This window comes from Benincasa hispida, chromosome 1 (assembly GCF_027475165.1).
Source record: "Benincasa hispida cultivar pf3 chromosome 1, pf3_genome.v1.1, whole genome shotgun sequence".
Lineage (NCBI taxonomy): Eukaryota > Viridiplantae > Streptophyta > Magnoliopsida > Cucurbitales > Cucurbitaceae > Benincasa > Benincasa hispida.
In genome coordinates this window covers 66,765,942-66,838,030 of record NC_143478.1, presented here as the reverse complement: position 1 = coordinate 66,838,030, position 72,089 = coordinate 66,765,942, and the positions used below count along the sequence as shown (strand labels likewise).

Sequence of the window (72,089 nt, the reverse complement as noted above, 5' to 3'; positions counted from 1 at the left end):
TATCTACAGTGAGGGGAGTGCAACTATGGGCTTTAGTGGAGTGACCCATTATGGGGATTAATTTGGTCTAATGAGTTTAGCCAATTAATCTTGGATCGTTGGAACCCATGATCTGTAGGTCTGCGAGGTCCCGCTACTAGCTCGTAACCGACTAGCTGTAGAATAGCATGATAAGTTAATTTGAAATGTTCAAATTAGAATTAAGGGAATTAGTAATTACATGAGATATAATTACGTGTTTAATTTTGGGAATTAAACGGAATAGGAGAATTTATATATTTAAATATGATTTAAATATATAAAGATGGATGTGTATTATAATTAATTTAATATTTGATATTAAATTAATTAAGTTTTATTTAATAATTAATTTATGAAATAAATTAATTTTTTCAGTTTTTAAAATCAAAATAGATTTTATAAAATCATTTTTTATTTTATCATAAAATTGAAAATTTAGAAAAGCAAAACACAAAATGGAAAAAGTAGATTTTCCATTATCCATCTTTCAATTTGCTCACATAAAGAGCATCTTTTTTGCTTGTCTTCTCCAAGCATGAGCTACAACCCATGCAACTCTCTCCTTTGCATGTTGATCTGCAATATGATGAAGAGATTTGAGTGAAATTCGGGCATGCAATCTATAGAAAATTTTAGAGAAAATTCGAGTTGAAGAAAGGATTCTTCACCAAGATTGCTGCTGTGAGTTTTTCTTCTTCATCCCTTGATTCAAGCTTGTTTTATGTCCCACAACTCAATCTAGAGCACCAAGAGAATAATGGGGAAGATCTTGAGGTGGTCTGCAACAAGATTTAGAGAAGATAGTAGCTGGAGAATGAGTTTTGAAGAAGTTCTACAAGAGATATGTCTTGAAACTCACTTGTTTTCTGCAAGAGCATGCTTTATATTTTGCCAAAATTAGTGAGTTAGAGTGCTTAGATGATCCTTGTGCTTCTGTTGTTGTTGGTGCTTAGATGATCCTTATGCTTCTGTTGTTGTTGATACAATCCTACAGAATTGAGTAGGATCCTGCTTACTTTACCATACATTCGGTAGCAAGGATCGTTATATAATTGGGTACCTTATGATAACTTCGGTAACAAAGCTTAGGAGTAAGTTCTATATATCATCATACATGTTAACATCATAAAATAGCATATTTGTCAAACTTACAGGAATTAGCAAATAGCTCATTTCAATGCTAAGTCTTGGCATAAAACTCAAGTGGAACACATGAAGATGTCATATAAAACTGTATTTTAAAACATCAATCATGCGTTTAACTCGATTCCCATTACTAAAAGCATGCATTAAAACATCAAGGTAAAAACAACTATGTGTTGAATGTTTCTAAGTAAAGCACTTAGTAAATAGTTTGAAAACTAGTCACTCATTGTCTTAAGCAATTTATTTAATACGTATGTAAGCCTCTCCTATTTACATCTACCTTGAAATAAAGAAAGGTCTCTTGGTCAGTATAATTAGCTCCCTTTTGAGCTTAATGCATAACTTAACTTCATCGCATCACGACTAAGTTCAACGCATCAAAGCCCATCTCACTGCATCAACTACCCTTAGTCATTTTACCTTATAACTTGGCTGAAAATTGGAAATTCTTCCTTAAGGTGCATGAGTAGGCACTGGAACACCTTCTTAGCTTATGCGATAAATGTTTACTATGCAATGTACTTAAATCGCCTTGGCTATGAACACTTTGTCTAAGCTCACATGCATTAATGCATATCATCAATTGGTTAGCTGCTTGCTTGTTCTTCGTATGCAACTGCCTGCTTATTCGTCCACAATACCATTTAAAATTTCAATCATTCAGATTTCTTAACTTTAATTCCAGCATCTAACTAGCTAAACTTCATTTAATGAATTCACTCACAATCATCTTAACTCTCATTTACCTTAGAACTTCAGCATTACTCCCTTTGAGTCGATTGGAAACCTCCAACTTTCCATCAAACTTTCCCAAGAGTTCTTCACACTTTCTGAGTCTTCAAATGGCAACAACACTTTTTGCCCTTAAGTGTTAGAAAATTTTGGCAAATCATTTCCCTTCTTTATAAGGTTAATTTATACTTAGGTTTACATGAGCATCTAGCTTAATTAAATGCCACCTGGCATGCTAATCCTTTAATTGACGTTTCTAAGACTACCACATGGCTTGCTTACAAATGAAGATGTACTTCCCAGCCTAACTTCATCGGATGGCTTGTGGCACTTAAGCCTTTTCTTGATCAGCGCAAACTTCTACTCATCATCAATCCTCTGAATGACACCTTTGACGCATGATCCCCTACTGCCTCGTTTGTCCACTTATCCCTCAAAATTTTCACATGAGGTTGGTCATATACTTCCCTCATACCATATTGTTATACTTAGTCATAACGTCCACTTCTAGGACTTCTAGCCGTATAATTCAACGAGACTGGCCGCATATTGCATCATAGCTCCAACGCATGGAATCTTTTAAGAATGTTAACTTCTTTCCACTTCACTCGAGAGTTTAACATTTCACACTTAGCATATTCTCTTGCCCTCTTCCAACTTGCCACGCGCCTAACTTTCTATTGTTTAATTCTCAAACTCCCTATGCGTCGACTGCTCTTACAACCCGAGAGCATATGTTCCTAACACTTAGAAAATTTCCCTCTCTTAAACATTACAAACACATCATTCATTAAATATATTTATTCATTAAATATATTTGACTTACTCTTGCATTAATGTTAATACACATTTTTAACACATAGTTAAGAGAACTTAAACTTAATTAACTAGTAAAATAAGTTTAGGGGTTTATAGTTGCATTCTTGAAAAATATTGGTGTCCTTACCAACTTTAAAAATCTTAAGTTGCTTTGGTTGGTTAAATTTGTATAGGCATTGTTTGACTTTCTTTGCATGTTTTTGTTTTGGTTTGTGTTCTGGACTATTTAAAGAGGTTGTAGGCACTTTGGCTTCAATTGATTTCTTTTGATAAAATGAACACTATTGAAATTTGTAAGTAAATTTTTTTTTTGTTTATGGTATATATATATTTTTTAATTTACAGCATATTAATATTTTTTTTAATTTACAGCATATTAATACTTCTTATATAATTATGACATAGGACCGAATGTTGGAATTAAAGATCCCTCCATCACAAGAAAGGGTGGACCTCTCGAAGATAGGTAGATATGTGAATGGGTATTAAGTGAGATGGGCATGTAAAGGGCTCTGGTATGTGACTAAGAAAAAGACATTGTGTGAATGAAGCAAGTGTGAAAGGCTAAAGAAACATAGACAGATATTGTGAGGTATAGTTTAATCATAAAAAGTCATAACGAATTTTTTTTTGTAAGAAGATTGACAAGTAAAGAATGTAAGTCTATTTTAAACGAATGTAGAACACTCCAATGACAACTAAAAGATAATATTCATTTGACATTCTATTTTGTTTTGTTATTGGATAAGATTAAGTGTTGAAATGCTATGACTATCCAGTAACTATGATAGTCATATTTTCAAGTTAATTTAAACGTAAAAAGTATGGAAGTTGATTTATTTATTTTACGTTGGTAACTTTGTTTAGTAGTTTGTGTTTGTAAGTTTATGACATTTTGTGTTCATTTTTATGCATTCAATTGTTATTAGTTTTTCTCTTCACTTATGCTTTAATCTCTTAGGTTGATAAGGTGTTTGTGGTTTAATGATCATGAAAAATAAAAAAGAAGTAGAAAATGGACAAAATGTTGAGGGAAAAGCGAAAAAATATTGGGAATATCCTAAAACTCGCAGTTCATAAATTTCGTGTTAAACATTCTATTTATCAATAAAATATTATTGAGTATTTTATTCAATAAATTGTTGATATTGCATTCTATTATGAAAATCCATGGCTATAGTATGAATATTTTAACTTTATGTGGTGACATAAATATGATCAAATTATAGTATATAGCCTAAATGTTCTATAAGTATATGGATGAAATTGAGTATCTCATCCTGGTAACACTATTGAATGTGACCCATTTTGTATACTGATACAAATGATGTGATCCACAGATCATTCATATGAGTGGGGGCATTAGTTTGCAAAAGACTGGACCTCGAAATAGTCAATTTTCTTTATAACGACCATTTACTGTTAAAACTGACTTTTTCAAACTAAAATGACCTATGGTAACTAGATTTTAATCATGAGCTAATTATGAACTCCTGTTTATTCAGAATTATCCTTTGATCTGCATAGGTGAGAGTAGTCCAACAGCACTGTTCAATAAGCCTCCCATTTTGGGGATAAGACCGGATAGATAGGTAGGGATAAAGTCTTGCAAGATGAAATTCACTCTTACCCATCTTAGGGTTAGCAAATAGGTTGTTCTCTTAAGTCAGGGACATGATTCATAAGTGGTATTATGAATCAGTTGTTCAATAGAGGGTTAGTGGGAGCTTAAGGAGCAAGATGTATTTATAGGGGTAAAATGGTAATTTTGACCCAACTGTAAATACGAACGACCTGTGAAGGATCGACTAACCAATTATGATTAAAATGGACAGAAATACATCAACAGGGTGGAGAGTGCAACTATCAAGCTATAATGGTGTGCCTTGATAGTTAACGAATAATAATTAATTTGGTTTAAAGAGTTTAACCAATTAATTACAAATCGTTGTAGCTCATGATCTGTAGGTCCATTAGGTTCCTCTCTAGCTTGTAAATAGGATTAATAAATTGAGTATTATTAGATGAAATTTGAAATTAGGGTTATGAATTTGAAACATTCAAATTCAATTTAGGGTTTCAATTAATTGTATACGATACAATTGAAACGTTTAATTTTATCGAAATTAAACGAAATTGGAGAATCAATTAAGATTTAAATTATGATTTAAATATTAATTATATAAAATTGAATCATATTAGTGGATGTTTTATTAATTTAATATTAAGATATTAAATTAATATAATATAATTTAAAATTTTAATAAAATTAAATTTAGTTTTATTTAAAATTAATGACTTTGAATTAATTTTGTAAAACTAAATAAATATATAAGTAAAATAGTTTATTTAAATATAAAATTATATTTTAATCAATTTCACTAAAATATGATTAAAAGGGTTTAATGGATTTTTCTAATTTTGGAAAAATCCACTGTGGTGATTAAGTGTTTAATCTCCAAATTCCACTTGGTTTTCATTAAATTAGTGAAGTCGGAGCTGGCCTCCATGCACATTGCATCTCCATGCATGATTTGAGCCTATAAATTGAAGCTCAATGCTGAGAATTGATGAGCCATGCAGTGTTCTTGTAGCAAATTTCTGCTACAGTGAAAACCCAATTCCCTCTCTAAAGTTCATCCAAATTTAGCTCAGTTTGAGTGTTTCCACCCACAATCCTCACTTGAGATTAGTATAGAAGATCTTGGTGGTGGTCTACTTGATGGAGGTAAATTCGGGAAGAGGAACCCCTCCTTGCCCAGCTCCAGTCCCATTACCAACCTTATTTGGATCTATTAGCAAAAAAAATTTCTTCACTACAATTACATTGTATTTTTCGGAGAATACTTAAATATGTAGAATAGTTTCTACTACTTGACAATGGGAAGCTCATCTCATTTAAGTAGTGGAGATATTAAGAAGTTGTTGTTTATTTAAGCTAAAAACGATGCTTTTATCATCATATGAAAAATTCAATTTCTCCAAACTTTATTACTACATAATTCATAGAATATGAATGGCTTTAGTAATAAAGTATATTTTCAAATGTTTTTGAAACTATGTTCAATTGTAAATAAATACAATTTTATGTGTGTTAAAAGTTAATACATTTGAATACTATACTGAAAAATTCAGGATTAATGAATCCAGAAAAAAAAAAATCTCCTAGAAAGATGTTTGTCTTTTGCAATCAAAGTTGATTATCATCAATTTTAATAACTATTACAGGTAATTCTCTTAGAGTTAGAGTTAACTTGCTTTATCTGTCAAAAGATCTTCATGCAAGAAAGTCATAGGATCCTATTAGATAAGGCTACATGGTCAAAGAACATGTTGAACTTACACATTTTGACCCAAACGGTCTAATGAATGAAAGAGTAAGTCTGACATCGAAAATATGTCATTGATGAGTATTTATGAGTCGAAGCATCTTAATCTAATGTGACTAAAGTCTTTTTTTCTTTAAAAAATTTAAAAGAAATTAGACTAAAGTTTAAACTGTTTAGACAAGTATATTGTGACATTATGATCAGAACATAATGAATGGTACAGAAAATTTATTGTACTATGCCTAATTGATAGAAATGAAATTAGATCTGAACTTCAAATATTATGTACAATTTGGATGAAATTATGCTGAAACAGAAGAAAGAAGATCTTGTTAAGAGTTGGTGATATTAATGATAAATATTTTCTCTCTGGGAATGGGGAGTTTTATTATACAAATACCTCTTCAGCGGTGTATTGATGGTTCTTTGTTGGTTTTATAAAATATCTTTTAAGGGGATTTTAAAAAAAAAAAAAAAAATTGAAGTTACCAATTTCCCATTATTTCCCTAAAAATGTAGTTAAGAACGAACTCTTAATCGATCCAATACATTAAATGTGAAAAAACAAGTACAGTTAAATATTCCTAACAAAATCCAATTCGACTTCATAGAACACTACCAATAGTAGTAGTAATATAAATCGTAATCATAATCATATTGGAAGAAGATTAATCAACACCTCAGTTTTCTCTTAATAACCTAAAAAGTCCAATCACTTGTACCCCCAAGAGAGAGAGGGAAAAAGAAAACTAAAAAGTAGATCGTCAAAAATGAGAAATGAAAATCAATGGAAAAGAACCCAAAATGTGGGAGAAAAGTCAGTGGTGATTGGCTTTCATTACTCTTCAGCTCCCCATTCATACCTCAAATCCCAAATTGAAGTTGCATCTTGTTGGCCACCCAAATCCTCCGCCGGACTCGCATTCAAATCCACTTCCCCCACGCCGCCATTCCAGTACCCGCTCCCGTAATCCTCCACCGTGCTGCTGCCCGACCCGTCTCTGGCGTCTTCGATCCTCACCTCGTCGCTGCCCGGCGCTGCCCTTGACAGTTCCCAGTTCATCCACTCCACCACGCTCTTCAAATGTATGTCGATTGACTGATCGTCGGAAAATTCTTCTGCTCCCTCACCTGCTCTGTAAACGCACTGCGTCTCATGCTCTGATCTTGCGTTCTTGTCCACGAATCCCATCAGCGCCTTGCTTTGTGGGCACCATTGATTTTGGCAAGGGTACAGCGTCGAATCGGATGTGGTTACTTGTTCGAATGTACACTTTCGTTTCGTCATAATTCCACCGTTGCTCTGTGCGTCACTGTCTTCGCCGTCTTCTTCTTCTTCTTCGTCGGAGGTGATTTTCAGGTTATTTTTGGTTAATTGTAACAGGGCTTCTTCTTGATTCACCACTTTACCCCAAGTAAGCGTCTCTTTTGCTGTCATTTTCGCTTGTAAATTTTTCGATTGCCGAACTAATTTCCTCATGTTGTCCAAATCATGGGACATGTGTTTGATCACCGCCGCTAAGACACTGATTTTCCAGGCCTTTTTTAGGTCGTGGGGCTTTTTATACGGCGGAACGCCATGTCCACCGGCGGAGCCCTGTTCACCCCACCAAAGCTCTTTCCCCGTTGGCCACCACGGCGGTGCTAGACCCTTCTCCAGTGGGAATTTCCTCTGCGGAGGAATACAGTGCTGCATCAGAGCAGAGAGAATAGACCCCAATGTCGTGTCCTGTAAATCGGTGAGTAAATGCAAAACCGAATGGGGATCAAGCCCTGATTCTTCGATTACTTTGGGGAGGAATTTAGCTATAGCCATGGGAGCATCTTGTTCGAATCGGACCTCATCCCGCCACCACTCACGGAGGCTCTCGGAGGAGCCGGTGACGGGTTTACCCTTTTCAGGGACGATGCCATAAACAAACCCTTGAGCTTTACAAGCCTCCATGATCTTATCCATGTATTTAAGAATGGAATCTTGAGCTCTAGCCATTTTCTTACGGCGAGAGGCTTCTTCTCTGGCAGCGGATTCAGGCTCTTCATTATCACGCTTCTCCTTCATCTTCTTCATCCTCTGTCGATCTCTCCACATTCGTTTCTTGAGATCATCGTAGCTAATTTCCTCCTCTTGCTCGTCTTCATCGTCGTTGGGGCATCGGATTTCTCCATGGAACTCCACCATCATTTATGTGGGAAGGGTATTATAGTGTTAAATAGCAAACTAGAGATGCAGTGAATTGGGTCCATTGTTGAGGAGGATTTATATATATATATATATATATATATATATTGGCAAAGAAGTGAGAATGGCGGTGATTTGTGGTTTGGAGACAAAGTTGGCATTAACGAGGAGTGAATTTTGACTTTGGAGCTATATGAGTGAGAAATCATGAAACAGAGGAAAACAGAGAGAAGAAGATGTTGCAGAAATGCCTGCATTGCTTGCATGTTTAACACATATATCATTTCATTACATCACCATCTTATCATTTTTTTATATATATATATATACTGACAGAACCAACTTATCCTGAAAATATATATAAACTTTAAATATATAAAACTTTTTCTTCCTTCACACAACCAACTTCTATATATATTTTCTTTTATATATTTGACTAATTATTGTTTTTGGGACTTGGGTGTGAGGACTTCACTAAATTATATTTTTTTATTCAAAAGTTTCAAAAAATACTCCGCTGTTCTTAGGGATGAAGTATCTACCGTTTATTTCTTGAATCTAAACATTTAAAAAATATTTTTTTTTGGTATTAGTTATACAAAATAGTTAGAACTTGGAGATGTGTTTTAATTATGTTTCTAAAATTGGATAACTTCCATTTTTATGCTTTGATTTTTTTTTTTTTTTTATAATATATATAGCAGAGGGATCCAATATTTAAGTTTAAAGTGATCCTACAAATAATATATTAGTTAAACTATGTTATTTTGACTTTATGTTTGAATTTTAAAATTTGTTTTAAATAAAAAATTTGACGTATTAACTTTCATGTAAAAAGATATAAAAATTAGAAAACGTTACTATCCTTTCTTTCATCTTAAAAGATATCATAAAAATCATTTTTTTAATCAATTTTGGATATTAGTTGTGATGTAAATAATTTTATGAATGATATCACGCGTCAACCTCATCTATGACCCTTCATTAATATTTTTTTTAAGTAAATAACTAATATTTAGTTGATTGATTTATTGATCTATTGGCTTGGCTGTTACAAATTAGGTTGGCCAGATGTAAGTTTAAACAACTTAGACTTGTTAAACTAGGGCCAATACCTTTTAGGACTTACCTAGCTCCGTCTAACCTAATGATGAGTGTAATGTATGCTTTACAATTTTAATTACATAAGAGTTGTCATATCAATTTCTATTTTGTTTTAATAAAAGAATTTTCTAAACGTATATTATTAAATTAAATTTCAAACTTCCACTACAAGAAAACCGAGTTTTCCGATGGCTAAATCGATCGTCGGGAGTTTGGTCGTCGAGAGAAAGGGTGTCTCCTGACGACGTAAAATGGCATCGAGAGTTTCCTGGAAACTCCCGACATCATAAAGAACCGTCAGGAGTTCCTCGGGAACTCCCGACGAACAAAATAAGCGTCACGCCATACCCTAACCGTCGGAAGTTACTTTGGAACTCCCGACGGATCTCCCAATGCCCGTCGGGAGATGGGATCTGGTAAAAACCAGATCCCTTCTTCCTCATTTTCTCCATTCTCCCCATTTTGAACCCTAACCCACCGCCGCCGCGATTCTTCCCTTTCCCTTTGCCAATCTCTCTCATTTCCCCCATCCTTCTTCCTCGCCGATCTCCTCCCCCACTCCACTCCCTCACACGTCGATCCCTCTCCCTTCCCTTTCCGTTTTGGTCCTTCAAGCAATCATCGTCGCTGCCTCCCTTCCTTCAACCACCAGTCGCCACCCACCGGTAATCTTTCCATTTTATTTTCTCTTATTTTATGTATTAATTTAAATCGTTATTTTTCAATTTATGCAATTTTTTGTGAATTGAATTGTTATTGTGAATTATAGATTAATTTATAGTATGTTATTGTGGATTGAGTTGTTATTGTGGATTGTGGATTGATTTATAGCATGTTACTATGGAGTGAGTTGTTATTGTGGATTGTGGATTAATTTATAGCATGTTATTGTGGATTGTGGATGTTTCAATTTATGCACTTTTTTGGAGTATGAATGTTATTGTGGATTGTTTTTAATTAGCATTGTTTTTATTTAAGTCATGGATTGTGGATGTTTCAATTTATGCAATTTTTTGGATTATGGATGTTATAATTTACTTAATTCTGGACTTAGTTTAGGGAAAAAAATCAATAACATTGGGGCAAAAAAAGTCAAATCGCATATTATAAATTATTTAAAATTTTAAATACTCCGAACAAACTTGGAATTTTGTATTAAGTTAATCAAAATTCATGCTTAATAAAGACTTAATCCAGGTTATTGTTTTGGATTACAAGTTGGTCAGAAAAGATTTATTTTTAAAGATGAATAAAGAATTGATTAAATTAAAGGAATAAGTCATCAGTGGAGTATAGAGAATGAGTATCTCAGATTTTAGATATGGCAAAGTTTCATGTTAATGATTCCGGACGAATAAGATGTCTATGCAAGAATTGTATGAATTCAATTTGGGAAAAAATAGATATTGTGGAACGACATCTATTAATATATGGAATATCTCCCTCATACTGTGAATGGTTATCTCATGGAAAGCCAGTAAACTTATCTAGAAATTTTGAAAGTCCTACAAGTCATTCAATACAGAATGTTGAAGTAGATAGTATAGAGAGTAATTCTGTCGAAGAAAATGAGATGTTGAATCTTATAAACGATTTACAAGTTCTAACTGAAAACGAAAATGCAAATGAAGAAATGATTGAGAATGGAATGTCCTCTAATGGTCAATAAAGAGATACCACGAACTTATTCGAGGATTTAATGACCGAAGCACGTAATGAACTTCATTTTCGTTGTTTTATTTATTATGTGAATCTTTATTTGGTTAATTATGTTTTACAGGTTATTGAGATCAAATTTTAAAAAATTACAAACTATAAATTAAAAATATTTGAAAGACAATTTTCAACTAATGAAAGAACTCCCCATGCATATATATTACTGCATTTAGAGTTCTTGTAACTCCCGACGCATAAAATAAACCGTAGGGAGTTGGAACACTCCAGATGCATGAAACAACCATCGGGAGTTCCCCAACTGTCGATGTTGTATATAAGGCATTGACAGTTAGTGGAACTCTCGATGCCCTATACATGCGTCGGGAGTTCCTCGACTATGTGTCGAGAGTTCCTCTCCCAACGGATTTTTCCTGACCAAACTCTCGACGACTCATTATTTGTCGGTAGAACCTTTTTCAACGTATTTTTCACTCTTTTCCGATGAATTGTGATGTCGGGAGAAGTTAGATTTCTTGTAGTGTTCAAAGATTGAATTATAATGGGACATATAATTAACCCGTTACAAAATTAACCAACTTTCTAATAAAGTGTTCGACTTAAGGATTTGGACTAAGTTTGTTTTTAAGATAAATATTAAACCTTTAGGAGTTCTCTAATGGATCATTCCATTTAACTTTTCATAGATGTTTGGGAAAAAAATTATATTTTTTAACGTGTCTGGGAATAAGATTAATAGAAATAAAAGATTGTTGTATTTGGTTCTGGAATATGTAATCAAGATTTGAAAGTAACCATTTATGTTTGCATTTATTTAAGAAATTAACAATGTTAACCTTATATAATTCTAATCGATCAATTGATGATAAAGGAATCATTTTATTTGGATAACTAATTACAAGTCCTATTAAGAAAATGAATATTTATACTAAATTAAAATACTTAATACTATTTTTTTAAAAAAATTTGAAACTAAAACTAAAATTAACTAAATAGTATTTTTATTATATCCATCATTACTTTAATTTAGTATGTTTTTATTATTTTAAATTAATTAAATTACTATATAGTTATTTATTTATTACAATAAATTATTTAATTGTAGCTAAGTAACGTTCAATGTTATTAAATATAAATTTTATTTGAATCAATTAATTTTAATTAAATAATATAAAGAAATATATGTTAATAAACAATATATAAAAACTAATGTAAGAAAAAGAGAGCAAAATATAATACGTTAAAAAATAAAAATTAACAAGCAACATTAGATGTTAAAAATGAATGATCTTAATAAAATTAATTCGGATAAATAAATATGTTCGGGGAGATTTTTGGAAATTTTAATTTGTTGGAATGAGCTTTGTATTTATATTGGTTTATCTCCATGAGTATTAACTCTAATAAATGATCATTTGATGTTTTTTCTCGAAAAGTAAATTTGTCTTGAAGGCCTTGCTGCTTGTTCTCAAGGTTGGTTTGTCTCGAGGCTTTACAGCTTGTTCTCGAATGTTGATTTGTCTCGAGGGTTTGCAGCTTTGTTTTCAAGAGTTTGGGAAGTGTTTTGCCTTATGAATTCTTTCTAAAATTTCTTGTTAATTGTCTCTAAACTTTTGACATAAAAAACTTTAAAACATCTAATCTTTCAGAGTCTTCTAAACCTTAGTCTTTCGATCTTCAAGAGAGAAAAAGTTGATCTTTGAGCTTCAAATCTTCAAAACTTTGAGGTTTCGACATTTAATACTTCGTAGCTTTAGAGCTTCAGCCTTCAATTGTTCCAAACCCCCAAAATGAGGAGTAAAGCCCCTATTTATAGAGCTTTCATGAGCATTAAGGTGGACTTGGGCCTAGTTAACTTTTGGGCACAATAATTAAGTTTGGGCTTGGTTCCAATGTTTGACTGAACTCTCTACCTGAGTTTGAATTGAGTTGGACCTTGGACTTGAGCAAATTAATTTATTCGACTCGGTCCAAATTATAATTTTAGGTTTAATTGGGTTATCAGCAAAATAATCGACAAGAGAAATAGCAAATTTTAAAGTTTCATTTGAAAAAATGGAAAAAAAAAGTTTGAAATTGTAAAAATAGCAAAATGAATTTAAATAATAGAAAATAGTAAATAGTAAAGGATAAAACTAACCCAAAGACTAACAAAATGAGTACAAAGAAACAATACTTAAAACAAAGAAACTTGAAAACCGCAAATACACTCTACCTAACCATTCTAGAAGGAAAAAAAAACTCAACCAAAAGTTAGCTAAAAAACAAATAACATCCCAAAATCTTAGAAAGAGTTCCAAAATCGAAAAACCAACCAATATGGTCCTCATCAACAACTAATTGACGACTACTTCTTCGATGGACGACCACGATGTTATGCCTGTAGTACGATGGTCACAGGTGGTGGCATGCGGTTGCTTAGAGAACCAGTTGGTGATGAGCAAAGGCTGAAATGTAGTAGAGATGGTGACGGTGAGAGAAGAAATAATGGATGGTTCTAAAGGAGGAGACCCAAAATGTGACTGTAATGAGGACGGTGTGCTGGAATCAATTTTAAAGGAAAGGTTGTGGAGATGTTATGGCTATAGACTTGTTGCAAATGGGAAATAAGAAAGAGGGAAAGAAAAGGGTGGGAGTAGGGGTGTAAATCGATTGGTCGGTGTCGGTTTTAGAAAAAAACCAACACTGAAAACCGACCAGAAAAAATGTATAAAATTTGGCCGACCACCAGTTGAGTCGGTCGGTCGGTTTGATTTTTTTTCCCTCCTTTTTGTTCTTACAAAGCTAAAGGTGAATGAAAAAGAAAGATGAATTGACGAAGTATTATTGTTAGGTTAATATAATTTGCAACTTTTTAAATTTTAAATCAATCATTTTTTTATGAAAAAAAATTAAGCAATCATGTAGTGGCTTGGGATTGGGTTGGTGTTAATGGGCGTGCTTTTATACTTTTTTTTTCTAAAAAAAAGAACCATATATATATATATATATATATATATATATATATATATATATGTCGGTCAGTTTTCCAATTTTTTTTATAGGAAAACTGACAATCGATCCCTAGTCCCGATCGATCGACCTTAATTCAGTCGATTTCGATTGGTCAAATCGGTTTTCGATGCTTTTATGTATACCCCTAGTGGGATGAGAGTGGGAGCTAAAGTAGAATTAGTTTTTTTAAAATATATATATATATATTTATAAGTATGTAAGGATGACACTATCTTAGATTTTCTTATTTCCATAGAAAATTATAAATATTTGGAACTTAGAAATGTGGGTTAGGTTTTTTCTGTTTCCTTTTTTTAATGAAACAATGGAGAACAAATATTATTAAAATAATAAATAGATATATAAATATGTTTTATATACCAATGATATATTGTTATATCACTTATAAACTATAGAAATAGTGATAATATAAATAAAAAAAATATATGATTATGCTAACAAAATGTATAAACAAATAAAGAAGGAATAAGACAAAACCGAATCGGATAACAAAAAGTAGATGTAAATGGATATTATTGGAGAAAAATTAGGGAGAATCTCTAAATTAAATAAGGAAATACGAAAAATGATGATTAAAATAGCATAATTTCATATTACAATTATACTGGATGTGTAGATGTAAATTAGTAAATCTCATAACTTCATACAAATGAAAAAAGATATAAAACTAAATTTAGTAACAAAAAGTTAAACCAATTTAAAAAGAATTAAATAAATCAAATATGAGAAGAATGTCCTCGGAAGATTGGAGAGAATGATATATTACTGCTGAATTATAATTCATATATAGTGTATTTGAAAGATTCATAGACACGCTAAAGAGTAGTCAACCACCCCACAAAAATCATAATTTCGATTCTCTAGCGTCCAATACAGTTGTAGAAGTTTCAATTTATTGGAGTGTCTAATTCTGATTCTCTCCGATGAACAGATTTCATCTTTTTTTGCCAAAAAATGAAGAAAACTGATTATAATAATGAAGTAAAAGAAGATTAAACGTCATACAAGAACCGATGAAGAGCAGGAGAATAAGAAAATTGATGGATCAATGGATAGAATTGTTTGGTAAATCAAAAGATGAGGATGAAAAAAATTGAAATTAAGAAGAAAAAAACAAATTTGTAAATTCAATTTTATTGATGCATCAATAACAAATACATGATTTTTAGATAATGAAATGTAAAATAACCAAAAATGTATTTCAAAGTGTTAACAATGGTAATGTAATAATATAATATGATATAAAATGAGATAAAAATAGTGACTAAAGATAAAATATGTATAGTTGGATCTAATAACATATACAAAACAATTTAAACCTTAAAAAATATGGGGAGATATCATGTTAATTTATTAAGAATATGTATAAAATAATGAAAAACAATTCAAACATTTGAAAAAATGTGATCTGATAAAATGAAACTTGATAATATATGGATATTTAAAATATAAATTTATTAGAAAAATTTAGATATTTAATCCAAGTAAGATTAATTCGAAAAATGGTTAAATAGAATCTAAACTAATAATAAAATCTGCATTGAAATGTTAACTAGGTGGGGAAAATCAGGAAGGGCGATTATTTTTGGAAGGAAATTTTTTTTTATTTTTTTTCAAATGAATCGATTAGAGGGATAGTGGATAACTAAGAAGTCAACAATTACCTTATATATGTAACCCCATCATTGTTATGATTCTACACTTATATTTGTAATTTCATCAATAACAAAAACTAAGAACCAAACAGGGTAAAACAAGGATTTGAAAATTTGTGGCCATGTGCATATCATGTGAGTTGTCATGAATTTTATTATTTGTTGGTTTTGATATTTTTCAAAACTAAACCCTAAAAGTTGTCATATGATCCAATTTTCAATAATTGATCACGTGCTTAATCATCATTGAATTCGATCAAGTCCGTTGTGGTGATTCAGATGGCTAGATTGAAGACACAATTGACATCATTTATTTGCCATTCATTTATCTCCAAATTTAATTTAGGGGCACATATTAATTTTTTATTGGCCCTAAATCTAAGAAAATAGGCTTTTATTGTGATGATGTGACAAATGTTCAATCGCTCAAAATTTCTTCTCCAGTAAAGTGTTTCATTATAAAATGACAATAAATAATTAATTATAATTATTGAAAAATTAATCTTCACTAAGTTTATTAATTAAGTATATTGGTAGTTAATTAATTAATAGTTTATGTAAATAAGTGGTTGCATTCTTTAACAAATTTTTATTATTGATTTATTAAAACAAATAATTATATTAATTTTGTTAAATTATTATAAAATATTTATTTAATTAATTAACTATATTCAAAACAAAAGATGGAGAAAACTCACAATTTTGGAAGAGTAATGAAAACTATTGTATGGAAAGAAAAAAGATACATGTGAATAACTTATTCCCTGATCAAATAACTTATTTTTGTGTAGAATGTTGAAAGTTGTGTAATAAACATGAGTTTAGAATGTTTGTATCAATTTCTATCTAGAAAATTCTATTTGTTCCAGTAAGAGTAGTAGAGTTTTTCCCACTTTGAAATAAAATCTATCGATGGTATTGTGGTGAAGAATTTAAAGAAGACAAAACTTGTAACATTTAAATTTTAGCTCTAAAGTTTAATAAAAAAAATTGAAAGTTTTAGTGCTAATTGATTAATTTTGCCTAGCTAAAAAATAAAAACGGTCTTAAAAAAAATTGTTTGATGCTAACATTTGAACAAGAAAAGAATCTAACTTTCACATGATAACAATGGTAAATTTATGTTTTTTTAAAAAAAAACATGATATACAAAAGAAAATAAACCTAAATACTAGTATGATATTATTTGACATAAACAATTTAATGCTTAAGAAATGAAAGAATGAGGAAAGTGTTGAATTTGAGAGTGAGAATGGATTCATAATAATGTATTTACTTGAAAGGATTTCAAAATAAAATTAGGTTGAATGCCATTTCAAGAGTCACCTGGACTACTGGGCATTGTCCACTTACCAAAACGAAAGCCTCGAGTGTGGTTTTAACTCGAGTCTCACCTTTTTACATGTCCAATTGATTATGAACTTCATCATATCTCCTTTTAAGTCCCAAATTTTCTATAACTCAAAATAGTGATAAATCATTTCAAAGTTCCCACTAACATGAATGTAGTTCTAATTACTCAAAATATATACTATCAACTACGAGAATAATAATAATAATAAATATAACAAGAACTTCATAAACTGTAACGAGTAATTTTGAACCAGTGGATATAATTGACATTTAGAAATGACAACGTCAAGAAAAAACGTACGGACTAAAAGTATCAACTAGAGACCAAAATGAACCTAAGAAAAGGGGATCCAAGCCAGCAACCTCAGCCTTGGGCCCGAGAGGTCGAGGCCGACCCTTTCTGAATGCCTAAAGAGGCATGTTTTACATACATGTCCCAACCCAAAGTAACATTTTAGGCCCAAGATATAGCCTAAGGAAGAAGCTTGGCCTCATGTCCGAGACCAATGCCGACCCAGGCCAAACACGAAAGCAGGCGCACCCCTTAGATTAGTCGGTTATCTAATCATCTCAAGGAGACTTGAAAATCCTAGAGAATCACTAGGTAAACTTTATCTATAAATATATCATGATAACTTAACTTGAGTCCTAGTTTCAAACTCCCTAACTTCCACATTCTTTCACTCTCTAACTTAAGTATCAGAGTTTGTATGGCAAGCACCACATTGGTATGTAGGTTTTCTTCCCTTCAAATAAATTTGTTGTAGTGTCACGTGACACTCAGGTTCACCCATGTCTAAAATTTGGCATGAACGTAGACTATAAAAAAAATAATAAACTAAAAGAAAAGGGAAGGCGTTTCACGCATGTTGAGACAACAGCTGTGGCAGTATTTTTGGGCACGAAATTTAGGCTAAATCCGAAGGCTTCTGTTTAAGTTGTTGAAACCATGTCGCTTATGTCGTCATTACTTTCATCTCTTTCTGGCCTAAAAAATGCTTTCAATAAGCTTTAATGCTCTAATTTCCTTCTTCCTTCTTCCTCTTCCCAGAAAATAAAACGATAAAAAGAAAAGAAAGAGACAAATTTCCAACTTCCATGGAGTCTGTTTTTTTGTACCGACTGAATAATTTACGTAGCCTTAAGAGTTAAGCAGCTTCAATATTTAAGACTCTTTTTTTGTTTTTTGTTTTTATTTGGTATTTATTGCTATTTAATTAATTGAAGTCCCATAGTATATGAGTGTTTGAGAGGCTTTTGGTGATACTGAAGAGCTAAAGTTGGTTTCTTCTTGAGCGGTATAAAGTTTTGTAATAGTTCCGATCCTCATTTCATGGGTTGAAAATTAAACATGTTTTAATTAGATACGTTATAAATAAATTAATTTACCAGAGTTGAAAAAATTAAAATATGAGAGTTAATTAAGTATATTAACATAAGAGTTAATTTAGTAGAGTTTCACATGAATTAAATGTAGGATTTTAATTGTTCCATGTATATTTAATTAGGGTGTGAGTTATGTATTTAAATTTACCCATGACAATCCTATAAATAGGATTAACATTGACATTATTGATGTATCAAAGTGTTAGAGAAGAACACAAAGAGAGTTCAATCAAAAGTGTGAATCAAGTTTGAAGAGTCTTTCAATTAAAAGTGTTTTTGTTTCCTCACAAATAATCGTTTGTTGGTTATTTATTTGTGAATGTCCATCACATGTTTTAACTAGATAAGTTATAGATGAATTAACAACCTCTTGGCTATGTTGTGAAAGGTCAAGAAGATAAAGTCTTGAAATTAAAGAAGGCATTGTATGGATTGAAACAAGCACCTAGAATGTGGAATAGTAGAATCAACAGATATTTTTCCTTGACAATGAGTATTTGAGATGTTCTTATGAACATTCTCTACATATTAAGACTAATGATAGTGAAGATGTTTTGTTGGTTTGTCTATATGTGGATGGCTTAATTTTTACAGAAATTATACAAGTATATTTGAACATCTCGAGAAGGCAATGACCCAAGAATTTGAAATGATAGATATTGGATTGTGTCATATTATCTTGACATTGGGGTGAAGCAGCCAAAGGAAGGTATTTTTATCTCTCAAGCACGATATGCTAGAGAAATTCTAGAGAAGTTCAAAATGATCAAGTCTAATCCTGTCACAACTCCAATTGAAGTTGGGATAAAACTGTTCAAATATGAAGAAGAGGATATTGTTGATCTTTCATATTTCTAAAGCTTAATTGGAAGTTTGAGATATTTGACTTGCATACGACCATATATTCTTTTTAGCGTTGGATTGGTTAGTCGATTTATGGAATCTCCTACAATTACTCATTTGAAAGTGGCAAAGAGAATTTGTTACCTCAAAGGAACACTTGATTATGGATTATTTTATTCTCCATCTAAGGAATTCAAGCTTGATGGTTATTGTAATATTGATTGGGCTGGAGATTTTAATGACCGAAAAAGTACAAGTGGATATGTGTTCTTTGTTGGTAATATTGCATTTACTTGGAGTTATAAGAAGCAACTTATTGTGACATTATCTACTTGTGAGGCAGAATATGTTGCTGCAACCTCATGTATTTGTCATGCAATTTGGTTAAGGAATTTGCTGAAGACAGTTGAAATTTCGCAAGATGATGCAACTGTGATCCATGTAGATAATAAGTCAACAATTGCTCTAGCAAAGAATCTAGTGTTTCATGATCATAGCAAGCACATTGATACAAGATTTCATTTTATCAGAGATTGTATTTCAAGAAATAAGGTTCAAGTTGAATATGTGATGACTGAAGATCAAATTGTGGATATTTTCACGAAACCACTCAAAGTTGATGTGTTTAACATTAAGAACTTTGCTTGGAGTTTTCAGAAAACATGTTTGGGGGGGGGGGGGGGGGGGGGGGGGGATTGTTAATTATTAATTTATGAGAGTTGAAAAATTAAAAGATGAGAGTTAATTAAGTATGTTAACATAAGAGTTAATTTAGTATAGTTTCACATGAATTAAGTGTAAGATTTTAATTGTTTCATGTATATTTAATTAGGGCGTGAGTTATGTATTTAAATTTAATTTACCCATGAAAATTGTATAAATAGGATTGACATTGACATTGTTGATATATCCAAGTGTATAGAGAATAACACACAAAGAAAGTTTAATCAAAAGTGTGAACTAAGTTTGAGAGTCTTCAATTAAAAGTGTTTTTGTGTCCTCTCAAATAATCATTTGTTGGTTATTTATTTGTGAGTGTCCATCAATCGCTTCCAACATCATGTAGATATATATATTTTGTATTCGGCCACCTCTTAAGAAGTGTTTGGGATAGGTAGTGGAATAGTGAGGAGTAACAAATTAGGAAGTCTAGGAAATTATGAACTCCGGAGCCCACAATGTAAGGAGTTTGATAAGATATAAAATTGATTTTTTTGGTAATAAGACCCACCAACTCCTTGGACCAGACAAAGAGTGGAATTCACAACTTCTACTTTCCAGTTCTTACTTCACAACTCCTTAGGTCAAACAAACTCGAAGTGGGTGTTTGGCTCACCAACATGAGTTGAGTTGAGTTGGTATAATATACCAACTCATTGTTTGGCTCACCAACTTTAAATGTTGGTGGAGTTGAGTTAGTATATTTTACCAACTCACCCCATCTCACTCCAACTCTCTCTTCTTCCCATGTTTTCAATGACTCCACTCATCGGCCACTGTCACACTTCAAGAATTAACTTCGGACTCCGACAATCACCTCTGATGACAACTCCGACGACGAACTCCAGACTCTGACAACCACCTCTGATGACAATTCCAATGACGAAATTCGAACTTCTACAACCACCTCAATTGACAACTTCGACAACCACCTCTGACGACCACCCCAGCTTCACCCATATTTTAACCTATAATTTTAATATGAATCCAATTCATATTAAATTGATATTTGAACTCCTTAAAATATTTAATCCTTCCATAAATTAATTTTGAATCATATTCAAAATTAAATTTATATTACAAAGTTTAATTAAAATATAAACTTTATATTACAATGTCATCATTATACATTATACTATTTCCCTAAGTGAACTTGAATATTTCAAACTCAATTCAAGACATAATTACCTCAATTTACTTTACGAGCTAGAAAGAAGACCTCATGGACCTACAGATTAGAAGCTCCAATGATATAAGATTAATTGGTAAGCTCATTAACCACAATAATCAATATTCGTTAACAATACGTACGCTCTACTAAAGACCCACAGCTACACTCTTCTCACTGCAGATATATTTTTGTATATATGGATATAGACCAACAACATCAAGTTAGTCCTTCACAAGTGTTCGTAACACCAGCTAGGTCAAAATTATCATTTTACTTTTGGGTTACTTCGTTATCCTTAAGTACTAGTGCTCCTTTAATGAACAACCTGTTTATGGTCAAACCATTAAACAGAAACCCCTCTAGGGTCAGTAAGAAGTAGGGCCCTTTGTTCAAGTCCTGGAGACACTACTTAAGCGAACACTCATCTACTTACCCTAAGGTGCAGAAGGAGTGAAACTCATATTATATTATTATGTTTCTAGCTCCCCTCTCTGTCATGTCCCCAAAATAGTAGGCATATTAAGTTGGTGAATGGCCACTCTCATCCATACAAATCAAAGGACAATCCCTCATGAACAGAAGTTCATAATAGACTAAGGATTAAGACTAAGTTGCGTAGGTCATCCTATTGAAATAGAAACCTAACTAGTTAACAGAGTTACATCTAGTGGATACTATTTCACTTTCCGGTTTTATGCAAACACATTGCATATGATACCCCCACTTGCATGTCACCTATACGAATGCGTCGGATAATTGCATTTGTATTAAATACAAATTGGGTTGTATCCATAGTGTCACTAGGATAAGGTACCCAGCCTTATCTCTAAACTATATATGCTTTAGATTGTATCTTTAACATTGGTCCCTATATGTCTCCACATACAGTTCAAGACTCATAAGACAACCTATGATGTTAGTTTATTAGATTTAGTTAGTTTATTGGATTTAGGGTTATTAAGAAAAAATGAATAAAATACAATCAATAATACTTATTATAATAACATCGATAACTCTTTATTGATGATAGTTAATTATTTGTATTTATTATCTACGAGTTTTAGGGTATAAAACCCAACAAACTCCCATCTAAACTAAAACTCTAGTTAGTGGGATGTACATAATATCAAAAACCCAAAACAACGAGAATGGTAAATAAATACAATAAACTAAGGTATCCATATACCCATTACACATCTCCCACTTGCCCTAGATTATACAATGTACATGTCTCGCAGACCTAGACTCTCTAGATGACTCTCATACACTTTAGCCGAGAGAGCCTTTATAAACAGATCAATAATGTTGTGCTCCGAAGAGATCTTTGTGACAACCACAACTCCTCATTGCACAATCTCCCATATCAGGTGATACTTTATCTCAATATGTTTTCCTAGTTTGTGGTTGTAAGGCTCTTTAGAGTTGGCTACTGCCCCATTGTTGTCACAGTATAAGGTGATAGGCAAGTCCATGTTTGGAACGACTTCTAAATCACTTAGGAAATTCTTGAGCCAAACTGCTTCCTTTGCTGCTTCACAAGCAGCTACATATTCAGCCGCTATAGTAGAGTCTACAATGTATCCTTGCTTGATGCTATGCCATACTACAGCTCCCTCATTCAGGGAGAACATTGATCCTGGCATGGATTCCTTGAATCCTTGTCGGTTTGGAAATCAAAATCGATGTTTCTCATAAGGATCAAATCCTTAGTTCCATACATCAGAGTATAGTCCCTTGTTCTCTTAAGATACTTGAGGATGTTCTTAATTGTAGTCCAGTGATCTAACCCTAGATTGGATTGGTACCTACTGACTATTCTCATTGTATAACAAATGTCTGGCCTAGTACATAGCATAGCATACATTAAGTTTCCCATAGTTGAGGCATAGGGAATATGTCTCATATCCTCAATTTCTTGAGATGTCTTAGGACACTGTTCTTAAGACAAGTGAACCCTATGCCTGAAAGGTAATAAACCCTTCGTAGAGTTCTGCATCGAATATTGAGTCAACACTTTGTCGATATAGGTTGCTTTAGACAGAGCCAACATTCTATTCTTACAATCTTCAATAGTTTGGGTCTCAAGAACATATTGCGTCTCTCCCAAATATTTCATTTGGAATTGGGTTGCTAGCCATTTTGTAACATCAGTAAGATACCCTACATCTTTCCTAGTGAGTAGGATATCATCCACATAAAGTACCAAGAAAGCTATTTTACCATTAATGATTTTCTTGTAGATACAAGGTTCATCTATATTCTGATCAAAACCAAAAGATTTGGTTGCAGTATCAAATTTAATGTTCCAAGATTTAAATGTTTGCTTCAATCCATAAATGGATCGATTCAACTCACAAACATTTTACTCTTGACCTTGGACTATAAACCCTTCAGGCTGAGACATAAAGATGTTCTCTTCAAGATTGTCATTCAGAAAAATAGTCTTGATATCCATTTGTCATATCTCATAGTCATAATATGTGGCTATGGGTAAGAGAATTCTTATAGACTTAAGCATAAAAATAGGAGAAAAAGTTTCCTCATAGTTAATGTCTTCTCTCTATGTATAACCCTTTGCTACAAGTCTAGCTTTGACGGTTTGTACCTTTCTAGCTATATCTCTCTTTCTTTTATAGATCTATTTACACCCTATGTATTTAACCCCTTCAGGTAGATCTACAAGTTTTTATAATGAATTGAAGTACATATACTCTATTTCAAGGTCCATGACTTTGACCCATTGATCCTTGTTTACGTGATTCATTGCTTGCTTATAGGACAATGGATCATCAACGTTGTCATTTGGTATGACAATTCAGTTTCAGTTAAACCCAAGTAACGGCCAAGTTATGATATATCCCTCCCACTACGTCGAGACACTCCTAACGGTTGAGAAGGACAAGGCTGACGTGAAGTGTTGGCTTCTTCATTAACTTTTGATGAAGGATCAACTTGATCAATAACTCTCATTCACTCTTCAGTAGCTTCATTTAATACTAATTTTCTCCGTAGTTTATGATCTCTCATGTGGCCTTCCTCCAAGAATGTAACATTTGTCGATACAAACACCTTGTTTTCTTGAGGGTCGTAGAACAGACCACTTATTGTTTCTTTAGGGTAACCAACAAATTGACATAACCTTGAACGAGGTTTCAATTTCTTAGGATTTGTCACTGGCACATGTGCAGGACAATCCAAGATTCTGAAGTAACGCAAACTTAGTTTACGCACTCTCCATAACTTGAAAGGTGTTTTAGAAACACTCTTCGAGGGAATGTTATTCAAGATGTGAACTACAGTCTCTACTGCATACCCTCAAAATAAGCTAGGCAATTGAGCATAGCTCATCATAGAACGAACCATGTCTAATAATGTTCTATTTCTCCTTTCTGATACACCGTTCTGCTGAGGTGTACTAGGTGCTGAAGTTGGGATCGGATTCCATGTTTTATCATATAGTCTTTGAATGCTAAATCCATGTATTCTCTACCCCGATCAAATCGAAGTGTTTTAATCGTTTTACCTAACAGGTTTTCAACTTCAACCTTATACTCCTTTAACTTTTCAAGGGCTTCAGCTTATGTTCCATTAGGTATAAGTAACCATCCTTGAATAATCATGTATGAAAGAGATGAAGTATTCGTACCCTCCTCCATCTTTTACATTCATTGAACCACAAAGACTGAATGTATGAGCTCTAAGGGCTCTTTGGTTGTATAACTTTTTCCATTAAAAGATCTTTTAGTCATTTCTCCTTCAAGACAAGATTCACATGCAGGTAATGAATCATCTTCTAACTCGCTTAGAAGTCTATTCTTTACCGATCTCCCGATCCTATCAAGATTTATGTGACCTAATCTCAAATGTCAAAGATATGTATTATTGTTACTTGAATAAATTCTTTGCCTTTTAGTTTGAGTATTAGCAATTTTAAAAATCTCAAGATTTAAAAGTGATTTTGCTTTAGTTGGTCTTAACACATACAAGTTATTTTCTAATTTAGCTAAACAAATAGCCACGCCATTCCTCATAATGAACGCTTCACTAAAAGAAAAAGAAACTGAATACATCTGTTCAACTAAGCAAGAAATAGATATAAGGTTCCTTATAATTTTAGGAACTATATACAAGTTTTCAAAAAACAAGTATCTATTTCTAGAAAACAACTTTACAGCTCCTAATGCACGAGCTGAAATGGCGTCTCCCGTTTCAACCTTAAGCATCATTTCACCATCCTCTATTGTTAGAAGAAACCAATTCCCTGTAAAGAAGAAGAAACATGATTAGTGGCTCCCGAATCAAATATCCAGGCATTATGGTCATTTTCTACTAAACAAGTTTCTAGAACCAGTAAATTATATTTACCTTCATTTTCTTTCTTCTTTTCAGCACGGTACTTCGGGCAATTATGTTTCCAGTGACCATCCACATTACAGTGGAAGCACTTGCCATTGTCGGCCACCTTGGTCTTGCCCTTGCCTTTCCTAGCAATGGGAATGTTCCCCTTCCCTCATTTCTTCTTTTGGATCTTCTTAGAACTAGACGGTGAGGAAATAAACTTAATTCTAGAGGATGAACCATTGTGGAACTTCTTAGAATAGGCAACATTTACCCTTCCTTCTATCGTTCCCTTACTTTTCATAATAGACCGATAAGTCTGCTCATTCAAAAGGGTAGTTATGGTGTACTATATTTTATTCATAACCGCATTGCTGCGGAATTGGAGGAAACTCTTTGGAAGAGATTCTAGAATAAATGACACTTAACTTTGCTCATCAATGACCACACCATTCCTTTCGACAACATTGAAATGGACCATTAGGTCAAGAACATGTTCCCTCACTGACTAGCCTTCCTTTGTTCACGCATTATAAACGTACTTATGGGCCTCGTGTTAGATATGAGAGGACAGTTGTCCAAACATCTCCTGGAGGAACTCCCTGATCTGAGGTGCAGTGATCATGATCTGAGGTGCAGTGATCATGATCTCGTGTTTCTTGGTAAGAACATCAGACAGACTTTCCATGATGTAGACTCGAGCCTTGTCATTGGCCTTTGTCCAACAGTCATGGGCATCCCTCATTGCTTGGGATGCATTTCAAGCAAGGATTGGAGGACACTTCTTCGTTAAGATGAACTATAGATCATCTATAACTAGAATCGAATTCAAGTTAGATTTTCAAACTGCATAGTTTTCACCAGTTAGTTTTTTGTTCTTTAGCATGGAAATAATTGTGGAAGACATGCTAAAACAAATAACAAACAATTGACCATATCAGTTATATTTGCTTTAACCCATTACAAAAAAACACAATCATCCAATCAATTCAGCAAAAACAAGCAATCAAAGAACCCTAATTAAACTATTGATTTAGTTTTTGTAACGATACTTCAAAGGTTTAGAGCAACAATCGTCAAAGGGTGATCAACTACCCTTCCCTTGAATTGAGACAATCTCAACTAATTACTAATACCAGAATAATTATTGTTCCTATAGTTCTTAGCTACTGTTTTTTGGCCAAGGATTCATTAATTAGCTTAATTGATCCCATAAGTATGACCATACAATTTTCGGATCCCAGAGGTACGCTTCAACAAGCTATCGTAAGGAAAGACAACTGTTGAAAATTAACCTAAGAAATCCTACCCATTACTGGAGTTTGCATTGTTCCGAATCCTATGATTAAGTCCTCTGAAGAGGTGGTCGCTTCAAGATGACACACAAGCGGATCATATGAATCTTAGGGTGCAACTTAATGGAGGAGACCGTAGGATACATTGACACACATCATTCTCCCATTACTATGAACACTTTCCCTATTCACCTTGGTATTGTCCCATGCAAACACTTTCCAAAAGGAAACTACCCCCAAAGTGACACAAAGTCAAGTATGGATCTCATAGTGTAAACTCTTAGGGACGTGAGAGCTAAAAACTGATATATCCCATATACCATTTTTCTCCCACTAAAGTGTTCTACTGTTTTAGGGTTTTATAACACTTAGTTAAATTCTGGCTAATGAATCTAAGTCTATACCTATTATAACTCTTATAATAAGGTTCTTACACTAATGTTCTAGGTGAATAAAACATTTAACTAACCTAGTAATATTGCATTCTAACAGAACTAAAGTTAATTCAACTCAAGTTTTGGGTTAGTTCTCAGGTAGGAGGTGTTCCATATACCATCATCTTAAGTACCACCAACCTAGACAGAACTTCACTAGTAGAGTTCCCTTATAACCTAGACAGAACTTAATTCTAATCTTATTAGAATTAATGTGATTTAAGGTCTAAATTAACTTTAAACGTTTTAAATTTAATTCCAATTTCATAAGATCCTAAGTTTGCAAGCAACTCTTTATTATAGGTTGAAGGTTACTAAATATTGATTTTTTAACTATTAGAAAATTAATTATTAGCCCTACAATCATGCTTTCTATGGTTTAATTAATTAACAATCAAATTCTAATTAATGAGAAAACCATATTATATGCATTTCACGACTTTAATATAAAAATTATATTAAACTATGGATGTGTCATGCTCAATGAAAATTTATTTTCAACTTTATTAATATAACACTTATATTAAACAATTCATGAAAATCAACACTAATTGAAATAACATCGATAACTCTTTATTGATGACAATCAATTATTTATTTAAATTTACTATCTACAAGTTTTAGAGCATAAAACCCAACAGATACTCAACTAAGAAACAATTGGAAATAGTTTAAAAAATTCAACATAGACATTTAGTGGATGTGTCTAAAATAGAAGAAGTTGATGAACCCAAAGTAGATGTATATGTGTAGATCAAGTTGGAACACTACATAGAAAAAATGTGGATCTAATTGTAGTTTCGGAAAGCAATGGGTTGATTGAGATAGTTTTAGATTTTGATGAACAAGTGCAAGATAGACTAGAAGATGGTGAGAATGAAGATGAGGAGGAAGATGTTGAGGTTGAGGAAGATGAGGAAGATGAAAAAGTTAGGAAGACGATGAAGATGAAGATGAATAACAATAAATTTGATGTGTACACAAAACTAGATCTCAAACAGGTTATATATTCACATGTGAAGAAATTGTTTTATCATGGTGATTAGTGAAATAAGCTGTAACGACTACTTCCTCAAATCATGCTGAAATTTTTGCAATTCATGAGACTGGTTGAAAATGTGTATGGCTAAGATCAATGACTTCGCACATTCGTGGAAACCTGTGGCTTCTCTTCTAGTAAAAGTCTTCCACTAATATTATACGAAGACAACAAAGTATGTATAACCCAAATCAAATAAGGATATACTAAAGGAGATAGAATAAAGAATATTGCATCTAAGCTTTTTTACACTTGTGATCTTGAAGAAAATGGCGACATCATTGTACAACAAATTTGTTTTAAGGATAACCTGACAGACTTATTTATAAAGATATTACCTACCAAAATTATTGAAAAATTAGTGCACAGATTGGAATGTGTTTACCTATAGACCTAAAATGATATTTCCACGAGGGGGAGAAAATATATTGTATTCTTTTGGGACTAATAAATTATATGAAATATATACTATTTTTCCTTCACTAGGATTTTTTTTCTCATTGGGTTTTTTCCTAGTAAGGTTTTAACGAGACATATTTTATATATATAATGAACGTTTAAGGGGAGTATTATAAATATTTTAATATAGGTGTAGTGTAGATGCCCGAGCTTAGTGTCCTAATTAAAAGACCAAAGGACATTCTCCTACTACCCCATGTGTCCTTTGTACATATAATCCATATGTCTTATGAGTACATATTGTTAGTGTCCAACTAATTTCACCTCTTACTTGTCAATTTTACTATAAATAATGGTAATTTTGTAAATGTTGGAGATATACACATTGATGAGATATTAAGAGAGAGATTTATAAATTTCAATAGAATTTCCATAAATTCCTATTTTCATTCTTTTATATTTTGTTATTTTCTTTTCTTTTATTTGTTTATTTTAATATTATAAATTCTCAGTATCCGTATTTATGTTCTGCATCATTTTGCTCCTAATTTTACAATAAATATATATTTTAAATGTAAAAAATAGGTTTGATGTAAACTTCTTGTTTCTATTAATGGAAAAACTAGGGAGGAACAAATAATGCTATAAAATGCAAATTTTAAAGAAAAATTATTGAGTTAAAAAACTTCAAGGATTCAAATGCAACCTACACTAATTTTCAAATACCAAAAAGATAAATCCCTAGAATCAATAACAGTTAAATATCATTATTTTTTTTTATAATGATAATTAGTCAAGAAGCGTATAAACTGAAAAAAAAAAAAAAACTCACAAATATAAAATAAATCATTTAGATAGTCATGATCAACTTTGCCGAGCAAAGAATATTGCCACTCTTATGGCATTATGTGCCCCACACTCACACTTTTTTCTCTTTTTTTAATCAATTGCGATGGAAAATCAAATCATCGAAACATTTTAAAATGATAATTACTCATTAAAGTTTTATTCACTTAACTATGATTTATTTTGTTATAATTACATATTATTTGATCTGATGTCATTCTTCAAACAAAAAAATTATGTAAGCTCTAATATATAATTGAAATAAGTTTGTGAAATGTTAGCCAATTTGGTTACAAAATTATGTGGGCTGAAATCATCATTTCTTTTAGTATAACTATTATGATAATAAAGATCGGATTTTAATCTCGAGAAATGAGAGCATACATCAATGATCATTAATTATCATTGACTTAAGTTCACTTTACGGACCGAAATTAATATTTATTAGATAGTTTCCTCTTTGACATGCATGCTATAATAATATAAATCGATTAGAAGTAGATGTCCTTCAAATTCTACTTATTGGTTGAAAAATATTTCAAAATATTCTCCTGCCCCTTTCAACTCATACATTAAAGAAACAAAATCAGTAAAACAATGAGTTGAATTGGAAATGAGTAGATCATTGCTATACCCACATAAAGTTAAATCTTTCGCAAATTGCTTTTTAACCCTTTTTCACGTGCATAGCAAAACATGACTTTTGACAATAATGTCATTCATCAACAAATTATTTAGGTTGCTCTAAAAAAGATAATTGGCTCTGTTCCAAAAAAAAAAAAAAAAAATCAAATTATTTACATCCTTCTCAACACATTTGATTTCTTTTGTTTTTTATGAGACAGTTATAAATATTACATACAACTGAATTCAAAGTATATGTAAATATGATACAATACAAAATAATTTACAGATATAGCAAATTTAGATTTTGCTTTCGTAGTCTATCAGTGATAGACCATATTATTGGTAGGAGTCTGTCATAGATATAATCTATCACTAGTAGATTTTACTATATTTACAGTTATTTAAAAATATTGCTAGACACTAAATTATTATTTCTAAAAGTATTATCCAATACGACTAGTCCATATCTAATGGAATTACCCATAATCATAATTAGTCGACTAGCACCAAATTTATTCATCCTTCTAATAATTTGAAATTTAATAAATTATAACTATTAAATTTAATACATTCTAAGAAACTAATTCTTCAATAATTTTATTTTCAGTTATCTACTTTTGCGCAATTAAACTTATGAATTAGTTGGAATGATTATTTATAACTATTTAAGTGTTCTCTCATTCTCCCATTTGCTCAATATACTTTTTTTTTTAGAAAAATAGAGCTGTTTATATCTATGTTATCTTTGTTTACCTTTTAATTTTTCCCCCTTAAAAAAAAAAAAAAAAACACCTCTAAATCTTGGTCAACTCAAAACTTGAGTACAAAGAAAACTTTCCATACTATTCTCTTAGACTTGTTTGATTGAGCATTTGATTTTTATTCTTTATTTTTCAAAAATTGGGTTTGTTTTTCTATAATATTTTGCAAGATTTCATTTTTTTACATATGAGAGTGAAGAATCTTCTTCCAGAATTTCTTGACCTGATATTTCTTCTAGCTCAACCATGCATCTCCGCATAAAATTTACACATAGTAATTTTGGTACTAGATGATCAACCAACACGACTAAATCAGAAAGAAATTATTCTGATAACACTTATTAGGAGACAACAATATTCCACAAATCTCTACAATTGCACATCATTGTTCATTTTAGAAAGTTGTACGTCGTTGTTCATTTTAGGCAGCTATAATGATTTTGTTTTTTTATTTCATACGAAATGACTCATACAATGAGGATATTGTCTTTCATTTATACATATGATTGTCCCCTTATCTAATTAATGTAAGGTTTTGATTTTTCTCCAAAAATTTTTCTAATGTTAATTGAGTTATTAAAGATGAATTTATTTAGATTATTTCTTTTTCTGTTAATTTAGCACACTTTTTATTTTTATTGGCAGAGGTGAAATATACCATAAATAGAAAAAAGTTTTTATAAAAATATAGGGTTTAGGTTGAAAGATCGAACTTTGTCCATAGTCCTTATGCTTTCATAGAAGCTGAATTTGTAACAATATAGTTTTTATAGTCTAAAATTTACAATATTTTAGATTCATTTGATAACCATGTAGCTTTATTAACTTAAAAGTCTAGGCATAAACTCTTTTTCTGTATCAAATTTTCTTGCTTTGTTCTAAAAATTTGTTTTTGTTTTTTTAGAATGTAGTTAAGAATTCAACTCTTTTATTTAAGAAGATGTAAAATATTGTAAGAATTGAGAAAAAATAAACTTAATTTTCAAAACAAAAAATAAAAAATCAAATGCTTATGAAACAGAGGCTTAGTTAGTTATTGTAGATTTAGATCCTAAAGATATAATTTTTAAAGTAAAAATCTATGTCAAGCTAAAGTATCTTGTTAATACCAAAAAAATAAAAATCTGCAATAAATTTATACTTTCTTAAAATAAGTATTACAAATGTCTTGCAAAGTAATAAAAAATAGCACAGGTGTGGTGTCAAGCCACCTATACTGAGACACCTTGTTCACCTCAATAATGAATTGGTGAGTAACTTAACACAATAGATGAAGATAAGAAATTAATAGTGTACCATTGACAAACGATTGAAGTTACTCATATAGACCTTAGCTTTGCATAAGTAATACCCGAACTCATTATTGTTTTATTTTGAATTCTTGGAAGTATTGAGTTATTGTTCAAACAATTACACTACACCACTTACTCATGACCAGTCAAGTTATGTGTCAACTTAACTTTAGACGGTTCTTCTTATGGATCATATGTAAGTAACTTGGACCACTAATCACGTGAGCTCAACTACTCACCTGGTCTAGTGCAAAGTCTCAAAGATCCTCCACGAATCTTGTAGAGATCCTCCAAGATCCTACCTGGATTGATTTCCTAAGGCCGTGACTAGCTATGGATCAGGTGTGGGTTCTATTGGCCTTGGATCATTCATCTCGAGTTTTTATCATCGTCTTTGGACTTCCTATCTTTGTGATTCTTGATCTTGGTCCATCCAGATAAATCTAGCTATAATATACCTACATCTTATGAATGATATAAGCTAAATTATTAGTTATTAAAGTTAATGAATTATAAGTGCAATTATATGTCGAAATGGTGATTCGAACTCCTCTTCTTCTCTTTGAGGATATAATGTGTATTGACCAATAGAACAATCAATTCGAAGTTAGCTCATGGACTAAATTAGACTTTGATATATATTTTTTTTATTATGATAAAAGAGAAAAAAAGATTAAAGAAGAATAAAGACGATTATCCTTAGGAAAGAAGAAAAATCTACCAAAAAATTTACACAAAATCTTTATAACAATGGAAAAAGTAAACATTCCTTTCCGTGTCACTAAGTTGTCATCCCGTACCAAAGATTCGCTGCCATACTCAATTTATAGTAAATTTCCAGACTGCTAATCTAAATTGCATATTATTAAATCAAATATCTTTTAAAACCTCAAAAGAAAAAAAAAAAAAAAAACTTTTCATTCAATAATGAAAAGTAGAAAAAGAATATTCAAAATTGAATCAGCTCTAATTTCTCTTCTCTCTCATTCCACTAACAAAACAGAGCAGCAGCAGTACAGAGCTCCGTTACTGTAAAAATGGCGAAGTTAGCTGGCAAAAGTTGCTACAGAACAAAACGCCATTTCCCTAAAAACCGGATTTTAAGGAGCCGTTACACTTTCTCTGGTGAAAATCAAGGGCAATTCGGTCATCTACTCACCTTTTCCAATAAATGATGCTACTCTCTCTCTCTCTCTTTTCTGACACCAATTTCCTCCGTTCTGTTTAGTGCGAAAGGTTTTTGCTTTAGTTTTTAATTCTTAAATCTCTGCTCTCTCATTTGTTTTTTTGTCCTTCCCATAAAAAGGAATGGCCATTATAATTCTTTAATTGAACAGAGAAGTATGAATGTTTTCTAATTTCTTATGTTTTTTCTTTTTCCTTTTCTTTTGAATTTTTGGTGAAATCTACACATATTTCGAGGAGTTTCTTGCTACGGTGATTGTGTAAGCAGATTCCCACTGAGCTACAATTTTTCCTTTTTCTTTTCTTGCTCTCTTTCCTTAGGATTTTTTTTTTTAATCTCCATTTTGCTTCATCATTACTGCCTTTCCCTCTCCATCTCTGCAAAAATCTTCGTTTCAGAGGCTCATTGAAGAGTGAAGACTGATAATCTCAGAGCTAGTTTCGTTTTTTATTTAGTTCTCTTCAAGTTTTCCATTGATGGGTTTGATTTTATGAGCTCCTGGTCACTGATCTTTCTAGCTTCGCTCTCTTTCATCCTTCAAAACAAGGTAATCCTCTGTTTTTTTCTTCATACTGTGAATGTAATGTGAAGAGAACTCCGGCTTCTCAAGCACATTCCATTTTGTGGGTCTTGTCCCTTTCTTTGCAAACACGTTTTCCTGTAGTGGGTTCTTGATTTTGTGGGGGGGTTTGCGCGTTGTTTGTTGAAAAGAGCTTGCTCTGTTTTGTCGAGAGGTTTCGTTTTTTCTTTTGCTCTGTTTCTCGAAATCTATTCATCTCGATGCTCTACAATGTCTGATGCTGGTGGGTTACTTCTGCAAATCGAGGCAGGAAGCCATTGATTACGAAGTGGGTGTTCTGATAATTAAAATTTTATGGCTCCAACCTCAATTTCATGAACTGGGTCGTGAAACTTTTGGCGAGAAATGGGTGGTTCGAACTCAAAAATCGAGAATAACGAAGCCCTACGTCTTTGTAAGGAACGAAAACGGTACATCAAACAGGCCATCGATTCGAGATACGCTCTAGCCGCTGCCCATGTCTGTTATGTTCAGGCCCTCAAAAACGTCGGCGTGTCTCTCCGGCGATACGCCGAGGCTGAGGTGTTGATAGAGTCATCTCTGTCAACGTCGGCTACCGAGATCGATAAAACGCCATCGCATTCCTCTTATCCGTCTCCATGCCCGTCGCAGACTGCCGATGCTTCAGAATCTCCATTGCAAGAGAGCCCCATTTCGCCGCCGATAGCCACAATTAGTTACATGGTCGCCGGGGGTGGTACCCCTCTTACTGTCAAGCTCCGGCCGAGTAGCCATAATTTTGTCTATGAAGAATCAGTTGTTTCCCCATTGCCTCCGCCGCCCCCGCCGCCGCTTCATGAGTCAGGACCCTCTTGGGATTACTTTGACACCAATGATGAAATTGAGAGCTTCAGGTTTTTGGGGACTGGTGGGATGGATGTGAACTTTGAGGATGAGAGAATGTGGAAGCAATTTAAGGGAGAAATGACTGATGCCAAAGATGAGTTTCATGAAGGAACTTCAAAACCAGAAGCAGTGCAAAAGGCTTGTGAAAATGGTGACCATTTGAGTTCCACTGTGGCTGTTGAAGAAAGAAATTTGGAGATGGCGAGACGGGAAGATAAAGAGGTTTCTTCCACGGGTTTGTCGAACAAAGTTGTGCTTGAACAATCTGGTTCAAGAGGGGCGATGGAGTTGGAGAAGAGATTGTGTACTGAACAAGAAGATCCCTCAGAGTTTATTACTCATAGAGCTAAAGATTTTCTTTCCAGCATTAAGGAGATTGACAATCGGTTTCAGAGAGCTTCAGAATCTGGGAGGGAGATCTCTAGAATGCTTGAAGCCAATAAAATCAGAGTTGGATACCTTGAAGAAAATGGTACATTGAGGAGAAAACGTCGATTAACTGCTTAATTTGTTCGAATTATTTATAGCTGTTCATATGTGTATTTGATTTCTGCTGGCTGAGTAGTTCACTAATTTTCACTGTTGTACCTCAACTATTGCAGGAAGTATATCTGGTCTTGCTTTTCTGGACCCTTTACGTCGGTTACGACTTGTTTGCTGTCCTGCTAAGCCTGCTCTCTTTTCTCATGGTAAGATTTTTGGGTGAAAGAGATTGAACCCTTCAATTTTGTACTCTGAGGTAGCCTTTTACTTGTTGATTTTGGTGTATTAACAGAGTCCTAATGTATATGCAGAACCTCATAAGACAAAAGTGATTACGTGGAAACGGTCAACATCGTCTCGGTCATCTTCATCAAGGAATCCTCTTGCTGCAAAAGATGATGATGACAGTGGAAGTGAATTTGTAGAAGAGTTCTGTATGATCTCTGGAAGTCATTCCTCTACCTTGGACCGCCTTTATGCATGGGAGAGAAAACTCTATGATGAAGTCAAGGTATGTCACTGATTTAACTGTTATGTGAAGAAGAAAATCAGATACTCAAATATGTTGCATTCTAGCTTAAATCTTAAGCATTGATGAAGCATATTTATGATATGCATCGATTTCGTGGTAGCAAATACATGGTGATATGCATTGGTGAAATATGCATTGGTGAAATATCTTGAGCTGATCGTTTCGGTTACTGAAATTTAGAAATAGGATTTTGGAGATTGGATGGATTTACATGGGTCTCTTTTTTAATAAGGCTTGTTTGTCTTTCCATTTCACTCGCACTTTTAGGCAAGCGAATCCATCCAGAAGGAGTATGATCGTAAGTGTGATCAACTCAGATATCTATTTGCAAAGGATTATAGTACTCAAGTCATCGACAAGACGAGGGCAGTTGTCAAGGATCTGCACTCCCGGATACGAGTTGCAATTTATTCTGTTGATTCAATATCAAAACGCATTGAGAAAATGAGAGATGAAGAAATGCAGCCACAACTCATTGAGCTCATACAGGGGTAAGAAGGATCTTATTTTCTACTTCACAATCGAAACGTTAAGGTGATACAGCTCATTTGCAGCTGGTTATTGATGTTGTGCTGTTTCGTCAATACTGTTTGTTTCGGTGCAGATTGATCAGGATGTGGAAAGCGATGCTTGAATGCCATCATGCACAGTACATAACAATATCGTTGGCATATCATTCAAAGAGTGCTGCCATGGGTACACCTCGAGCAGACACACAGAGGCAGATATCGATCCAACTTCAACAAGAGATCGAATGTTTTGGCCTAAGCTTTGCAAACTGGATCAACAGCCTTGCATCATATGTTGGTGCTTTGAATGGCTGGCTACAACATTGCATTCAGCCACAGGAGCGCTCAAAGAGCAGAAGACCATTCTCTCCTCGCCGTGTCATTGCCCCGCCTATCTTTGTCTTATGTCGCGATTGGTTAACTGGAATCAACGACCTTCCATCTAATGAACTCAGCAATGCCATCAGAGCCTTCTTGGGAGAATTGAACTGTTCAATATCCCAACAAGCTGAACTACAGAGGAAACAGAAGCTTGTTGAAGCAAACAATGGGGAAGAACTACAAGGGAAAGGTGACGAAAACAACGATACTTTCTCTACGAACTTAAATTGCATACATTCAAGTTTAACAAAAGTTCTTGATCGGCTAACGAAGTTTTCTGAGGCCTCGCTTAAAATGTACGAAGATGTTAGACAGAAAAGCGAGGCTGCGCATTCAACATATTTGAATTTTAAGCCAGTTAGATATTAAACTATGTAATTAAGGGGAAGTGCAAATATTTCTCAAGTTTGGCTGAGATTGAATATTTGTACAGTTTTGAAGAATTTGCTGAGCTCTATGATTGTTGCATCATGATCAGCTCATTTTATTCTGCTTCCAGAAATCTTGTTGGTTTCTTGAAAGTCAGTTTCTCTTTCCCTTCATTTTTGTGATATTAGGCATAATTTAATCCATTTAGGACCATGGATTCCATATATATAAAATGGTAAAGACCTCAATATTCGACAAATCTTTGAATATCAAAATGTTAAAAAAAAAAAAAAAAGTGATGTACATGAAAATTTAACACCTTAATTAATTGAAAATATGAAGTGTATCTTGCTTTATTCTTCCTTTAATTTCCCATTATATATATATCATCATAAAGCATGTTGATAAAAAATTTGTCAACGAAAGTTTGACACCTTAATTGGAATTGAAAGTATTAAAGTGTATCTTGCTTTATTCTTCCTTTAATTTTTCCATTATCTCATCATTAAGATGTAAAAGAATATAAACAAAATTGTAGAAAAAAAAATGCTAACATTGAGTAACAGTAACCATATTTTCAGCCAAACTTCAGTGAACGAACAAATCCTTTTAGATAATTTCATTTCTTTCTGTAAATATCCATACAACCAATATTTTATCATCTGACAGTTTTATCGAGATCTTGTGATGTTGATATTCAGAATCATTTGAGCTTCCAAGAATTGACTCAACCAATAGTTTGTATCAGTGATAATAAAACTCAACGATTGCCTAACCACCCACCGATTGCCTCTGAGTTTGTATACAATTTGAATTGGTTGGCAATCAGAACCCGACATACTGTGTGTATTGGGAGTATGCATTCGACTGCATCGCAATGGGCGCCCGAGTTACATGATCTGGAAGATCAAATGCATCAACCAGTTCTTGAGCAATGTTTCTCACTTGAAAGCATAGATATTCAGTGAGCTTATGAATTGCCTGCAGGTCAGAACGAAAATTAGCAGATGAATTCAATTTGACCGAGAGTTATATGATATTTATACACCATTTGATGCTGGCTAAAAATACCTTTGCTTTGTTGGGAGCTACATAGTCAACATTTCGGTACGTTCCAATGTCATTCCAGATTCGATCCAAGGCATAAAGATCGCATACCAGTTTCAGAGTAGCCTGTGTATTTGCATTGGGACATCTGATGTAGAACGACAAATTGTTAAACTTAAGAACAGAAAAAGAATGTAATGTAAGTGCAGGTGTTGGAATGAGAGGAACCTTTGTATAGCTTCAATAAACTGAGCGAGGATTACGGATTCGATGTGGGATTCCGCGAGAGTCAAGAGGTGATTCAGGCATCTATTCCATGCACCAAAGCCACCAAGGGTTTTAGTATGCTTGCGAAGACGAACAGCCACACTTTGAAGTAACCGAGATGTTCGATACTGTGACAAGAACACCATGAAGAATAAGGACTCTATGAGTTTGAACATTAGAAGCATTTTCATTCTCGGGAAGCAACTATTATTATACTCACTTGGAAGGCATCTAGCTGAAACTTAGGATCTCGCAAATGGTCCACACTTTCCCACCGTGCAGTGACGGGATTTGGCTGAGACAAATACGTATTCATGGATTCTCGCAAGTAGTTCCATGTAACTGCAAGTGTCCCACCTTGAAATTTCTCCTTGTATTGCTTCAAGAGGTAGGCTGCGACCTATACAAAACGAGAAAAGTTCAGCTCTAGTCATAATGGTTAAAAATGCTAAAGTATTCTTCTACATTATAGAGATGAGCCTAATAATTAATATCAAGAACCCAGAATGAATGAGTTGAAGTATAAATATACAATCATCTAAGGAAAAACAATGCCCCACAAACAGAAGATTATGTTAGCAAAACCTGTTGTAGAAGAACAGTATTGTCCCCTTCAAAAGTCTGGAAAATATCATGATCGTTCCTAAGGGTACCAAAGCGATTGACTGCAGCGTATCCATGGCCACCACAGGCTTCCCTACAGGTACTTAATGACTTTGCCGTGTATGAAGTAATGTAAGCCTTGAGCCCCGCTGATAATGCATGCACGTCTCCAACTAGTTCTTCATCATGAGTCTTCTTCATCTGTGCGTACTTCTCCACTAGTTGCAAAGTAGCAAATTGGAAGGCATACGTTGATGCCAGCATTGGCATTAGCTTGTGTTGTTGAGATTGATAATCAAGAATACTGACTTCAGGCTGCTTTGGAGGACCAAACTGCTGACGTAACAGCGAATATCGAATTGCAATTGTGGAAGCAATTTTAAGGACACTAGCTGACGAATATGCCAGGCCAACTCTTCCACCAACTAGTTCTCCTAATGTGGCTGCAAATCTTTTGTTGATGGATGGTAGACTACTCTTATACTTCCCATCTCGAGATACCTCTCCAAATCGGTCAAGGAGATTATCCCGTGGAATTCTCACTGAACGGAATCTCAATGCTCCATTATCCACCCCATTGAGGCCTACCTTGTGGCCACAATCATGTATTTCAATTCCCGGAAGTGTCTTATGAGTCTTAAGATCTCTTATCGGAACAATGAATGCATGGACACCCATATCAGCAGTCTTCTTATAATCATGAGTTGGCAACACCAGCTTAGCAAAAACAGTGGCAAACTTGCCATGAACTGCAGCATTGCCAATCCACCATTTGATGGCTCCATCATTTGGTGTATTGATAATGAATTCATCAGTGATGGGATCAAATGTAGCTGTTGTTTGGAGACCCTGAACGTTTGAGCCTTCAAAGAAGTAAAGGAAGAGGTTTTATATCAAAATGCAAACCTACATTACCGAACAATGCCTAAGATAAGCTCACAAGATTTAATTAAATTCACTAAAATTTATCATCTAATATTACCATATAAGTTGTATAGCATTCAACGCCAAATGAGTAGTGAAATTAGAGGAAGTACTTTGTGCTAACGATAAGCTGAGCTACTTAAAAAATTCGAAATAAACAATAAAATTTACAATTTAGACTTACCATGATGAAGTTCAGTCATAGCAAAACAACCAGGATAATCCACATTGTCAATACCATCAAAGAATTTGTCTCTGTGCTTTTTGGTTCCTAAATTGAGGACAGAGCCACCCCAAAGACTGCAAAAATATCATTGTTCCTATTGAGCAACAGATCAACAAAATATAACTAAGCTTAAATTAAATTCCTCATCAAATTTTCTTCCCACAAACTTAACTTTCATCTCTCACCCGACAGAGGAATTAGTCATTGCAGTTAAATTCAACATTTGGAAGAGAAATTCCAGCTAAATTCATGGTCAGCAAATGTTTTGGGGCAAGCCTCGCAAGAAAATGTAATATCTTAAGACCCTAATCCAAGGATAAAAGGATTTTCCTTATTAAACTAATCCAAATTAATGGTTAAAACATATAAGACCCCACCCAAATAACTCAAGTTCTTTGTTGTTTGTAACTTACCTCCAATCATTTACATAAATTCTCAAATTAGTTCCAACATTGAGAAACTAATTCTCATATGTTTTTCAAGTTTCTAGCGAGAATATAGATAATATGTTTTAGTTTAAATATTTACTAAATTTTTTCCTTAAAAAATCAATCAAATTCTACCAATTAATTTTAAATATTATAGTAAAGGAGATTTATAGGTTTAAATCCCAAAAGAAACTCACATGGACAAAAATAGAATTACTCGAAATCATATTTTAAGCCGTTAAGCTAAATCATAATTAAGGACGATACAAATACAAATTGATTCAAGAATGAGATGATAGGAAAGTAAAGATCACCTGAACTGGACGCCCATCTTAATGGCGAGAGAGACATCGACGCTTCCAACAGCCTCCATAATGGCGAAATATTGAGCAGGATCTTCATTCACAAACCTAAACGGTCTAATTCCGGCTTCCCTCACCAGACCGATCAATTGCTTCATACAAAGCTCCCGATGATCGTTCATGGAGATCTCTACCGGTGTCTGCAATTCAGGCCTCGAATTGAAGTAATCAAACACTCGCTCTTGAATCTCCCTATGTTTCCCCCTCATGTACACTGATAAACTCCCCATGTCGACCTCGATTTTCGCCTTCGATGTCCCTGCGCACGTTGCAATTTCAATCCGGTACGAACCGTCTCCGGGAAGGGGAATCGGAGTCAGGTGCAAGGACAGCCGCTCGATTCGTCGGGAGGCTGCCTGAGATTCCTCCTTCGCTGTCCAATTCGGTTCTGTCGCTGATGCCATCTCTCCGACGACGATCGCAAACTCGTAGAGAAAGATAGAGAACTACCTACCGGAGGGCGGTTCTTCTTTCGATTACTTAACGAAAAAGGGAAGGTGACGCGGCGTTTGCGATTATCTACGTGTCGAAATCTGATTGGGAGATGTGGCTGGCAGTTGAATTGGCGCGTTTCTCAACGCAATTTGGATATGCTTTGAGGGAGAAGCTTTGGACATTGACATTTTATAATATATCTTTATAATTTTCAATCCCTTACTTATAGGATATGGAAATTAAAAAGAAGAATCATTTTAATTCATAATGTTTTTATTAGGATCCAGAAATATTTTATATTTAAATCAATTTTGTTCTAATAAATTAATACATTCAATTTTCTTCAAAAAGAAATTAATAAATTCAATTGATATAGTTTTATTTTAGTTATTAATACAACAATAGGATAATCGAATTTTCAACCTTTGATTTATTTCAGTTATTTTTAGTATAATTTAAGGTAGAAAAATTTGAATTATAGATCTATAATCATTAGCATATTCGTATATAAGTTGAAGTATATTGACTTTTAACTTATTTTAGTTAGTAATTAATTATTAATGTCCAATAAATTATTCAAATAGATTTCAATATTATTAAATATCATTATATTGATATTTTTCAGTTTTAATTAGTTATTATGTGTTAATATTAACTAAATCATTAGAATATAAAAATATTACTATAGAATAAATAAAAAATTATTATATTGGCTCTTAATTTAAACATATGACAAAGGTATTCAATCAATATATTACTCATTTAGATTCTAAATTACACCTAGTAAACAATATGAAAGGAATAACATTATGTATCCAATTGATTATTATTATTATTATTATTATTATTATTATTATTGGTAAGTAAATGCTGGCTAAATTATAATTTTATTCTTAAAATTTTATATTTTTGTAAACAAAACTTGTACTTACTAAAGAAGAAAACCTGCCACAATACGACAAATCAAAGACCATATGTGGAGATCATTACAAGGTTGAAAAGAGTCTACAATTCTCACATGGGGAAAATTGTCCAAAATAGTCCTTTCTAGTTTTCACATTACAAAAATAGTACACTTTCTGAAAACTCGTTAAAAGAGTTTATCTTGGACCTTCTCGAGCAAGATCGGCCTTGTGATTGAATTTGAAACGTTAAGAATTCAAATTATCTAGCCTGTAGAAAGAACGGAAATACCCATATTTGAAAGAACCCTTCATATAAATAGAAATCATTCCCGCTCTTCACTTCGTGATTGACTAAATGTATGGGAAGTAAAATATTTCAGAAAAAGAAAGGTCTAAGTGCAAGCATACACTGTTGAAGATGTAATAATCTCGGAGTATTCCGAGTATCGAAATCACAGGACTAGCAATACTTTTAATTTGATTAAAATTGAAATTTTAATACAACCGAAGGTAACCAAAATGAATGTGTTATGAATGAGTAGAAATTGAGGTAAAAAATAAAACAGTAAATAATGTAGAAATTGAGGTAAAAAATAAAATAGTAAATAATGGTAACTGAATAGAGCTAACAATGCTTCATCCTTTCGGGCTCTACAACAAAAGTGACGCGGTCGCATTGCACCAGGACAGTGAAATATGCATGAGCAGAAATCAACACCTATTTGGTCTGAGGTCCAATTCCTTTAGAAGTTCTTAGCACCTACTACCGAATGTTCCCAGGGTAACTAAACCCTAGATTAATTTAATTTCAATTTCTTTGCCCTATGGTGTCCCTTATTCCTAAGGTGACATGATTCTTCTATTCCTAGGCTCTTGGTCCCATATCTCTTTGTGAGATCTGCTTACACTCTAGCCTTCTCAACACTAAAACTCCACTAGATTGTTAAATTAAGTGGTCAATTTAATTTATCAAGACTTTCTATAAAAGTCAATAAAGAGAATGCAATAATAGCAAAGTGGTGCGAGTGCAGTAGTATTTAAGCCATAGAGACCTTAGGGCATTCACATTGCCGAACCCCTAGGAAGAATTTAGCTCATGATGATTGACAAAATAAACTTCTTTATTATATAAAAAAATATTGCTACAATAGAGTTCGATTGAAAAGAGAAGAGATGAATAAAAATAATTACAAAGAATAAATAAAAGAAAAGAAATGCTAGAAAATTGCAACTCCAATGAACTTGAGATAAATCTTCAAGTTCCAAGCCTCCCTAGGATAATCTCTCCTTTTCCAAGGTGGAAATCATTCCTCGATGCTTATTTCTGTGGACGAAAAATCCTAGAGCCAAAACACCTTAGAGGAACTCCTGTTCATAAGGTTCTGACTTGAAACACAAAAATAAACCTAAGGTGACTGCTGGATAATGACAGAAACGGTGATGGAGAAGATGGGTTCGACCAAGGAGTTGATGATCTCCATTTGGAGGCTTCCATCCATTTTATAAACCTTAAAGTGGTTGGGGAAGACCAAAATTCAAGGTCTGATCGACTTCTAGACAAAATCAAAACTGAATATTGATATACTCGAGAAAATAAGAAATGATCTTGACTGATACGAAATTTGAAATTTTAGGGCCCAGTACTGCGGTCACATCAGACTACTGCGGGCACATCAGATTAAAATCTTGCAGAAGCTATCAAAAACTGCCAAAATTCACCAAATTAACGTTAAATAATCAAATATCATAATTAAAGCCCTAGATCTTCAAGAGCTTTTGTGAATTAAGCCAAAATTCAAGAGACAACTCATGCGGTAATTCACTTTTCCTAGTAAAAGATGGATAAAAATGACTTTAAAACATGTAATTCATAGCCTAAATCACTTCGCCTGAGATCTCCCTACATTTGCTTTGAAATTTTCCTTATCTTCATAGTTATTTGCATCCTTAAGCTTCGTTATTGTAGAGGTATTCCACTATTTTCTTCGTTTTGTCTACACTTTCGACTTATATTAGCGCTTGAGGATTTTAGTGTCTATCTAAGATATATGTGAAATCTGGGTTGTATATTTTTTTTTCTTTGAATATTTGGGCTTTTTTTGTGTATCTTGTTTGTATTTGATGATTTTCTGGATACTTCATCCTATCTCAAGTGAAATATGTTTGCATCTTGATCGAGATGGATGAAGTAGTCCCGAGATCTATTGAATGTGTCCTGAGATTGAGTGGACTATTGAGTTTTGGACTTTTGTATATGATCTCGAGGTAAATTTAGCCTGAGATCATCCCCGAGATATTATACAGAATGTGACCAAAAACCATAATCTCGTGGCACGCTAGTGTAAATGACCCGAGTTTTTCATAATTAGTACACAATCTAGGGCAAGTTTTACCCCAAGATTTAAGGTAGATTCCAAATACAATGCTTCTATTTTGTTGTTATTTTACCTAATTGATTGTTGAGTTCAATTTTTGGGTAATAGTTTGTGTGACAGATGACATTGGTACCTGATATTCGTTTTCATCTGACGAAAACAATCTCTAATATTAAGAACAAGTTAACACCTAGGTAGTTGTACATGTTTAAGCAGACTGTTTTTGGTCATTTATTGGATGTTAAGTTAGTTTTTGGTGGGCCTTTGTGCCATTATATTCTTTTGAGGGAGGTACATGAGGATAAGGAAGACATCATTAGCTTTAAGTTACTAGGGAAGAAGGCTTCTTTCGAGTGAGAAGAGTTTGATATAGTGACAGGTTTGAGGTTTAGGCCTAGATGAGTAGTTGAGTTTAAAGAGATTGAATCTCAAGCGGAAGTGTGTGAACGTCTTGCATTTCAATTTTTCGGTTTATATGAAACAAAATCAGAATAGAATAGAACCAAAATAGAGGATAAATCATGTTTATACATTCAACATGCCTTTTAATAAGAAGAAAAGGGAAGATGAACGTTTCTTACCTTTGTAGATCCCTTTGTCTTCAGGAAAATCCCAAGCTTTTTCTCCGCAACGGATCTCCAATGAACAATGAACGTCACTGTAAGAGAGACCTATTTGATTAATTAGCAAATATAATAAATAAATATATATATTAAATCTAATGTAACGTATATAATTAATTAATTAAATAAACATTATATGTTAATTGCCTCCACCTCTCAAAATTAACTAATTCCTTATGAATTTGATCATAAAAAAATTCATTATTTGAATCCTATTCAAATATTTCTATCTTAATTATAGATCAAATAAATAATTAACCATATTATATTAATCTCATTATATTCTATCAATTGATTTGAACAATTCAAATCATTGTATTTTCTTTAGTGAGCTATCGAGGGGAACTTGAACCTCAAAATTAGAAGATCTAATGATATGAGATTAATTGATTAAACTATTTTAATCAAATTAATCAATATTCATTAACTATCATTCACTCTATTAAAGACTGATAGCTGCACTCTTCGCACTGTAGATACATTTATGTGTCCATGAATATAACCAATTAACAGAGCGATGACCCTTCACAAATGCTCATAAATACAGCTGGGTCAAAATATCGTTTTACCTCTGCAGTTACACCTAACTTCTTAAGTACCACTAATTCCTCTAATGAATAAATAGTTTATAGTCCAACTATAAACTAACACTTCTCGGCCCAGTGAGAGGTTGAAGCCTCATTGTTTAAGACCCGGAATTAGCTATTAAGGGAGCAATTTATCTATTTTTCCAAGGAATGGGAAGGAGTGAATTCTGTCTTGTGTAGTTGTGTTCCTAACTCCCGAATTAGAAAAATCCCCAAAATGGTAGGCTTGTTGAGTCGCTGTCATGGCCACTCTCACCCATACAGATCAAAGGATTATCGTCACAAACAGGAGTTCACAATTCACCCAGGATTAAAATCAAGTCTCCTATGGTTTAGCTAATGAAATGTAAGTCTCTTATAGTAATGGTATGTTGGGAATGTCCTAAAACTCGGAGTTTGTAAATGTTAGAAACATATTCTATTTATTAATAAAAGTATTATTCAGTTTTTTCATTCAATAAAATGTTATTGATGTTGCATTCTGTCATAAAAATCCAATAAATAAATCCATGACTATAATATGAATACTTTAAGTTTATGTGGAGACATAAAAGTGGATCAAGTTTTAGTATGTAGCAAAAATGGTCTATAAGTATATGGATGAGATTGGTATCTCATCCTGGTAACACTATTGGATGCAGCCCACTTTGTATACTGATACAAATGATGTAATCCCAAAATCATTCATGTAAAGACATGTGAGTAGAGGTATTCTATGCAAAGGATGTTTTCGTAAGACCGGATCTCGAAATAGTCACTTTTCCTTATAACGACCGTTTACTGTTAAAATTATCTATTTCAAAATTTGATGACCTAGGGTAACTCAATCTTAATCCTGAACTAACTATGAACTCTTGTTTATTTGTGATTATCCTTGGATTTGCATAGGTGAGAGTAGTCCAACAACACTGCTCAATAAGCCTCCTATTTTGGGGATAAGACCAGATAGATAGCTGGGGACATAGTATTGCAAGATGAAATTCACTCATACCCAATTTAGGGTTAGTAGATAGGTTGTTCTCTTAAGTACTGATTCCTGATCTTGAACAATGGAGCCCCACCCTCTCATGATTGAGAGGGTCATGGTTTATTAGTTGGACTATAAACCAATTTTTTAATAGAGATTCAGTGGGAGCTTAAGGAGCAAGATGTATTTATAGGGAAAAAAATGGTAATTTTGACCTAGCTATAAATATGAATGACCTGTGAAGGATTGACTTACTGTTTATAGTTAAAGTGGACAGAAATATATCTACAGTAAAGAGAATGCAATTATCGAGCTATAGTGGTATGTCTCGGTAGTTAATGAATATTGATTAATTCGGTCTAAAGAGTTTAGCCAATTAATCTCAAATCACTGGAGCTTATGATCTGTAGGTTCATAAGGTCCATTTACTAGCTCGTAAATTTATATCTTGGATTAGTAAAATGAGAGGATTTGAAGTGTTCAAATTCGAAATTTGGGTTTTGAATTTGAAGTGTTCAAATTCAATTTAGGGTTTGATTAATTTAGGTTTCGATAAATTAAACGTTTAATTATATCAAATACAATTAATCAAACCCTATATTGAATTTGAAAAAAATAAAAATTAAAATGGTTTTTAATTTTGAGTGGAAATAACCAACTCTTCTGGAGTTTGAAGTGGAATTATTCACAATTCAATACCTAATCTACTCCATTAGTGCTGATTGAAGTGTCAATCAGATGTTTAAAGGAGTCTTTGCATGAATTATATACGTAAATACTCTGAATTTCAGAGTTTGAAATGGATGCCTAATGGTTTTTCTGAAATTCAGTATTCTCTTCAAACCCTCTTCCTTCTCAATTCCTTTAATCTCAATTCAGTGTTTCCACCTCACAATCTAAGTTAGAGGATAGTAAAAAAGTTCCTTGTGGTGGTCTACTGTGATTTTGAAGGCCAATTTCATGAAGAGTAGTAAGAATTTGAAGAGTTTCATCAAAGGTAATATATTCTAGAAATCCTCTTTTGAATTCTATCTTAATGCATGCTCTTAAACTCAAATTACGTATACTAAGAGTGCTTATTGATTCTGATTAATTCTGAATTTTGCATGATTACTCTATCAATTGGTATCAGAGTATGATTTATGCATCCAATTAATGTTAATTTGAGTTTCGTGGGTGAATTTATAAGAATGCATGTTTGGTTGATTGATATGGTCGAAATTCAACTTTCACATTAGATTTTTCTTTGATTATGAAGTTTAATTTGTAATTGGCTCTTGTTTGATGAGCTTATATGTATGCTCTAGAGTCTATAATTTTATTGAAGTCAATATAGTTAAAATTAGGTTGTAATTGAAGATTGAAGTAAGCAAGATCCATAGTAGAAACCTGGAGGAGTAGCTACTGTCGATGCTGCCCCAGAATCTTGCAATGCTACTCTTGATGAAGCCTGTGGCATTGCAACACTGGGATGGAGCGTTGCAATGGTGCTCACCCCAGCCCAGAAAGATGCGCGCTCGTGAGTCGGTTCACGCGGGGTTAATTCGATTTGATCGGTTTAGTCGACTCTTGGTCTGGTTTTGCTCAAATTGGACCGGTTTAGCCTTAATTGAAGCATTGGAAGGCCGGTTTGGGTCGAGCGTTCCAGCCCTTTTTGAAAGAAGTTTTGAATTTTTTTGTAATAATTGGTATTAATTGCTTGCTTAGGATGCCAAAGTTGAACCATTTTAGTATTGTTTAAATATTTATGCATGTGATGTATGTAATATTTAAATTATACATGTATGTGCATATAGTATGCCATGTAGATTTAAAATCCCACAATGAGAAAGCATGTTCCATGCATAATCATATGTTATAAGTTAATTATAATATATAATATGCATGATTAGGATTTCTAAAGTTTAATATAAATGTTATATTAAAGTTTGAATGTCGTTGATGTTTGTTATGAATGCAAAGCATTTCTATTTTTATAAGTTGTTACAAAATCGAATTAGACTTTTAAAAATTCATAACAAAGATAAGCATCATGCTTACTTAGGTTTTGATAGTTAAAATAGGTTGTTATCTTGTCTAAGGCTAGAGGTATTTAAGTTGACGGTTTATGTAATCCTGTCTAAGGTTGGAGGTATTTAAGTTGGCGGTTTACGTAACACCTACTACCTGGGGATTATGGTCGAATTGCCAAAATGTTGAGCATTGTTAACTAATTTTATGAGCTTACTTGAGTGGTATGAGGTTTTAAAACTAGTTTATCACCGAGACATCGTAGGTTAAAATCGAAATATAAATGTTATACTTGGATAAACTGAAGAAACTTTTATACAATAGAACCATTGGGCGGAAGCCAGATCGTTCCAAACCCATTGTAAAAGAACAAAACATTTACAAACATACAGCTAAAGTTATGCATCATCGAGTAAATTACAACATACTTTTCAATTAAAAATAAAGGGAATCGAGTGACATATCTATGAAGAACTCTTCTTCAAGTATTCCCTCAATCTACACTAGTCAACGTCCCAATAAACTCGATCATGAGCACGAACGCAACGAACAACCAGTGCAATTCCATGAACTGTCAGATCCTCAAACCCAATGGAGTAAGACTCAATCCTCGACCCTCGAACAGCAACACTCGACACTACCACTCAGTTGCCTTGGTATTCTTGGTGTGAGAATTCAGGAGGTGTGGGCTCTGTGTGGATTTGGTAGAGGGAAGCAGGAAGTATACGATCGAGTAAGTGGGAGAAAAGCTTAAGTCTATCGTATAGACTGGGTACTCGATCATTTAGTAAATGAGAGGCAGTCGTCTGGTAAACTCGCTCGTCGTTCAATCTCTCAAAGGGCTATCACATAGCTTTTTTTCTTTACCCGATCGTTATGTCTTACTCTCTTGAAAAATGAAAACAATTTTCACTTTTATTCTTCAGTTATTAAAACTGAAAGAAACTTCCCACTCAAACTTGATTAAAGGAGAATAAAAAACCAACCAAACAATTATCTTATAATTGTTTTTATTATAAATAAATATAATAACTAATTTATCATATTATATTTATAATCTATAGTTTTAATATCGCATCATATGTAATATTTAAACCATAGTTCTTTTCTCCTTTATTTAATATAAATCATATTTATATTAATTTCTCCAATTAATGTATCTAATACATAAAATTAATTATATCACATATAATTGAAATAAATTAATTATATCACATATAATTGAAATAATTTAATTATATCATATATAATTAAATTCCCTCTTGTTCGCCCCTGTCCATTTCTCATATGCTTCTTGGCCAAGACGTCATTCAGACTGGCCAAGATGTAAGCTCGGGCCTTCTCGTTCGCCCCTGTCCATTTCTTATATGCCTCTCGAACATTTCGAGCGGCAGTTTGAGTTGGAATAGGAGGACACTCCTCCATAAGGACGAACCGCAGGTCATCGATGATAAGAATTGTATTAATCGTGTTTTTCCAACTAGTGTAGTTTTCGCTAATTAGTTTGTTGGTAGATAATAAAGCTAAAGTGGCGGTTGCAATTTTTACAGTTGCTTAAAAACATGAACAAACTCAATAAGTCTATTTATAATACCACTTTTAATACCAATTTTAGTTTTAGCAAAATAGTTCTTATGCACCCTAAGTGAAATGACATCTATTTCGCAATGATGCCCTAGTAAGGTAGGATAAAAGTCACCGGTGGGATGATCAGGTGCCCTTTCACTGTGATGAGACATTCTCAACTATTAGACAGAAACAACTCTTATAACTGACTCTAATAGTCACCATTTTTTGGTCCAGAATATGTTAACCTTTAATAATTTCGGTAAGTGTAACCCCTTATTTTAGGCCTTAGAGTCCCGCCCTAATGCGCCCACCATAGCAAAAAAGCAGAATATGACAAGAGACTAAAGCAACATTATCCTTTACAGAAGATCAGATAAAGAGTCGTGCAAAACTGCCATCCTTTAGAGGAACACTCCTAGGGTTCCTCAAGGCAATGCACAAAACGTTATCCAACCTAATGAGAGAGACTGTGGAATATGTTGTCACAAGTCTCGCTCCCATTTACTATGAACATTCTTTCCATTCACCTTGGTATTGACCTACCCAAACACCATCCTTTAGGGAGACACTCCCAGGGTGTCTCAAGGTCGAGGATAGATCTCACGGTGTAAACTTTAGGGAGAAACGTGTAGAGGTTTAAGTGAAGTATCATATACCCCAAGTACCTCCCATTGAATGTTCTACCTAGGGATTCATTAACTTAGACAATCTGGCTACTGATTTTATCTAAGTGTGAGTTTAATTTGCTAAAAAACAACTCTTTCTTTTGATAATTAAACAAGTTCGAATCAAGTCTCATTAAACACTTTAACAGACTATCATCAAATCTACATGCATGCAACAAATCTATCTAATTCACCTTTCTAGGTACGTTCCCAAGTAGCGGTGTTCCATTTCCGTCAGCTTAAATACCCTAGCTTAGACAGAACCCGCCTTAGACAAAAGGTCCCTTATAGATAGATTTGGTACATATTTAATCTTTTATATTAGTCAATTTAATCCTATTAAACTGATTAAAAGATTAAACTTAGTTTTTTAATCTCATTAGAACCGTGATCTTAGGTCTATCTCAATCAAATTTTAAAACTCTTTTAATACATGATTCAACCTAAGTTTGCATGCATGTCTTTCTTATTGATTTTAATTTTAATTTCCATTATAACTCTTATAAAAGAAAACAACTAAAACCATCCACATTGCTAAGCTAAACTAGGTATTTATAACTCTTATAAATTAACCTAAGTTTCATGTTTCATGCAATATTCATTCATTACTATATATAACTCTTATATAAATTGTAATGAACCAAGCATACATGCTTTCATACACCCTTATACTATAACACTTATAATATAAAGATGATGATGAGTGAATTTCATCTTGTGTAGCTATGTTCCCGGCTCCCTACTTAGACAAATCCTTAAAACGGTAAGCATAATTGTTAATTTTAACAATCATGTAGTGGAAAAAAAATCGTTAAGCATTCTAATTCATCAATTTCAGCTTCAAATTAAGCATGTTCTTAAAAAAAAAAAAAGAGGGTTTCAACAATACCTTTGAAGATTCTCTTCAATCCACGAATTCAGTTGCAATCTACTCCTTTATCTTCCCTACTATCCCCTAGGAACCTTAGATTGAGTTGTGGAACTCAAAACAAGCTGAATTAATGGAAGAATTCGAGAAGATACACACTAGTTTTTCACCCAGCTGAAGAACCTTTTTTCAAGCTCAAATCTTAAATAAATTCAGTAATTTGCATCCCTCATCTCAATCAAAAGAATTGAAATTTTGTATCAAAAGATCATGCAATAAGATTGCTTCATGAAGCAACAACTCCTACTTGAGATTTTCATATGGATTTAAGTGGAACTATGATTAAGGTGTTGGAAGTGTGAAAAATCCCACTTTTAGTGGATTTTTCCTATTTTGATTAAAACCTCTTTTTTAAATCAAATTTAAAAAAGAATTTAAAATCAATTCTTATTTTTAAAATTGATAAATCAATTTAATTGAATTTCCTTACAATTCAATTTTTAATTTAATTTTCAAAAATCAAATTAAACAAAATGATTTTCTAAATTTGAATTTTCACAAAATTCAAAATTTTAATTTTAAAAAATAATTGATTTTATTAATTAAATAATTTAGTTAATCTTATTAATTTAATATCAAATATTAAATTAATTAAACACCAATTCCACTACCATAAATCCCTATTCTTGTAATTTGATATTTAAATTGAATTTAAATATCAATCTATTCTCCAATTTTGTTTAATTCAATAATTAAACGAGTAATTATATAGCATATAATTACTAATTCCCTTAATTCAAATTTGAATGTTTCAAATTAACTCATCACCCTATTCTAAGATTTATTCCTTTGTGAGCTAGTAAGGGGACCTAATAGTCCTATAGATCATAGGCTCCAATGATTGGAGATTAATCTACTAAACTCTTTAAACTGAATTAACCCCCATCGGTTAACTACCGGGTCACTCTACTAAAGTCCAGTAGTTGCACTTTCCTCACTGTAGATATATTGTATCCACTCGATATAACCATGATTAGTAAGTTAACCCTTCACAGGTTGTTCGTAATAACGGTTGGGTCAATAACTATTTTACTCCCGAGGTTATTTTTTGTTCCTTAAGTTCCACCGATCCTCTAATGAACAATTGGTTTGAGATCCAATCATCAAACCAAGTCCCTCTCAGGCCAATGAAAGGGTAGGACCCCTTGTTTAAGACCCGGAGTCAACACTTAAGGGAACAACCTCTCTATTATCCCTGAAAGTGGGTAGGAGCGATTTCCTTCTTACACCCTATGTCCACAGCTATACATTCGGTGTTACCCCTGAAATGGGAGACTTATTGAGCCGGCGCTGTTGAGCCAACCCTCACCTATGAAAATATAAGGATAATCTCGAATAAAAAGGAGTTCATAGTTAGCGCAGGATTAAGATTAAGTTACGTAGGTCATCGCTTTGAAATAGTCAGTCTTAAATATTAAACAAGATTATAAAGTAAGAGTGACTTATTTCCTGACCCAATCTTATGCAAACTCATTGCACAAGATGCCCCCACTCCTCAAACCACCACATGAACGATTAGGATTACTTCCTTTGTAGCACTTTACAACAAATTGTAACAACTACAGAATGGGCTGCATCTGATAGTATTACCAGAATAAGGCACTTAACCTTATTCTACTATAGATCATTTTGACTATTTAGTCGAACCTGATCCACTCTTATGTCTCCATATAAAGTTCAAGTACTCATGTAATAGTCATGGATATTTTAGTTTATTGGATTTAACTCTGAAATGAAATGTGTTGGGTTTTATGTCCTAAAACTTTCAGTTTGTAAAACATATTCTATTATCAATAAAAATATTATTGACGTTTATTTAATAAAACTATTATTGAATATGTGAATTTCACTTGTAAAGTCTAAATCCAATAAATTAATGATCCATGGCTATTATTTGAATACATGAACTTTATGTGGAGACATAAGAGTGGATCAAGTTCAGTAAATAGCGAAAATGATCTACAGTATATGAATAAGGCTGGGTACCTTATTCTAGTAACACTATCGGGGCCCACTCTATAATTGTTATAATTTGTTGTAAAGTCTACAAACGAAGTGATCTGATTCGTTCATGTATTGAAATGAGGAGTAAGGGCGTCCTATGCAATGAGTTTGCATAAGATCAGACCAAGAATTAAGTCACTTTTACTTTATAATGTTGTTTACTGTTTAAGACTAACTATTTTAAAGCGATGACCTAGATAACTTGACCTTAATCCTAAACTAACTATGAACTCCTATTTATTCGGGATTATCCTTTGATTTGCATGGGTGAGGCTTGGCTCAACAGCGCCGGCTCAACAAGCCTCCCATTTTCGAGGTAAGATTGGGTAAATAGCTGGGGACATAGGGTGTAAGACGGAATTCACTCCTACCCACTTTTAGGGATAATAGAGAGGTTGTTCCCTTAAGTGTGAACTCGGATCTTGAACAAGGGGCCCCACCCTCTCATTGGCTTGAGAGGGACTCAGTTTAACGATTGAATCACAAACCAATTGTTCATTAGAGAATCAGTGGGACTTAAGAAGCAAGATGTAATCTCGAGGGTAAAACAACTTTTGACCCAACCGTTATTACAAGCAACCTGTGAAGGGTTGACTTACTAATCATGGTTATATCGAGTAGACATAATATATCAACAGTGAGGGGAGTGCAACTACTGGGCTTTAGTGGAGTGACCCAGTAGTTAGTGAATGGTGGTTAATTAGATTAAAGAGTTTAGCCGGTTAATCGCGAATCATTGGAGTCCATGATCTGTAGGTCCGTAAGGTTTCCTTACTAGTTCATATCGGACTAAACCTTAGAACAGTTTGACGAACGAATTTGAAGTGTTCAAATTTGATTTTGGGGCAAAGCGTTAAATATATTGATATATTTAATCTAATGTTTAATTGTGAGTTAAACATGAAGAGAGAGAAAATAGGAGATATTTAAATAAGATTTAAATATCAAGATTATGAATAGTAAATCATATATATTGGGATAAGTGTTGATTTAATAATTAAATTAATTAAATTGTTTAATTTATTATTTAATATTAATTTAATTTTTAAAATTGATTATTAGAATTAATTTTGAAATTAAATGGATTGGTTAAAATTGCATTATAAGTCAATTTGTTGACTAGGTAAAAAATACAATGGATGTCAAATTGTTGACTTTTGATTTTTTAAAAATCAAAAAGTCAAATTTGTTGACTTTGGACTTTGAGAGTCAAACTTTGACCAAGTTAGTGAAAAGATCCAACATTTGTGAATGGGAAATGTCAATTTTTGCATGGCTAAGTATTGTCTTCATTTGAAGACACTTGTCCCACTAAATCCCACATTTTGAGTTAATAGAATTTTGAGTGTCAAATTCTCATTAGACTCAAAGTTGCATGTTTGCATGTAATGGTCTTTAAAAGGAATGTTTAATGCTTTTAAAGACTTCTTGGCCATAATGGGTTTAGATGAGATTATGTGATAATCTCATCCATTTTTCTCTCAAAGCTTTAGCTTTTTCCTCTCCAAATTAGTCACTCACTGGATTCCACCATCCCGTTCTAAGGCCGGAGAATAGTCGGGAAGAATCTCGTGGTGGTCTACGAACCGTTCGTGAGGAGATTGCAGCTAATTTGGAAAAGATTCAAAGACTACAAGGTTGTATTCTTTTCCCCTTTTACTTGTTTGATTTCATGCATGCTTATCTTTATAATTAATCTAATTAGAGTACTTTAGATCTATTTTTTTCCACTGTGCATGTGTTCGTTCCATCAAAATGAGCAATTCATATATTCAATAACAATTTTTATTGAATCAAACTTCAATAACATCTTTATTGATCAACAAAATAAGTTTATCATTTACAAACCACGAGTTTTATCACATAAAACCCAATAAACTCTCACTTGGACTAAAACTCCAGTGGTAACATACATATGTATACATAATGCTGAGTTTTTTAGTTTTAGGGAGAAATACAATAAACTAGGGTATCACATACCCATGGTTTGCCTTAGGTATCACATATGATGGTTTTCCTTAGGTATCACATACCCATAGGTGTTTCTCCCATTTTCCCTAGGTTATACAACTCGCGGTCCTAGTCTCACTAGGTGACCCTCAAATATTCTAGCCGAGAGGATCACTGTAAACATATCAACATACAATCTACTTCTCATTCAAACAAATTTAAGAAATGCATCTTATATCCACAACTTTTTGTTTCTCGATAAATGCATCTTATATCCACAACTTCTTGTTTCTCGATACCCTTACCATGAACTGATGACTTGTTATCATAAAATCCTCCCATTACATCGAGGCACCCTCAAATCTCGGAGTAAGATGCATCTGACTTATCTCAACAATTTTGTTACAAGGTCAGCTTAATCAATAAGTCTTATTGATATTCATTTTGCATTTATGGAAACTAGATATAATACATGATGATCTCCTGTACATGTACTTTTCGAGAAAATTTAGCATTTGTCAATACAAATACTTGATTTTCGTCTAAATTTTAAGTACACTACTTTTGGGTCGCCTACAAATAGGCATACTATTTGAACGATGTTCCAATACTTTAGGGTTTGACACTAACACATGTGTCGATCACTTTCTAAAATTCTGAAATATGTAAACACCCTTTAAATGTCATAAACAACCTTTATGACCTCTCCATATCTCACATGGAGTTTCAGAAATACCTTAAAATGGAATGATGTTCATAAGAGTATATAACAGTCACTACTGTGTATCCGTGAAACGATCAAGCAACTAGGTGTATAGAGTCCTGGAAATCTTAGATTTTCTATACCCTCTTCCTTGATCTGATCGAAGTATTTTAATTATTTTACTTAACAGGTTTTTATACACCTTAAACCTTTCATGTTTTTAAACTTATAATTTAGGTAAACATAACTGTCCTTTGAATAATTACTTTAATATTCATACCATTCCTTCTACTTTGATATTCACCAAACCATAAAGGATCTGAATGTACAAGATTTTAAGGGTTCTTTGGTTCTTAAAATTTAGGCCATTTTATCTCCAAGATAAGTCACACATAATGTTAAAAGATTTATCTTCTAACTTATTTAGATGACCACTTTTAACCTTCTTCTTCATCTCATTAAGATTTTTATGTGACAAAAATTTAATTACCAAAGATAAATACTTGAAGAAACCTTTTGCTTTTTTTTTTTTTTTCCAACCGTTTAAATATCTAAATATTTGAAGTGACTTTATCTTTGTTGGTATTAACATAGAAGTTGCTTTATAGAAGAACAAACATAAAATATTTCTTTTGCTAATGAATATTTCATTTACAACATAAGGATATATTTTTATATAACTTGTTCTTTACAAAAGATAAACACAAAAACTTTCATTACATTAACAAACGTACATAGATTTATCTTATGACAACTTTAAGATCTCTCACTGGCTTTTCTGAGATATTCTCACATGTTTACAACCTGGAGCATTATCTCTTTTTCTGCAAGCAATCTTGAGGAGCTAATTTCCTTGCTTTGCATTCTCCGCTCTCTTTTTTGCAAGGTACTGCAGGCAATTTCTCTTTGAATGCCCGTCTTTGTTGCAGTAGAAAAATTTTCCTTTATCTACAGCTTTGGCATTGCCTTTGCGGTCAGTAGAAGCTTTCTTTTTCCCTTTTTTTTTTCACCGAAATAATTTTATTCTTTGATGAAGAAGCAGAGTCAGACTTTATTTTAGAGGATGATCCTCTTTTCTCAATAATGACAACATTTACCTCTGCTTCATGTCCTTTTGTTCTCAAAATGGACTAAAAACCTGCAACTTGTTGAAAAGCGTGGTCAGATTATATTCTATCTTGTTCATTAATGAATTCGTGTGAAATTGCAAGAAGCTCTTTGGAAGAGGCTCTAGAATAATAATACTGACTTGGCTATTCTCGTCTACAACAGCTCTGTTTACTTCTACCACATTAAAATGGACCATCATGTCCAGGACATGTTCTCTAACAGCGGCCTCTCCTTTCATACGGAAGTTCTAAACATATTTGATAGCATTATGCCTTAGAGAGAAGGACGGTTGTCCAAACATCCCTCGTAGAGATTCCGTAATCTCTTTGGCGGTATGCATGGTTTCATGTTTCTTTACCAAAACATCAGATATGTTGGCAAGAATATAGGCACAAGCTTTCTCATTCGCCTTCGTCCACCTGTCATATGTTTCCCGAATAGTTTGGTATGCATTAGAGGCAGGGATGGGAGGACACTCCTTTGTTAAAATAAACCTTAAATCGTCTATCACCAGTATTGTATTCAAATTCGATTTCCATGTAGCATAATTATCCTTAGTCAATTTATCAGAAGCCAACAACTATATTAGTGAGCTAGTCATTATGAAAATATAAACATATTATATTAGTGAATTGCTTTTAAACTCAATCATGTTTTAGCAAATTAATAATGTACCATTCATTATTTTTGCAACGATACTATACTGAGTCAGAATAAGTTCTACCGAGGGGTAGTCAAATACTCCTTCACTAAAACAAGACATTCTTAACTAAATACTATCTCCAGAATAACTCATATTTTGATAGTCATTTAGCTACTGTTTTCAGTCAAGAACTTACTAATACTTAGTAATTTTGTAAGTATAACCCTCCATTTTCAAATCTCAGAGATTAGTGGCCCCAACGATGCTTCCGAATTGGAGAGTCAAAGTTGGGAATTTACCAAAGAAATCCTATCCATTTCAAGAGTTTGTGTTGTTCCGAATCCTATATTACAAAACTTTGAGAAGATAGGCATTGTTTGCGACTAGCTAATGCCACCCAAAAGATGATAACAGGTGCAACATAGGAATCTCACGGTCCAAACTAATGGAAGAGACTGCAAGATACATTTACACATATCCTTCACCCACTTACTATGAACTACTTTCCCTATTCACCTAGCTATTGACCCATGCAAACACTTTTCGAATGGAGCAGTCGAGTTATAATCGACACGAAGCATTGTACGGATCTCACGGTGTGAACTCTTAAGGACGTGAAAGCTAAAAACAACATATCATATATGTTACTAATCTCCCAGTGAAGTGTTCTATTTTTTTTGGGTAAATATTTACTTAGGTATGTTTCGGTTAATTAAACAAACTAAGTCTAGGTGATAAACCAATTTTAAAACCTCACACCGCTCACGTGTGCTTAGAAAACTGGTTAACAATGATAAATTATTTGGCCATAATCCCTAGGTAGGAGATGTTTCGTAGACCGTCAACTTAAGTACCCCTAGCCTTAGATAGGTTATATACCGTTTGAGTTTGTAACCCAAGTTTTACATGATAATAGTCTATTATTAAAACAAGTGGTTAACCTGCTTCTGCATGCAACTTATCTTTGTTATGGATTTTAATATTCTAACCCAATTTTATAACAATTTATAAAACTTTAGACATGCTTTGCATCCATAACAAACATTTAGATATTTCATGATTTAATATAACACTTATATTAAAACAATTGATGCAAACTCTAAACCTTATTTTTCCTACAAAAGAATATTCATTAACGTGTTAAGTACGTTAAACATGAGTTCATGTTATGTTGTAGGGAAGGGCATGAAAATGATTAAGGAAGAAAGGAAGGAAGTTCTAAGTGTTGATTATATGGCTCTTGGGTGGTAACTCAAAGGGCAATAAATGAGGGAAAAATTGGCTAAGTGAGGAAGCCAAGAATAACCATGTGCTAGGTTTAAGGCATTGATGCATGAAGCTTGGGGTGAGTGACAACCAAGGCTTGTAGAGGTTATGTGGAGCAGTGATGAGTGCGAGATCATGCCATGAGGATGACTGTGGTCGTGAGGTTGCCATGTGCCAGCATAGGCAATGCGTTGAACAAGCCATGCGAGCTTAGTGGGTAATTGTGCAAGGAAAGTGTGTTAAGCGATGGGCAAGATAAAGCGTCGGCTAAGCATGAGTTGCGAGTAAGGAAGGTATTAGGTGAGGCATTGGGTGCAAGGCATGTGACAACTGAGAGGGCATGCGGCCAAGGAGGTATGCGTTGGCATTTAGGCTACGCGATGACATTAGCGAAAGAGTTATGCGATGAGTTTGGGCCATATGTTAGTTAAGCTTATGCGTTGTTCAAGTTGACGCCACGACAAAAGGAAGCAGGCATTGGCACTAGACCAAATGAGGGGCTAGTTGCATTGAAGCCATGCGTTGATTCTGATAAGCAACAAAGAAGCCATATGTTAACCAAACAGTGGTAGTAACTCAGTCATTGGTTATAATGGACCAACTGTCGAGCTTAAGGGACTTAATCCTACTTAGTGGTTCATTTGGCAGCCTAAGAATGCTTGAAGACGTGTATAGCTTGGTTTAAAATGGGAGCTCTAGATTCAAAGGCTCATATTAAGCTCTTTACACGTGCTAAGGTGATTTCAGAGCCATTTAAAGCTTGTTCAGTCTAGTTGATGTCCTAGGGTTGTCAGAAGGAATCTCCATAGGAATCAAGCTGGAAATTGAAAATGATGCAAAAAGGCCAAACTCTCGGGTGAATTTGGGCCTGAGGTGGAATTGAAAGATTTTGGCCAAGCCACGAGGAATTATGAGCTAAAATTTTAAGGTAAGCTAGTTAAGATCATTTTAAACAAGAAGTTTGTAGAAGAAAATTTTCTGAGATAAAGCCTTGATGATACTTATTCGAGCTTAAAGTTGAATCTGTAAAATTTTGAATAAACAGGCAGCTGCTTAGGTTGAACAAGCAAACAGCTCACTAGGCTAATGTGCGTGCAAGGGCAAGGTCGAGCGCCAGCATGCGTTGAGCTATGCGTTGGGTTGTGTGGGCGTGTGCTGAAGAATTAGACTCATAGGGGGTAGTGTGTGCATTGATGTGCAGATGAAGAGGTGCCTATGATATGCAATTGGCGCATGGGTATTAGCGATTGTGATGTGTGTTGGTCGCATAGAAAAGACTTAAACCTCAAAGAAATTCCTAAGTGTTGAACACATAGCAAGATATGCGTTGATATGAAAACAACTTATAATAGGTTGAATGTAAGATCATTTATGAATAGTTAATCTCACATGGAGGCCAATACTAGTAGCTAAACATGGTGTTTATGTCCATAGGGTCAACATAAATAGGAGAAGCCTATCAACCTTAGGAGGAACACCAAAGGCCATGAGTGACAAAGTTGATGTTTTTCAAATGTTTTAATAATGCATGCGTAAGAAATGTTTAGACTTATACTTGTCTACATGAATTATTGAAATATTTTCCAAGTAAACTTTGTTTCATAAAAGCTGTTAACGCATGCTAGGTTTTTAAAGAAGTTTAGAAGAACGATTTATGTATTTCATTATTTATTAGTTCAAAGAGCATGCATTAGAAATGACACTTATTAGCTAGGATGTTGAAGCATATGACTTATGATGCTATGTTTTCAAAGTATGATTTACTTCAAAGTATGGGTTCTATGATAATGTTAGAACTCGATACTGAAGGACAATGTGAAGGTATCTGGGCAGTAGTAGCTAAGGTATGACGGTACTTAGTAATAACCATGTGTATGTAGGTAGATTCAATGTGGGTTGTATTGAGAACACTTCACACCAACTAAGGTTAAATGTTGAAGGATTGAGCAAAAGGTTTCTCTCTCAACTTAGAAGCTATGAAAAGCTTTGTTTTTAAGCTATTATATGATGACAATTTTTAGTTATGAGTTTGCTTGGAAATCTTTAGTATTAAAGCATGTTGTTTATGATTTATTAGTCACTCACTGGTCTAGTAGCTCACTCGTTTGAAATATTTCCTCAATTAGTGGTCATCTCTCCAGAGATAATTGCACTACTGATCTACCACTTAAAGTTATAGTTGAATAAAAGTCTAGACGTTTACCTTGTAATTAAATGTACACATGTGTGGCATATAGGGTCTAGTTTTGAGGGTGGGACTCACTACACTTTGCTTCTGTAATTATGTTATGAGTTTGTAGTGTTTGGTGCCTGAGGTTTCTTTAAATGTGTTTTGTTCTGTTAGCTTCTGAATATTTTCATCTTATTCCAAGCTAAATAGTTTAGTTAGGCGGAAAGTTTCATGATAGGGTTGATAACTACTGTTGTCACACTCTTTTCTAGGTTAAAAGGTTAATATGGGAAGGGGTGTGACAGGTTGGTATCAGATCATAAGGTTTTGGGGCAAGGAAAAAGAGTTCATGCATTAGTATAGGTCCCTACTGTGAGTCTTTAACATGTGTATTTCATACATAGATAAGAATGCCAAGAAGAAGTGGCAGATGGAGCAAGTAGACAACAGATGGGGATTCTGACCCTACCGTTAGAAATCCTGAGGACAGAAGGGATCCAGATTCCAGTAAGAGGAAAGGTAAAAATCTAGTGATTCAAGAAACAACTTTAGAAGATGAGTCAAATACCCCACAGATTGGAGTAGATCCTCTTGACAGGATTGCCCAGAGGCTTACGATGATTGTAGGGTCTGTGCAGGTAGACTTAAAGAAGAAGTATGGCATCGATAGGCTTAAGTCCTTAGGTGCTACAACATTCAAATGAGCCACAGATCTAGCAGATGTTGAGGTTTGGCAAGACATGATTGAGAAATTCTTTAATGTGATGAGATGCCCTGACAATGTAAGGTCGGATTGGTGGTGTTTCTATTGTAGAAATAAGCTGAGAAATGGTGGACAATCATTGACGCTAGAAGAAACCGATAAGAGGTTATGACCTAGTCGGAGTTCAGGAAAGTGTTTGAGGATAAGTATTATCCTAGCTCCTTCAGAGAAGCCAAGAGAGATAAGTTCCTTCATTTGGTTTAGGGATCAACGACAGTTGCTGAATACGAGCAAAAGTTCATAGAGCTATCTCAGTACACTCTTCCAATCATAGCGGAAGAGAAAGATAGATACAAAAGGTTTGAGATTGGCTTAAGGAAGGAAATCTGTACTCTAGTTACTTCTACAGCCAGCTAGGTGGATTTCACCCAACTAGTGGAGACAGACATTAGAGTGGAGAGAAGCATAGCTGACATTGATTCGGGGAAATGAGGGAAAGAAGAACAACAGAGGGATCCAGTAGAGTCAAGAGGTAAGAGTTTTGAGCCTCTATTCTCTGGATAGACAACTAAGAGGAAATAAGGAACTATGAGCCAGCAGAGTGTGAGCAAGAAGAGGTCGAGACCTGCAGCTAGTTTAGTAGGGTTTGGACGTACTAGTGAATCTGTAGCTAGTATAGGTGAGAAACCCATATATACAAATTGCCGTAAACGTCACTCTAGGACATACTATAGTGGCAAGAACGTCTGTTTCTAGTGTGGACAAACATGGCACTTTAAGAGAGATTGTCCATAGTTAGCTCGTGAAGCTTAAGTAGAGCGAAGGATGGTTTCTCAAACATTAGATCAACATAAGGCAACTGGGACTAGAGGTTAGGGTTTCAGTAGAGCTAAGTAGAAAGGGGTAGTAGGACGACCCTAACAATAGGATAGAATATATGTGGTGACTCATCAAGAGGCGGAGGAGGCGCCAGATGTTGTGGTTGGTAAAGTAACTTTATGTAACCAGTCTGCTTATGTGTTATTAGATCCTGGTGCCACACATTCATTTATATCAAGCATGTTTGCATTACATATAGATAGATTACTTGAAAGCATGCCTGAGGATTTGTTTATTTCTACGCCTATTGGAGATGTTATAATAGTGCATGAGTACTATAAGAACTGTGAGATAGTCATTGGGAGTCAGAGCTTGTGGGTCGATTTGATTCCATTAGAGTTACTTGACTTTGATGATATTTTAGGCATGGATTTCCTGAGTAAGTATGATGGCTCTATAGATTGTTTTAAGAGAGAAGTAGTATTTAAAAGGATAGAGAAGCAAAAGTTGCTGTTTATGGGGAGTAAGCGATTTCTCCCTAGTAGTTTGATATCAACAGTGAAAGCTAAAAATCTGTTGAGCATAGGATGTGTTGCCTATTTGGCACATGTGATTGTTTCACAAGATAATGGGATGAAGCCTGGAGATGTGCTAGTAGTACAGGAGTTCCTTGCTGTATTCCTTGAAGAGTTGTCAAGATTGCCACTTGACAGGGAAGTCGAGTTTGCCATCGACCTGATTCCAAGTACAACACCTTTTTCACATGCAACATACAAAATGGCACTAGTTGAGTTGAAATATCTGAAGGTGCAGTTACAGGAGTTAGTTGATAAGGGGTATGTTAGACCCAGTGTGTCACTCTGGGGGGCACGGGTCTTATTTGTAAAGAAGAAAGACGATACTCTCAGGTTGTGTATAGACTAAAGACAGTTAAATAAAGTGATGATCACGAATAAACATTCTTTACCTTGTATAGATGATCTCTTTGATTAGTTTAAGGGGGCTATGGTGTTCTCTAAGATAGACTTGAGATTAGGATTGAAGGAGTAACATAACATGCAACGAAAGAATTCAAAATCAATAAGCACTTAAACTACATTTAATTTGAGTTTTAATCATGCTATTCATGAAGTTTTCAAAAGAGGGTTTGAACATGACAATACCTTTGTAGTTCTCTTCATAATTTCAGTAGAATCTCCACAAGTTTGAGCTAGATTCTTTAGATAGATCACCAACAAGATCTTCTCAACTATGCTCAAGAAGGAATGTGTGGTGGAAAAACTCTAATCAAGCTGAATTGAAGATGAACTAGTGAGGGTGGAGTAGGGTTTTGGTTTTACAGTAGTAAGGATAAAGAACTCAGTCTTCTCCTAAATTTCATGCATGAAACTTCATTATATAGACCTTTTTCATGCATTAGAACATGGCTGCATATAGGACAGCTCCTACGTGGTGTTGATTGAAGAGTTCATGGTGAAATTTGGTGATAATACACCATATGTGAAGTTAGTGGATTTTTCCAATTTTTGGGAAAAATCCACTAACTCAAAAACAATTTAAAAAAAAAGATTTTTCATTTAGATAAAACTAATTTATTTAAAATTTAGTTTATATAGTTAATTCAAAATTAATTAATTGAAATAAAACTATTTTAATTAATTTAATATCTTAATATTAAATTAATAACATCAATTTCACCAATATGATTCAAATTCATACAATCAATATTTAAATTATAATTTAAATATTAATTGATTCTCCAATCTCGTTTTAATTTTGATTAAATTAAACATTTTAATTGTATCGTATACAATCAATTTGAAAAAAAAAAAAACCTAAAACTGAATTTGAATATTTCAAATATATAACCTTAAATTCAAAATTCATCGAAATCAATTACTTAATTCATTATTCCAATTTATGAGCTAGTAGATGGACCTATTGGACCTATAGATCATGAGCTCCAATGATCTGTAATCAATTGGTTAAATTATTTAAATCGAATTAATTACTTTTCGTTAACCATCAAGAGATACCACTATAGATCAATAGTTGCACCCTCCTCACTGTAGATGTATTTTTGTCCATGTTAACCGTAATAAGTAAGTCGAACATTCACATGTTATTTGTATTTATAGTTGGGTCAAAATTACCATTTTACCCCTATAAATACATCTTGTTTCTTAAGTTTCCACTGACCCTCTAATGAATAATTCATTCATAATACCACTTATGAATCATGTTCCTCTCTGTCATGAGAAGGCGGGGCCCCGATTGTTCAAGACCTAGAATCAGTACTTAAGAGAACAACCTATCTGCTAAACCTAAAACGAGTAGGAGTGAATTTCATCTCGCAGGGCTATGTCTCCAGCTATCTATCCGGTCTTATCCCTAAAATGGAAGACTTATTAAGCAGTGTTGTTGGACTACTCTCACCCATGTAGATCAAAGGATAATACCGAATAAATAGGAGTTCATAGCTAGTTCAGGATTTAAATCGAGTTATCCTAGGTTACTTTAATATGAAATAGTAAGTTTTAACAGTAAACAGTCATTATAAAGAAAAGTGACTATTTTGTGGTCCAGTCTTTATGCAAACTTATTGTATAGGATTCCTCCACTCACATGTCTCTACATGAATGATCTGTGGATCGCATCATTATTATTACCTATACAAAATGGGTCGCATCCAATAGTGTTACTAGAATGAGATACCCAATTTCATCCATATACTTATAGACCATTTAGGCTATATACTATTAACTTGATCCTATTTATGTCACTATATAAAGTTAAAGTATTCATACTATAGCCATAGATATGTTTATTGGATTTTCGTCATAAAATGCAATATCAACAACTTTATCGAATAAGATACTCAATAATATTTTATTGATAAATAGAATATTTAACATGAAATTTATGAACTACGAGTTCTAGGACATTCCCAATAGGGACACCATCAATTGAATGTAAAAGAAGCAGATGTTCCAAAGCCTGCTTTCAGGACCAAGTATCAGCACTATAAATTTCTAGTAATGCCATTTGGTTTGACGAATGCCTCTACGGTATTCATGGACCATATGAACAAGATATTCATTCCTATCTAGATTAGGTTGTGACAATTGTTATTGATGATATTCTGGTTTATTCCAGTAGTAAAGAAAAAGCATATGGAACATCTGAGGTTAGTGCTTCAAATGTTTGCAAGAAAATAAGTTGTATGCTAAGTTTAGTACGTGTGATTTATTGTTAGACTAAGTTGTAATTCTGGGGCATATTTTATTTGCAACAAGAGTGACTGTAGATCCCTAGAAGACAAAAGAATTTGTGAATTGGGAGTGACCCTATACGGTAGCTGACATACATAGTTTCATGGTTTAATAGGTTACTATAGGTGATTTGTGGAAGGCTTTTCCAGGATAGCTCTTCCATTGACTAAATTGACTAGGAAAGATGTGAAGTTTGCATGGTCTCCAATACTTACACTTGATACTCTAGGTAAGAAGTTTGAAATCCACTGTAATGCATCCTGACAGGGATTAGGCTGTGTTTTAATACATGAAGGTAGAGTAATAGCTAATACTTCTAGACAGTTAAAGAAGCATGGGTTTAGCAGGATACTACAGGTGATTTGTGGAAGGCTTTTTGAGGATAGCTCTTCCATTGACTAAATTGACTAGGAAAGATGTGAAGTTTGGATGGTCTCCTGATTGTGAACATAGTTTCCAAAAGCTTAAATGGAAACTGGTGTCAGCTCTAGTACTTACATTTCCTACTCTAGGTAAGGAGTTTGAGATCCACTGTGATGCATTCCGACAGGGATTAGGCTGTGTTCTAATGCATGGAGGTAGAGTAATAGCCAATGATTCTAGAAAGTTAAAGAAGCATGAATGTAATTACCCTAAGCATGATTTGGAGTTAGCAGCAGTAGTTTTAACTCTTAAGCTATTGAGACATTACTTGTTTGGTGAGCATTGCCACATTTTCACTGATCATAAGAGTTTAAATTATATCTTTGATTAGAAAGAGTTGAACTTGAGATAGAGAAGATGGTTAAAGATAATTAAATATTATGATTGTACTATTGAGTACCATTCAAGGAAAGCAAATGTGGTGGCTGATGCCTTAAGCAAAAAACTAGGAACAGAGGATGCTACTCTTAGATCCGTATGGGGTTTAGTGTTGCAAGAGTTGAGGTATGCTAGTGCTGATCTAGCAGTCGATTAGGCATGAGGCTTGTTAGCTTTGTTTCAGGTACGACCTACCTTAGTTGATGATATTTCACATGATCAATTAGGAGATCTTAGTCTCTAAAAGATAGTTGAGGAAGTAGGTAAAGGTCTGAAGACAGATTATAAGTTAATAACAGATGGAGTCTTACTCAAGGAAGGCAGGGTTTGTGTACCCAATGCCTTAGCACTGAAGCAGGAAATTTTGGAGGAAGCGCATAGTTCAGCTTGTGTTATGCTTCCAAGAAGTACAAAGATGTATAAAATGTTGAAGAAGTCATACTGGTGGCCTAGCATGAAAAGAGAAATAACAGAGTTTGTTGATAAGTGTTTGATTTACCAGCAGGTTAAACCTGAAAGGCAGAGACCAGTAGGATTTCTTATGAAGGAAATTAGACATGAGGAATTCCATGAACAGCGGAATGACCATTCCAAATTCCATTCGAAATTGAACATACAGGATTACAATCAAGAAACGAAAACTAATCGATCATGCACAATACAATGTAAGTCTTAAGTATCAACGACGTTATGTAAAGAGACTAGTCATCTCTTGGTCTGGTCTTATACAAACTCTTTGTATAGGACTCCCCGCTCACATGTCTCCACATGAATGGTTAGGATCTACCATCTGTAGTAGTTCACAACACTTGTAAACCTCTATAAAGCGGACCGTATCCGTAGTCACCAGGATCAGGTATCCCTCCTCTATCCTTATACTATAGACCTTTTTAAGTTATCACTTAAGGCATGATCCACTTGTATATCTCATATACATGCTTAAGTTTACATACAATAACCATGGAGCTTTGTTTATTGGATATGAGTAAATGCCAAATAAAATAACTCTTATTTTATTTATAACAATGTGTACAGTTTACAAACTACGAGACTCTGGGAGAAATAAGACACCAATCCACAGCTTAATCCACTTCCATTGCCAAAGTGGAAATGGGAAAAATATTATGATGGATTTCTTATTTGGCTTGCCTAAAACACCATCAGGTTATGATGGAATATGGTAATTGTTGATAGGTTGACCAAGACGACTAAGTTCATGCCAGTTAAGATCACTTTTACCCTAGACAAACTGGTTAAGTTGTATGTTGATAAGATTGTGAGTCAGTTTGAAACTCCAATGACGATAGTGTCAAATCAAGATTTGAGGTTTACTTCAAAATTCTAGCCTAGTTTACAGAAAGCTTTGGGTACTAAGTTACATTTAAGTATAGCTTTTCATCCAAAAACAGATGGTTAGTCAGAAGGGATGATCCAAACACTAGAAAACATGTTGAGGGCATGTGTATTACATTTTAAGGGAAATTGGGATACACACTTGTCCTTGATCGAATTTGCATATAGAAAAAGTTATTATTCCAATATTGGAATGGCTACGTATGAGGCATTATATGGAAGCCCATGTCGGACACTTGTGTGTTGGAATGGGGTTGGGGAAAGGAAACAAGTAGGCCTGGAACTTGTTCAGCAAATGCTAGATAATGTTAAGCTTATCAGAGAAAATCTTAAGATAGCTCGAGATAGACAAAAAAGTTATGCTGACAAGCAGAGGAGAGAATTAGAGTTCGAGATCATGATCAAGTATTTCTTAAGCTATCTCCATTGAAAGGAATTCTTAGATTTGGCAAAAAGCAAAGTTAAGTCCAAGGTATATCAGACCCTATGAGATAGTGGAGAGAGTTGGGCCAACAGCTTATCGGTTAGATTTACCTCAAGAACTATCTCGCATACCTTTAGTGAAGGTGTTATGGAGGAATCATGGCATTGAAAAAGCCACCCAGGAAACTAAGGAGAAAATGAGGAGTAAATACCCTTAGTTGTTCAGTTGATGGACTTGCAAAAAATTTTGAGGATGAAATTTTATAAAGGGGATGTAAATGTAAACCCCGAACCCTATTTTTCCTACATGATAGTATTCATTAACGTGTTAAGTATGTTAAACATGAGTTAATGTTATGTTGTAGGGAAGGGCATGAAGATGATTAGGGAAGAAAGGAAGGAAGTTCTAAGTGTTAATTATATGGCTCTCGGGTGGTAACTCAAAGGGCAATGGATGAAGGAAAAATTGGCTAACTATGGAAGCCAAGAATGAACATGCGTTGGGTTTGAGAAATTGGCGCATGGAGCTTGGGGTGTGCAGTAGCCATGGCTTGTAGACGTTATGTGGAGCGGTGATGGATGCGAGATCATGCCATTAGGATTAGTGTGACCGTGAGGTTACCATGCACTAGCATAGGTAATGTGTTGAACAAGCCATGCGAGGTTAGTAGGTAATGTTGTGCAAGGCAAGTGTGTTAAGCAATGGGCATGATAAGGCATTGGCTAAGCATGAGTTGCGAGCAAGAAAGCTCTTAGGCTAGGCATTGGGCGCAAGGCATGTGAAGCGGAGAGGGGCATGCGGCTAAGGAGGTATGCGTTGGCACTTAGGCTATGCGATGACATTAGCAAGGGAGCTATCCGATGAGTTTGGGCCATGCGTTAATTAAGCCTATGCGTTGTTCAAGTTGAGGCCACAACAAAGGGAAGCAAGCGTTGGCACTAGACCAATTGATGGGCTAGTTGCATTGAAGCCATGCATTGATTAAGATAAGCAAGGGTGAACCTATGCATTGATCAAATGGTGGTAGAAGCTCAGTCATCGGTTATAATGGACTAGCTGTCAAGCTTAAGGGAGTTAATCCCACTTAGTGGTTGATTTGGAAGCCTAAGAATGCTTGAAGACGTTTAGAGCTTGGTTTAAAAGGGGAGCTTTAGATGCAAAGGCTCAGATTAAGCTCTTTACTCTTGCTAATAAGGTGGTTTTAGAGCCATTTGAAAGCTTGGTGAGTCTATTTGTTGTCCTAGGGCTGCCAAAAGGAATCTCCATAGGAACTGAGCTAGAAACTTAAAATGATGCATGAAGGCCAAGCTCTAGGGTGAATATGAGCCTGAGGTGGAAATTGAAATATTTCGGCCAAGCCACGAGGAATTTTGAGCTCAAATTTTAAGATAAGCTAATTAAGGTAATTTTAAAGAAGTTTGTAGAAGGAAATTTTCTAACATAGATCCTTAATGATAAGTTATTCAAGCATAAATTTGAATCCTGAAAATTCTAAACAAACATGCAGCTACTTGGGTTGAACAAGCAGACAGCTCACTAGGCTGATGTGCGTGCAAGGGTGGCAGGATCGAGTTTACCATCGCTCGTAAACCCGTGCCTATGAAAATAATATTGATAAATCACCAAACTAACTACTTCACTAACTGGTAGTACAAGCGTTAAGTCCGGGGTCGAACCTTAGGGAAGCACGAAAGATTAGTTCATCAAGTTTGTTTTTAGTTAAAGTGATAAATGGGGGGATTGATATGGTTGGATAATTGAAATTGCGTGAAAATAAAAATGTAAGAAAAGTAAAGATAGAAGTGCAATTAACCGAGATGTCTTAGTTTAGAGGAATGGATTTTCTCAATGTAATTTAGATCATTGATCCAATTTATGACTTCAATTTTTTGTTTATGCTTAGCCCAATTGATTGGAATCCCAACCAATGGTCCTAATTATCTAATTAGCCAAAATGCATGGAAAACAAATCTCCTTCATACAAATTAACGAATCGCATTAAGATCTAGGGATTATGCTAAGATGAATGTTAATTTCCAACGTCTAATTAAATAATCAATGTGGTTTTTCTTTAGGTTGCTAGGAATAGCCCTTTTTACCTAACTAACCTATTGCTTCCAATGGGATTATCCTATAAATACGTGTGAGATATTATAAGGTAATCTTAAAAGCGTTAAAATTACATGGCAAAGTTATTGGGCGTCAATCAATAGTCATAATCATTCAATTCATACATATAAATTCAGATCAAAACCTATAAACAAGTTTGAATAAATCATTAAATTAAAATCTCATAAATTACATCGAGTTCCTTCGAATCCCTAAACTAAGAAACATCTTACCTTCCCATACGAGATGAGAAATTACAATCCGACATTACTCGATCAACTACTAAAGATACTAAAAATTGTAGGAAAAGAAAGAAGGATGAAATTAACTTCGGCCTCCAAAATTCGGCATCTACTTGATAAATTACTAAAAATACTAAAAATTGAAGGAAAAGGAAGAATAAAATGAAAATTAACTTTGGCCTCCATCGGTTTGACCTCCAAAATTTGGCATCCTTTGACCTAGGGTCGAGGAGAAGTATATATAGAGATCAACGCAACGTTGCAACGCTTTGAATAGTGTTGCAACGCTGATGTGGCCAAAATGAAACATCAAGCAAGATGTCCAGTGCATGGTCCAATGCTCACTTGTGCGCGCACCTTGTTGCTTGTCCGTCAATCGTTGCAGTGTCGTAACGCTCTAGATAAGCATTGCAATGATGATGCTTCTGTCTTCTAGCATTGAAGTTCAAGCGTTGAGATGCATTGGAACGTTGGCGATGATTCAACTCTGAAGCATTGTGATGCTTGGGGCAGCGTTGCAACGCTCCCCTGCACT

At 33.9% G+C, this 72,089-nt stretch overlaps 4 protein-coding genes across 4 annotated transcripts; 2 read left to right on the top strand and 2 right to left on the bottom strand.

Moving 5' to 3' along the window:
- Positions 1-6,732: 6,732 nt before the first annotated feature.
- Positions 6,733-8,403, bottom strand: LOC120081405 (Ethylene insensitive 3 family protein). Its single transcript, XM_039036644.2, has one exon. The coding sequence runs from the start codon at positions 8,227-8,229 to the stop codon at positions 6,886-6,888; it is 1,344 nt and encodes a 447-aa protein (XP_038892572.1). The 5' UTR covers positions 8,230-8,403; the 3' UTR covers positions 6,733-6,885.
- Positions 8,404-33,030: 24,627 nt separating this feature from the next.
- On the top strand, positions 33,031-37,216 carry LOC120070237 (bZIP transcription factor, putative (DUF630 and DUF632)). The gene is made up of 5 exons (XM_039022123.2): positions 33,031-35,262; positions 35,393-35,479; positions 35,585-35,784; positions 36,073-36,296; positions 36,410-37,216. The coding sequence occupies exons 1-5, from the start codon at positions 34,290-34,292 to the stop codon at positions 37,062-37,064; spliced, it is 2,139 nt and encodes a 712-aa protein (XP_038878051.1). The 5' UTR covers positions 33,031-34,289; the 3' UTR covers positions 37,065-37,216.
- Positions 37,217-37,656: 440 nt separating this feature from the next.
- ACX2 (acyl-CoA oxidase 2) lies at positions 37,657-41,554 on the bottom strand. Its single transcript, XM_039049029.2, has 7 exons — positions 40,874-41,554; positions 40,090-40,205; positions 38,964-39,844; positions 38,599-38,778; positions 38,340-38,506; positions 38,136-38,259; positions 37,657-38,045 (listed from the first exon to the last, which is right to left on the bottom strand). The coding sequence occupies exons 1-7, from the start codon at positions 41,323-41,325 to the stop codon at positions 37,890-37,892; spliced, it is 2,076 nt and encodes a 691-aa protein (XP_038904957.1). The 5' UTR covers positions 41,326-41,554; the 3' UTR covers positions 37,657-37,889.
- Positions 41,555-63,122: 21,568 nt separating this feature from the next.
- Positions 63,123-64,277, top strand: LOC150038646 (uncharacterized). Its single transcript, XM_090313977.1, has 2 exons — positions 63,123-63,213; positions 63,562-64,277. Exons 1-2 carry the CDS (start codon positions 63,123-63,125, stop codon positions 64,275-64,277), a joined length of 807 nt encoding a protein of 268 aa, XP_090170103.1.
- Positions 64,278-72,089: the final 7,812 nt, after the last annotated feature.

Bases quoted from the DNA above. Each gene is read 5' to 3' on its own strand.
- LOC120081405 (XM_039036644.2), bottom strand. From the start codon at position 8,229: ATGATGGTGGAGTTCCATGGAGAAATCCGATGCCCCAACGACGATGAA.
- LOC120070237 (XM_039022123.2), top strand. From the start codon at position 34,290: ATGGGTGGTTCGAACTCAAAAATCGAGAATAACGAAGCCCTACGTCTT. The intron at 35,263-35,392 runs GTACATTGAGGA...CAACTATTGCAG, and splicing joins TGGATACCTTGAAGAAAATG to GAAGTATATCTGGTCTTGCT. The intron at 36,297-36,409 runs GTAAGAAGGATC...GTTTCGGTGCAG, and splicing joins CTCATTGAGCTCATACAGGG to ATTGATCAGGATGTGGAAAG.
- ACX2 (XM_039049029.2), bottom strand. From the start codon at position 41,325: ATGGCATCAGCGACAGAACCGAATTGGACAGCGAAGGAGGAATCTCAG. The intron at 40,206-40,873 runs GTGATCTTTACT...ATATTTTTGCAG, and splicing joins AAGATGGGCGTCCAGTTCAG to TCTTTGGGGTGGCTCTGTCC. The intron at 38,779-38,963 runs GTTTTGCTAACA...CGTTTTGTATAG, and splicing joins ATACTGTTCTTCTACAACAG to GTCGCAGCCTACCTCTTGAA.
- LOC150038646 (XM_090313977.1), top strand. From the start codon at position 63,123: ATGAGCCAGCAGAGTGTGAGCAAGAAGAGGTCGAGACCTGCAGCTAGT. The intron at 63,214-63,561 runs GTGAGAAACCCA...ATGTGTTATTAG, and splicing joins TGAATCTGTAGCTAGTATAG to ATCCTGGTGCCACACATTCA.